We start from the raw sequence: 72,089 nt of genomic DNA on the forward strand, positions 1-72,089 counted from the left end.
AATGAAAACTTGGCAAAAAAATCAGATGAGATCCTCACCTTGTTGGATGAGCTCATCCTTCAACAGCACCTCAAGGCCACGGCCTAGGAGGAGGGGAGGGGGAATTAGGTGCCTTCCGCCGTAGTGTGGCATCAGCCGTAGCTGTGCGGCGCCCATCGGAGTAGTGCGTTGGACGAACCACAATGTAGTAGCTGCTGGAGACCATGAGTGGGGCGGCGCCAGAGGGAGGAGCGGCCAGGGAGATTTGCCCCTACCTGGCAGCCATGTAGTCTAGCTGGACAAAGCATCATCGATGACCAGCCCAGATGGGACCAGTGGAGACGACTCGCTAGAGGAACCCTAGTGTTGTAGACAGGGGATCGGGGTAGAGGGAAAGGGGAGAGGAGATGCAAGCAGGCACGGCAATGAACACTTGCGTATTTGTTTTTCTTGAGGGTCAGGTGTGACGCGAGCGTGAGCAGTTGCATTTCGAGTGTAATATAGGTAGACAATAGAGTCATTTCACTATTCCCCCTCCCTTCAATTTTTAGTGAGCTTCTACCCGAAACACCCCCCTCCAAAGCAAAATAAGTTAAGCCCAAGCCCATAACTCGAAAATGACTTCCTTACATCTTTTATGGCTTATTTTGTCAATAAGCCCTGAAAAGACGAAATCGAACTGGCCCTTAACTTGCGATTCAATTGTGCCTGCAATGATGAATCACTCCTGCCTGCAATAGTGTACATTAGGCATCATCATACATGGCATAACCTAATACATGTGCATTCCATTGTAGAATCTGGAATATGCAATGTTTATGTTAGTCCATATGTTGCACATGATGTTTAAATGCCCCTTAAATCTGGTCAGTCAAGTGATGGTCTTTAAGCCTCCTTCTTTGCTTCTTTTCTTGATATGTAAGATTTTCTCACACATCTGTTCAATTGCTTGTTTGCATCAGCTAGCCATACTAGGACTGTTTGCTTTGATTACTTGCTATTCTTGACCTAACAGTCTAACATAGCTTGTCAACGATTTAAACACTAAGGGCTGCTATAGTGCGGCCTTGTGTAACTCATAGGTGACATAAAGGTTTGGCTGTACACAAAAGTAGGCTCTGCAAGAGTACCTAGAGATCCAGTTCAAAGGTATGCCTAGTTTTTGCATAGTGCAGATATAGTAAATGCTCATTTCATTGTGTGCAAGTGCAAGAGATGTGGAATGTTTCATTATGTGGTGTCGTTTTGTTATAATCTCATCCTTTTGTGTTGTTCGCAGACTGGAAAGTATGCATATTTATCTTCCAAGGAGACGAGTAACTATGTGTCTCCTTGCAGAGGGTGTGCAATGAAGATAAGATTGAGGATTTCCAAGTACAAGATGTTAGGAAGGAGCCTTGCAAGAGAAGTAGGAGCTGCGCTGAACTTGTTCAACCAGTTAAGGTAAGTCACTGTATCCAACTCAAACAGTTCAATTCCTTGTTTGTTTCATGCATAGTTAATTTGCTCTTCAATTTCTTTATTTGTCCTCAGTTAATGAGATACCCAAACAATGATGCCTGATGTTGGGTACTTGTATAACTATTAGTTGACATAATTAAAGGCCTTACCATTTAATTACTCTGGTGAAGTGTTCCTTATCCAACTGATATTTTCCAGTTCCCATCTTTGAGTTGATCAATTCCTGAATCTGAGGTGCATATCCACAGCTCCTCTTCTGATTTGCTGCAGTCCTCTTGATAGTTTCAACCATAAGGCTCATGACTTTGAATTTTTGTGGCACATCAAATAAATGCAACATATTGATGGCATGTCCTCTGATCATGTTATGGTCACCAGACTTGGCAAACAGAGTGTGCCTCAGAATCCAATTGATAGTAGCGAGCCCTGACAGCAGAAAGTGGACTAAACTCAAAATACTAAGGACAAAGGATTGGCTCAAGCTCAAAAGCTCAAGACTCTTCATTTTACATTTTAGTGATCCAAGATCACATTGAGTCTATAGGAAAAGCCAATACTATCAAGAAGGGATGAGGTGTTGCTTAATGAGCCTCTTGCTTCATGTGCTTAGTGATATGCTCCAAAACCCTCAACTACTTTCCCACATCCACAAATGACCTAAACCTAAAGCCAAAATCGGTCACACCGATTCTTTGTATCCGGCGCCACCGATTCCAAAAGTCATAGCGCCGATCAGACTCGGAATCCCGGTTTACAAGACATTTCTACAATGGTAAAACAAGACCAGCAAGACCGCCCGCTGTGTCGACAAATCCCAATAGGAGTTGCACATATCTCGTTCTCAGGGCACACCAGATGAGCGAAGCGTACAGGAACCAACGTAACCCAAGTTGCCAAGGGATGGCCCCGCACGGTGCTCTAGTTTGGACCAACACTTAGACAAGCACTGGCCCGGGGGGCTATAATAAAGATGACCCTTGGGTTAATTACTCCCAAGGGAAAAGTAGGTGGTGGTGAGGCAAATGGTCAAACCAAGATTGGGCCTTGCTGGAGGAGTTTTATTCAAAGTGAACTGTCAAGGGGGTCCCATAAATCACCCGACCACGTAAGGAACGCAAAATCCGGGAACATAACACCGGTATGACGGAAACTAGGGCGGCAAGAGTGGAACAAAGCACCAGGCATAAGGCCGAGCCTTCCACCCTTTACCAAGTATATAGATGCATTAATAATATAAGAGATATTGTGATATCCCAACCAAAATCATGTCCATCATGGAGCAATCTTCAACTTCACCTGCAACTAGCAACGCTATAAGAGGGCTGAGCAAAGCGGTAACATAGCCAAGCAACGGTTTGCTAGGAAGGGTGTCAAAGGTTAGAGGTTCATGGCAATTTGGGAGGCTTGATGAGCAAAAGATAGGAAACGCAACATAGCAATAGAACGAAGCAACTAGCATAGCAATGATAGTAGTGAGATCCAGGGTAGCGGTCATCTTGCCTGAATCCCGCAAGGAAGAAGAACGAGTCCATGAAGAAGATGAACGGATGAAGCCGAACCAAGCGTAGACGAACGAATCCTCACGATCGCAACGAAACAGGAACTATCGAGAAGAAGCACACAACATGGTAAGCATACCACACATGAACAAGACATGATGCACAACCAAGCATGATGCAGGACAAGACTACATGAAGCTACTCATGGCAAGGGATGATGCAAACAAGAGCAACACATGAAGACAAGTTTAAATGAGGCCGGGAACAACATATAACAAATTCGGTAAGTCCTCATATGCATATTTCGAAAATGGTCCAGATCTGAACAAACATTAAGTTGAAGTTGTTAAACAGCAAGTTAAGATGCACCAAGATGATCTACACGAGATTCTAGTCAAGTTACATATAAAGTTCATTTAGTTCGGAGCTACGGCCTAGAAGATATGAGCAAAACAAGTTAAACATGGCATTGATGCAAAATACACCCAAACATCAAGCAAACACCTCAAAACAAGGATGCAACATGATAATATGAAACTACATGCAATTCTAAGCAAGTTTCATATAGAGCACACTCAAAACGGAGCAACAGTTCAACATACACACTACAAGTTATAGCAACAATCTGTCCAAAACAGCAACTAGGCATATTGCAAGCATCAAAACAATATGCTACAGCATCCCAACATAAGAACAAAAGGCATGGGCATGATGTACAGGTAAAGCATAACAAAACATGAACACTGAGCTATCTCCAGAAATCACTAGAACATGCTCAAACACACATGGCAAGATTGCAAATAATAACAGTTCCAGACTTTGCAGAAAATAATATCAGGTTGCAATGTTCAGAGCTATGAAACAACATGTTACAGGAACTTATCATGGCAAACAAAGGCATGGCATGAATCTAATAATTGCATAGAACAAAAGTCCCTTACTGACCATGAGCCAAAAAGGATCAGAAGATATGATGGCACCCATGTAAACATAGCAAGTTATATTACAGATTCAAACATGGCAGGAACAACGATAAGTAGGCATGTTGGTGAGCTTGTACCACTCACCACAGAGCATTACATGGCATGACAAGGTTACCAACAGTAAGAAGGCATGTTTATGAAGATAAGCATGGTAAGAGCAAGTTCATAGGGTGCATGGAACACTAGCAACAATCATGGCAACAACTGAACTTAATGTTAACAGGCTGGCAGCAACATTATTTAGCAAATTTGGAGCAAGTAAACAACAAGCTACAGCAGGCTATAAATGCAACCAGGGGCATGGATGGATAGAGCATGACATGTATAACAAAACACCCTTAGTGAACATCTCCATATTATGCATAGAATGATTTGTAGAAGCATGTTTACATAGCATCACCAAATAACAGATTCAGCCTAGCAAAACAACAACAACGAGTACACTACTTAACAAGCTTGATTCACTCACCACAAGTCATTGCATGACAAGATAATCATAGCATCAGCAAGAAGACATGTTTGTGAAACAAACCAAGGCAAGAACAAATTCATAGCATGCAAGGATCAACTACAACAACCTTGGCAAAATTGAATAACATGTAAACAATCTGCCAGGAAACATTTTGAAGCAAAAGTAGAGCACGAAAATGAAATGCTAGACTACTCCATAATTGCAACCAGGGGCATGAATGGATAGAGCTGAACCATATGTTCAAAACATCCTTACTGAAGTATCTCAAAATATGCATGGATCTCTCTGTAGCATCAAGTTTACATGGCATCAAAATAACAGCAGAACAGGGACTGAAATCAGCAACATCATGAAGCCTAGTTTACATGCTTGTGCTAGTCACCACAGAGATCACAAAAATACATGGCATACACCACTTTAAAGAAGACATAGCATAGATCACAACACATGTAGAGATCAACCTCATAGGATGCACACATCAAACATGGCAAAAATGACAAATGAGCATGTTCTGTTAACAGACAGCAGACAACATTATGAAGCACCCTTGCAATGATGATTCAGGCATCAGGATGGGCTCAAATGAACATGATGCAATGGAATGAAATGATGTACTCGTTGAGACAAACAATTTGACATATTACACGCACGAAACTGAGCAGTATGCCTGGAGATACAGCAGCCTAAACATGCACTAATAATATGAGGTTTTGAGGACTTAGCAGTTCTCTGAAAAAAAACAGACGGGCGTGGTTTAGCTATAAATCGCACATGCGCTGCAAAGAGGAGGGGGTTTCGGGCTACACGGTTAACCGTTGGAGTATCAAACGGCCTCCAAATGGCACGAAACTTGACAGGCGGTCTACCGGTGCTATACCAAGGCCACTTGGCAAGCCTCGGGCCATTCCGAGAAAGTTTAACACCCGCTCACAACGAGAGACAAAAGGGGGATGCCAGAGGGCATAGGAGTGCCGGATTGCAAAACGGACAACGGGGAAAATGCTCGGATGCATGAGACGAACACGTATGCAATGCAACGCACATGATGACAAGACAAAATGCAACACGCAAGCAAATGACATGGCAACGACGGCGAATAACTGGCAGACACCTAGCGCATCGAATCTGGGGCATTACAGGCGTGGCTCAGGGAGTGGCCCAGTACAGCCCATCTTCATCAACACATGCTCAAGACCCTCGCGAGGGGCCGAGCCTCGCAGGGCGGACGACAGGAGGCTTCCTCGGGCACAGCCTCGTCAGGCTGGCTCGCGAGGAGGCGGAGAGATCAAGGAGGGGTACCTCACGTGGTGCCCATGACACAAGCCATGACGACCGAGGCTAGGCGGACGCCAGCCTGCGCAGAGTCCTTGTTTCCTCTTTGGTGCAAAGGGGGCAAGCGCAGGCGAGAGTATCAAGCAAAGGCAACCATTTCGGTGCAACAAGACCAAGACCAGCAAGACGGCAGGACAGAGGTCATCATGGAGCCCAAGCCGGCGTCACCGTCATAGTCTTTGGCAGGGGAGGACCAACTTTAGTCAGGATAAGTGTACTGGATGTTCCCCTTCAAAATGGCCAAATGTTGGCGCCCTTCCCGCTCAATATTTGGGGAGAGGCCCAGGGCCTCCGCCTATAAATAGGACCAGCCACCCCCAGGGTAGGGGAGAGATTTCGGGCAGACTAGAGGGAGAGATTTCGGGCAGACTAGTGAGAGAGAGAGGCGACTGAACTCACCCAAGCAGTTCATCGCACCAGCCAAGAACAGACCCTCGCGAGGCTGTTCTTCCTTGCACTCTTCATCATCAGCCCTTGAGGCAATCCACCACACCACAAACTGGAGTAGGGTATTACACCACAATGGCGGCCTGAACCAGTATAAATCTCGTGTCCCTTGTATTGTTCTTCGTGTAGTTCTAGATCCTTGCGAGGAGACGAGACATGGGTAGGTAGGAGGTGTGATCTCCGCGTGCACCCCAGAGTTCGAACCTAGAGGGTCTATCGGAACCCGAAATCCGACATTTGGCGCGCCAGGTAGGGGTGCACCAGAATCTGCCCTCTGTCGCCTTGTGTTTCCCCGTCCATCGCATCCATGTCAGACGCTCGTCGAGCCCGCACCGAGCACCGGGCCGCTCTCGCCACTCGCGTCGCCCAGACGGCCCTGTCGGCGGGCGCCCCCGTCGTTCCCCGTTGCCTGCCGACAACGCCGCCACCGGCCCGGCGAGAAACGAGCAGCAGGCGTCGTCCCTGCATCCTTCGGTGCGGCGAGAAGGCCGCACCGCCACCCCGTCACTGACTCCAGCCGGTTCCTCGTCCCACGCCCGTCGCACTCATGCGGACGTGCACGCCACGCTGCTCCTGGCGCGGGAGCTCCTGCACTACCATCCCGTCGACGACCTCTACGACGAGTGGCTCGCCCGCATCACCGAGCTCGTCAGCGCCGCTGGGGGCTCCCCTGTGCCATCCCTCTCGCTGCACCGCGCCCCGCCCTACGCCGGCGATGAAGCTTCGGGGGCGCCTCGGCCGCCTCCCCCTCAAGAAGGCGCCTTGGCCCCAAGGCGCGTGGCCCCTGGGTGGAACCCACTCTGTCCGGCGCCAGCACAGCAAGAGAAGAGCTGCCAAGAGATCCCTCGCCCCCAAGAAGCCGCCCGCGTGCTCCCCACACCGGCCCGGCACGAACGCGCTCCTGCCCCAGCGCGTCAAGACCCCGCGTTGCTCCCGGCGGCAACGCACGGAGACTTCCAAGATCAAGCTCTCCGTCACCCAAGGCCTCCCGCGGCCACGACTATATTCGAAATACATGCCTATATTACATTGATGAATTGGAGCTAGTTCTGTGTCACCCGGTGTTATAACTATTGCATGAGGAATCACATCCGACATAATAATCCATCATTTATCCAATTCCTACGAGCTTTTCACATATTGCTCTTTGCTTTACTTTACCGTTGCCACTGTTACAATTACTACAAAACTGCTACCGTCACTTTTGCTACCGTTACTGTTACTTCCATACTACTTTGCTACTAAATACTTTGCTGCAGATATTAAGTTATCCAGGTGTGGTTGAACTGACAACTCAACTGCTAATACTTGAGAATATTCTTTGGCTCCCCTTGTGTCAAATCAATAAATTTGGGTTGAATACTCTACCCTCAAAAACTGTTGCGATCCCCTATACTTGTGGGTTATGAGGTAAACACCGACAATGGCACATAGTTCACCGGTCGCGCCTTCATGCGGTCCCTTGATGACCTTGGCAATAAGATCGCTTTTGCATCAGTTGCCCATCCAAGGAGCAACGGCTAGGCGGAAAGGGAAAATGTTGAAGTGCTGCGAGGGCTCAAAACGAGAACTTTTGACAAGTTGCACAACTGTGGAAGACAGTAGATTGATGAGTTGCCAATAGTTCTTTGGTCAATCAGAACGACACCAAATCGAGCTACTGGCAAGACACCATTCTCCCTAGTCAATGGGGCAGAAGCACTGCTCCCCGCAAAATTCATGAACGGATCACCTTGAGTGCTCGCTTATGAGGAGCAAGAGCGACTGCCGCAAGAAGAAGCTACACTCCTTGAGGAAGATTGTCTCCAGGTTGCTATATGTGTTGGATGTTACCTGCAAGCCTTGCGCCGCTACCACAACCGCAAGGTTAACGCCAGGGGCCTTGAGGAAGGTGACCTTGCTCTTTGGCGAGTTCAGTCGCCAAGAATTCAAACAAGTTGACGCTGAAGTGGGAAGGCCCTTAGCGGGTGAAACAAGTCACTAGGCCTGGCACAGTCCACCTAGAGACCGAAGATGTCACTCCAGTGCATAACTCGTGGAATATTGAGCATCTTTGCAAGTTTTACCCGTAAGGCGCAGGTTACCGGGCCGCCTGACAACCACGTTTTGTACAAGTTTGCTGGTGTGGCATGTTATCATTTGTACAAAGCCAGGCGCAGACCTTGTTCATAAGTGAAATGATGCTAAGTCTTTCGCAACTCTAGTTATATGTGTCTTTTGATGATGTTGTGATACATTTGTCTTGGATGATTAATGAACCGCCAAGGTTCCATATCAATATTTTCTCTTCTTTCTTTTTCTCCAAAGGACAGAAGGTTTTTGCGCACACATGTTGTCGGGAGGAGTAATGGTATGGGCACGGACAAGCAATGTTCAAGTTAATATTCCACAACAAGAAGTACAACAAGGAAAAACTAAGTTGAATTCTTTTCCAAATGAATTCTTTGTTGTAGCGCTACTATCCTTGAACATTTTTTGCTTTTGTATCGACAAGCTGCACACAAGGAAACATTGCCGTGATTAGCTGTGCTCTTAGTTTGTTTCAAGTCCTCTTAATAGTCTAAGCAGCTGTGCTGAGACCGCCAAGGGGCCTTGCCAGCAGCAACGCTTTCAGCAGGCTGCTAAGGATCCATTCCTCAAAGCTCTCGCGGCAAGCGTGCATGCCAACAAGTTTCCACATGGTGTAGGGAATAAAACCATGCAAGAACAAGATTGGATAAGGGAGAACAACACATATTCATCAAACACAACTAGTATACACTACAGATAACTTGATGCGGTTCTTACTTAAGATAAATATTGTTTTTCACATGGACTGTTCGCGGCAGATAAGGCGAGATGCAACGACTAGTCCCTGCGCTGTCCTTCAACCCTTTTCACCCAGCTCACTCTATCGATGATGTGCTGGATAGCTTCTTCGTTACCTCTGGTGTCAGCATCACCCAACAGGATTGCAAGGGCGTTGGAGAAGTTAACATCAGCGTTCCAATAGCCAACCATGATTAGCAACTTTCGAAGGATAGCTTGGCACATCTTGTGGCTTTCTGCAATGATAGAGGCTGCTCGGTTGGTTTGGATCTGCTGGAGGGCATCAACAACACACTCAAAGAATAGGGCCAGCCTGGCGTTGGTGCTCACATTTTTGCTGGCGGAGTACCTGAAGTTCTGGAGACCCATGCTGGCTAGTTGCGCAGTAAGCTTCTGTGTTGCAACGACGAGCCGCTCGGTCCAGAGTGTTATGGTCTTCTCCAACTCATTATATGTGGCAGCGGCACTAGCAAGTAGCTCCTTCTCGTTGTGAAGATCTTTGAGCAAGCCGTTCTTACTGGTTTTGCTCTGTCGGTGTTCTGGATAGGGGGTACCCAGACTTGCCTGCTTCCGGCCCATAGCAAGGCTCCATTGGCGGCCTGGTACAGCCCAGTTTCAGCATCAACAACTCAAGACCCTCGCGAGGGGCCAAGCCTCACGAGGAGGAGGACACCAAGACCTCTGAGGGGATCGGCCTCCCCAGCCTGGCTCCTGAGGAGGGGAGATTTCTATGAAAGGTGCACCTCATGAGGCTCAGCTGACGTGAGCCATGACCACCAAGGCCAGGCGGGCGTGGTGTACCAGTTTCCTCTTTGGTGCAAAGTAGGCAAACAACAGGCGCGGAGTCCCGAGGAATCAGCTAAAGTTTTCCATCTTGGTGCAACAATACCAAGACCGCCAGGACGGCAGGACGGAGGTCATCGCCAAGCCCATCGCAGCGCCACGACCAGCGGCTTTTGCGGGCGAAGACAACTTTAGTCAGGATAGTATGTACTTGTTGTCTCCCGTCAAATCTAGCCGTTGTGGGATCCCTTCCCGCCAACATTTAGGAAGAGGACCAAGGCCACTATAGGACCTAGCCACCACCATAGGGGGGAATCAGATCCATTCCACCCTCACCATCACACCAGCTCGCTTGAGCTCAAGAACATCTCACCTCCTGAGACTGTTCAACCACTGTACTAGTTCATCCTCGGCCCCTCGAGGCAATCCACCACAAAGCTAGAGTACGGTATTACACCGCAAGGTGGCCCAAACCAGGATAAACTGTCGTGCCTCTCTTTCCCTTCAAGTTCGTCGCACTAGGCTGTGAGAATCGCGAGTTGGCAGGCCGGGCAGGTTGAGATCTCCGCACGCACCCCAGAGTTCAAACCTCTCAAGGGTTTGTGGAACCCGAAATCTAACATGCTCTTCTCCAATTCCTTCTCCTGTGTTGCCACCTTCAGTTGCAGATCTCTAATGGAGTTATTGGCCTCTGGGAGATAATTGTCCTTGTCAGAGATGGTGGGTTCCTGGTTCATTAGATCTTGAAGCAATTTCTCCCTTTGTGCTTGAAGGGTCGAGATCTACTTGTCAAAGTCCTCAATATATGTCTCTTGCTTCTTCACTTTCTCCACTAGCTAACTATGGAAGCCTCTATAGCTTTGGCAACATTGACGGATTCCTTGAGCTTGCCGGTGCAATCCACAGACTGAGCAGCAAGCTCTTCCTTATGCTTCTATTCCAGCTCCAGCGTTCGCCGCACAACAAGATCTTTGATCTCTTCATTCTTGCTGCGAAGCTTGGCAGCCAGTGCCTCTTGTCGAGCAGTGAGATCTTCTTCATGGGAATTCAGCTCGGCCCTAAGCTTGTTCAGATTTCCTTATGTCGCTGACAGAGCAATTTCTCCAGCAGAAACTTTCCCACTCTTTGTTTAGTCGCTCCTATTGGGCAGTCAGTTCCTGGAGGAATTCAACATGTTCAATTGGCACCTCCTCGGCGTGTTTGAGGAACTGTGCTTCCACTACTCTTACTGGTGTGGCCCATGAATCCAAGTTGTCTAATCTGCTACAGAAAAGTGATTGAAGTTGTTGGAAATTGTTGTTCATGGCCCTGATGATCTCTTCCTCTTTGGAACCACTACTGATGGAAGTTGGTTCGTTAATGATCTACAGCCCAATAGCAGCAATGACCTCATCAAAACTCTCTCCTTCAACTAGCGCTGTGATATCTGCTATTCCTGGGATGCTGACGTACCAGTTGTCACCCACCTTGAGGTACTTGCTACTTGTGAGCTGCGTTGGGATTTCCCCAAAGAGGAGGGGATGATGCAGTACAGTAGAGATAAGTATTTCCCTTAGTTAGAAACCTAGGTTATCAATCCAGTAGGAGAACCAAGCAACGCTATGTAAATTGCACTTGCACACAAACAACAAATACTTGCAACCCAATGCGTAGAGGGGTTGCCAATCCCTCAACGGTATTGAGATAGATTATATTGTATAGGATTTGATAAATAGATCTAACTAAAGTGCAAAATAAAATAAAATTACAGCAAGGTATTTTATACGATTTTTATATGATAAAAGATAGACCCAGGGGTCATAGTTTTCACTAGAGGCTTCTCTCAAGAATATAGCATACGATGGGTAAACAAATTACCGTTAGGCAATTGATAGAAAAGCAAATAGTTATGATGATATCCAAGGCAGTTATTGTAATGACCCGAGACCGACGCCCTAGACACCTTCCATGTTTTGCATGACCGATGTGTGTTTATTTGTTTGTGGCATTTCATCATAGCATCATGTGCATTGCATCCGCATGTTCTTTTATCAAAACTTGCATCTGTTCGTGGTTTCCGCTTCTCTCCCTTGTTGACATTGGCCGTTTCGAAACCAACCACACTTGCAACCTTGCTCTTCATTATCTCTCTTGTCTTCTCCGTGGCCTTTTGTGAGGCACCTTGTCTTTGTCGACCTCTCTCAAAACCCCTCGCGCGCGTCCGAAAGCTGTCCTGAACTCGTCTCGGGCATTTGTGATCGATGGATCCGGATCATCCCCAAACATCCCAAAAATATCTTCGGTTTCTTGTTTGGACTCCCCTAACATATTTTTCTTTGACCATCCGATCGAAAGGCCTAAGTAGCCCCAAATATCTCCTCACCTGCTATATAAACGGTCTAAACCCTAGCCCCTAACATGTCCCATTCACCAAATCCCCTCACCCGCCGCCGCCACACTCCACCTCGGGATCCCTCCCAATCCATTCCACCCAACTAGATCGCATTGACTGCCTCCCTCGTTTTCAGCATCGGGCCATCCCACAGCCATCTCATCCGATCCCCTCGCGCTTGAGCCACACGAGGAGGGCCTCCTTCCCCGAGCTCCTCCCGCTCTATCCCGACGCCACCAAAAGCTCGCTCCTGCCTGCACCTGCAGACCGCCGCCGACCGGCCGAACCAGCAGGCCGTGCGCCTCCTCCTTCTTCTCGTCCCCTATTCTTCCTCCCTTCGCAGCTCTCTCTCCCTCTCACATCTCTCGCTCTCTGCTACAGGAGTACCAACACCTAGCCGCCTCGGCCGCCTCCACCACAAGATCAGGCCGGCCTCCGCCGCCCTTGCGTGTTACCGGCTGGATCTCGCCGGCAGGGCCCCGTCCCCACCTCCGGTGCCCGAAGTCCAAGCCTCCACATGTCGCCTGGCCTCGGATTCTCCAAGATCCGACAGCCCGTGTCGAGCATCTCCTCTTCCCGGCCATCTCCATGTCGCCCGTCGCCGGTGAACGACGCCCTGCGCCCTCGGGTCCCCGCCGGACCTCCTTCCTCCGTGACCAAGCCATCGCCTGCCGCCGCCAAGTCCGGCTGTTGTGGCCTCCTACGTCGTTGGTGTCCTCAGCATCGAAGCAGTTGCAGAGAAGGACGAGCACGCTCGACCCCGCCCTCTGCTTCGCTCGCCTAGACCAGTGCACCCTGCCTTGCACCCGTTGACTAGCAGCCGCATCCGGCAAATCCTATTTGGCGCTGCAGGCGCCCGTTAATGTGTATTCTGCAAACGGGCGCCTGCAGCGCCCCGCACTAGGCCGGCCCATCTCACCATGTCTCCTTTCCATTTGGTAGACGCAAAAAATAGGAGCGTCCCCCGACGGGTATTGAACTCCACACCTCACCTTCGAGTTTACAGGCAGCTACCACCACGCCACCCAGCTAGACGTGATAACTAACATGCTTTCATGTCTATTCTTATTTTTATCTATCCTTTTACTTTTCCCTTCTTCATTTTTGCTTTATCTTTTTCATTTTTGTTTTTTATTTTTTTCTTTTTATTCTTCCTGCCTCGATGATTTTTTTATTATTCTTGAACTTTTTCTTCAAGTCGGTGAACTTTTTTTCAAATTCGCTGAACTTTTTTCAATTTCAATGAACTTTTTTCAAATTCGATGAACTTTTTTTCAATTTCACTGAACTTTTTTTAATTTCAGTGAACTTTTTTCAATTTTTACTGAAGTTTTTTTCAATTTCAATGAACTTTTTCTAATTTAATAAACTTTTTTAAAATTTTGATGAACTTTTTTTCCAAGTTCAATGAACTTTTTTCAAGTTTAATGAACTTTTTTTCAAGTAGATGAACTTTTTTAAAATTTGCAGATTTTTGTTGAAAAATCCATGAACTTTTTTCATTTTCTATGAACCTTTTTCAAAATTGATGAACTAATTTTCAAAATCCATGAACCTTTTCTAGTCACAATTTGTTTTCGTTCCCAAAATATTGATGCGATCTAGTACATTGTTATGTGCAACAAATAGCGTCGTGACAAGGGTATTTCTTTATTTCGCGCTGTTTGTGAACACTCATGGTCGGTAGGTCGAGTTGTTGGCGAGGTTTGGATGTGTAGCGAACTGCCTGAGTTCGAATCCTGAGGTATCCACTTTTTTGGGGGTTTCGTGTGTACGACGAATTTCCTGGGCCGGCCCAACTTGGAGGCCGCGTGGGTGCATGTTCTCCTAGCCAGCGCTTAAGGCGCCGACTAGGAGCTCCCGCCGCATCTAGCCTGCCTGCCCGAGGCTGCATTCATAGACTGGGCTTGGCACATGGGTGCGCAGCCGCCCAGCCCTCTCTAATGCACTGTTGGGCCATGCAGTTTCAGCCCGCATATGTTTTTTTTACCTTCTGCGATTTTGTCTATTATCCAGTGAATTACAGTTTTACAGAAAAACCCATGTTGTTCATGCATATAATAAGTCCAAAACCATGCATTGGATTAAAATAATTTAAACATGTAAAATGCTTAGAATTTCATCTAGTTTCATAATTTTCAACTTTCATCCTTGTTTAAAACGTTTAACTTGCTGTTTGAATTAATTTGCTTAAATAACATGCTAAAATGATTTATTTCGTAACTAAATAACCATAGCTCCGAATTTAATAAACTTTATATGTAAATTGTCTAGAAAAATGCATAGTTTAACATGGTGCACTTACTTTATATTATAACAAAAATAGAATATGTTTTTAGGTAGAACCATACCAAATTTGAAATATGCATATGAGGATTTTCCGGAATTGTTGTTTGTTGTTTCGGGCCTCATTTAAATTTGCCTAAATAGTTAGATTAATTATGCTTCACCTCTTGCCATGTTAACCAACATTTAATATTGTCTTGTTCATAAAAGGGAGCAAACTAAATAATTGCATTAGGTGTTTTTTCAATATGCAACTCGTTGCATATTGAGCTCCACCTAATTTGTAGTATTGCTTGTTGCACTTTGCCATGTCATGCATATTTAAACCGGACATGCATCTTACTTGTTTGTGCATCATGCCATGTTTATGCCTTGTTTGTTTACTATGTTGTTTGCTTCTTTTCGGTGTTGCTTCTTAGTTCCGGTATCGTTGCGATTGTAACGATCCGTTCGACTACGCCTGTTCGTCTACTTCATGGACCCGTTCTCCTTCCTAGCGGGATTTCAGGCAAGATGCCCGTCACCTTGGATCTCACTACTATCATTTCTATGCTAGTTGTCTTGATGCTATCGCTATGTCGCGCCTCCTATCACTTGTTTATCAAGCCTCCCAATATGCCATGAAACAACCTCTAACCTTTCCACCATCCCAGCAAATCGTCGTTTGGCTATGTTACCGCTTTTCTCAGCCTCTTATAGCGTTGCTAGTTGTCGGTTGTTCCATGCTGGAATATGGATATCTTGGAGTATCATAATATCTCTTATTTAATTAATGCATCTACATACTTGGTAATGGGTGGAAGGCTCGGTCTTTTTCCCGCTGTTTTGTTCCACTATTGCCGCCCTAGTTTCCGTCATACCGGTGTTATGTTCCTTGATTTTTCGTTCCTAACATGGGCGGGGTTTATGGGCCCCCTTGTTTCTTCGTCTAAAGTAAAGCTTTCCTGAGGAGATCCAGCATTGGATTTACCATTTGGCTAATAACAACTAAAATTTGCACAGGGACCGCCTAGAACCCGAGGTCTCTTAATCAACCCCTAGGCCAGTGCTCCGCATGAGTGTTCATCCACCTACCTAGTAGTCGGCGGTGCCGCCTCGGGGCAACTCGATGGTATTTTGGCTATCGTCCACTTAGCATAGACGGATGAGTCCATAGACAGAGAGCTCGCGACTCTGGAAACGGATCTGACTCACCGGGAGATCTCCTTGGGATGGTTTTCCTTTCTTCGAAGAGCTTGTGCACTGGGATTCCGAGGTTACTTGGGGTGTCCCGCGATGGAGGATTGTCTTCGCAGATCGTGAGCTTGTCGTGCGCAAAGTTGGGACACCCTTGCAGGGTTTAAACTTTCGAAAGTCGTGCTCGCGGTTATGTGGGAGATGAGAGTTTTTTTTAACATTCGGTTGTAGAGAACTTGACACCAGATCCGAATTAAAATACACGAACCGCGTGTGTAACCGTGATCGTCTCTTTTCGACAAAGTTCAGGAAGAGAACATGGTGGGGTTATGTTTGATTCGTAAGTAGTTCAGGATCACTTATTGATCATCATTAGTTGTGGCCGTCTGCGTAGCTTCTCATCTTATTCTTGTTCTCGTAAGTTAGCCACCATACAAATGCTTAGTCGCTTGTTGTAGCCTCACCACCTATCCATTACATACCCATTAAGCTTTGCTAGTCTTGATACCCATGGTAACGGGATTGTTGAGTCCTCGTGGCTCACAAATTACTACAACAACAGTTGCATGTATAGGTAATCTGATGATCTGACACGAGTGTGATGCTTGCTTGTTTGGAGTTCTTCTGCTTCTTCTTCGATCAAGGGATATAGGTTCCGGGTCGGGAGCCTGGGCTAGTAGGGTGGATGTCGTTCTTCTTTTTTGTTTGATTTAATCCGTAGTCAGATCATGCTCTTCTATATGATGATTGCTATGTATTGATGTATTGTTGTATCGACGTTGTAGCTTGTGGCGAGTGTAAGCCTTTATTTTGTACTCTCATCTATTCATTACATGGTATGTTGTAAGATATCCACCTTGCTATGCGCCCGCAATGCGATTGTGCCCCAATCATGAATTCATCACGTGATTGGGACAGAATCGCATCTTGGGCACTACAAGTTGGTATCAGAGCCTTACCGACCTTAGAAGCCCCATTGATTGATCGAACCACTGCCGTTGTTGAGTCTAGAAGAAAACTATTTGAGTCTAGTTATATATTGGAGAGTAGGAATTCTTTTTACTCCTTATCCCCTTTGTCGCTCTGGTGAGGACTCGTCAAGTAGATGTTTTGACTTCACTCTCCTCTTTTTCACTCAATTTTTTTTAGGATCACGTGGGTATTGTTGGAATCGTTGCGATATCGGTGTGACGGGAATTTTGTCTTGGTGCCTCCCGATTGCATGGATTGGACCTGGGGAGTTGAGCTCCAAGGTGTTTTCGTCATAGTTGTTATCGTTTCAGTTCTGGAATACCAGAGGATGCCGACATCGGGACGCTCCCATACTTTTCATGGTGGCAAATAGTGTCGTGACTTATCCCCAGTACTGGAGCAGATAGCACGAATGATCCTCCATGACTAGTATCATTGTGTGTTCGAAGGTCTAAGGTACATGATTTCCGAGGTTTTCTTGGTTATGTGTTGACAGATGGATACAGTTGGAGTATAGGATATGTTAGTTGTGTGAGATATTTGTGCCTCCCTGTATCCCCAACACCAGATTGCATAATGATAACCCACAAGTATAGGGGATCGCAACCGTTTTCGAGGGTAGAGTATTCAACACAAATTTATTGATTCGACACAAGGGGAGCCAAAGAATATTTTCATGTATTAGCAACTGAGTTGTCAATTCAACCACACCTGAAAGACTTAATATCTGCAGCAAAGTATTTAGTAGCAAAGTAGTATGGAAGTAACGGTAACGGTGGCAAAAGTAATAGTAGTAGTTTTGTAGCAATCATAACAGTGGCAACGGAGAAGTAATGTAACAAAGATCAATATGTGAAAAGCTCACAGGCAATGGATCAATGATGGATAATTACGTCGGATGCAATTCATCATGGAACAGTTATAACATAGGGTGACACAGAACTAGCTCCAGTTCATCAATGTAATGTAGGCATGTATTCCGAATATAGTCATGCGTGCTTATGGAAAAGAACCTGCATGACATCTTTTGTCCTACCCTCCCGTGGCAGCAGGGTCCTATCAGAAACTAAGGGATATTAAGGCCTCCTTTTAATAGAGTACTGGACCAAAGCATTAGCACTTAGTGAATACACGAACTCCTCAAACTACGGTCCCCACCGGGAATGGTCCCGATTATTGTCACTTCGGGGTTGCAGGATCATAACACATAGTAGGTGACTATAACTTGCAAGATAGGATCAAGAACTCACATATATTCATGAAAACATAATATGTTCAGATCTGAAATCATGGCACTCGGACCCTAGTGACAAGCATTAAGTATGGCAAAGTCACTGCAACATCAATCTTAGAACATAATGGATACTAGGGATCAATCCCTAGCAAAACTAACTCGATTACATGGTAAATCTCATCCAACCCATCACCGTCCAGCAAGCCAACGATGGGATTACTCACGCACGATGGTGAGCATCATGAAATTGGTGATGGAGGATGGTTGATGATGACGATGGCGACGGATTCTTCTTTTCGGGGCCCCGAACAGACTCCAGAACAGCCTCCCAAGGAAGATTAGGGCTTGGCGGCGGCTCCTTATCGTAAAACGCGATGAATCCTTCTCTCTGATCTTTTTTCTCCCCAAACGTGAATATATGGAGTTGGAGTTGAGGTCGGTGTAGGTCCAAGGGACCCACAAGGCAGGGGCACGCCCTGCACCCTCGCAGACTGGGTGTGGGCCCCCTTACGTTGATTCTTGTGCTAATATTTTTTATTATTTCCAAAACGTGACTCCCTGGAGTTTTAGGTCATTCCAAAAACTTTTATTTCTGCACAAAAATAACACCATGGCAATTCTGCTGAAAACAGCATCAGTCCGGGTTAGTTCCATTCAAATCATGCATGTTAGAGTCCAAAACAAGGGCAAAAGTGTTTGGAAAAGTAGATACGTTGGAGACGTATCAAATCTCCCTAGCTTAAACCTTTGCTTATCCTCGAGCAATTTAGTTGACAAACTGAAAGTGATAAAGAAAAACTTTTACAAACTCTGTTTTATTTTGTTGTTGTAAATATGTAAAGACAACATTCAAGTTTTCAGCAAAGATTATGAACTAACCATATTCACAATAACTTAGGTCTCACATTTACTCATATCAATGGCATAATCAACTAGCGAGCAATAATAATAAATCTCGGATGACAACACTTTCTCAAAACAATCATAATATGATATAAAAAGATAGTATCTCGCTAGCCCTTTCTGAGACCGCAAAACATAAATGCAGAGCACCTCTGAAGATCAGGGACAGACTAGACATTGTAATTCATGGTAAAAGAGATCTAGTCATAGTCATACTCAATCTAAATTAATAGTAATGCATGCAAATGACAATGGTGCTCTCCAACTAGTGCTTTTTAATAAGAGGATGACGACTCAACATAAAAGTAAATAGATAGGCCCTTCGAAGAGGGAAGCAGGGATTTGCAGAGGTGCCGGAGCTCGAGTTTTGAAACAGATATAAATAATATTTTGAGTGGCATACTTTCATTGTCAACATAACAACCAAGAGATCTCGATATCTTCCATGCTACATACATTATAGGCATTTCCCAAACAGAATGGTAAAGTTTATGCTCCCCCACCACCAACTAGCAACATTCCATGGCTGGCCCGAAACAACGGGTACCGTCCAACTAACAACAATCCTGGGGGAGTTTTGTGTGTAGTTATTTTGATTTGATTTGAGAATGGGACTGGGCATCCTGGTTACCAGCCATTTTCTCGTGAATGATGAGCGGAGTCCACCCATCGTGAGAATAACCCACCTAGCATGGAAGATATAGACAACCCTAGTTTATACATGAGCTATTCGAGCATACAAAACAGAATTTCATCTGATGGTTTGGAGTTTGGCACATGCAAATTTACTTGGAATGGCAGGTAAATACCGCATATAGGAAGGTATGGTGGACTCATATGGAACAACTTTGGGGTTTATGGAAGTGGATGCACAAGCAATATTCCCGCTTAGTACAAGTGAAGGCTCGAAAGAGACTGGGAAGCGACCAACTAGAGAGCGACAACAGTCATGAGCATGCATTAAGATTAACCAACAATGAGTGCAAGCATGAGTAGGATATAAATCACCATGAACATAAATATCGTGGAGGCTATGTTGATTTTACTTCGACTACATGCGTGAACATGTGCCAAGTCAAGCCACTTGAATCATTTAAAGGAGGATACCACCCTATCATACCACATCACAACCATTTTAATAGCATGTTGGCACGCAAAGTAAACCATTATAAATTCCTTTCTAATTAAGCAGGGGATGAGCAACTATAATCTGTAATTGTCATTGCAAACATGTTTCATTCATAATAGGCAGAATCAGGAACGATGAACTAATCATATTTACAAAAACAAGATAGGTCGAGTTCATACCAGCTTCTCTCATCTCGATCATTTCATCATATATCGTCATTATTGCCTTTCACTTGCACGACCGAACGGTGTGAATAATAATAATAGTGCATGTGCATTGGACTAAGTTGGAATCTGCAAGCATTTAATACAAAGGAGAAGAGAAGGTAATATGGGCTCTTTGTTAGATCAACAATAATGCACATGAGAGCCACTCAACATTTTCATCGTGGTCTTCTCCTCTCGACCCCCAAAGGAAAGAAAAGAAATTCAAGGAAGAATAAAACTATTTATGTCGTGGAATTGTCACGTCAGATGTCCTCGTGAAAGGACTTAGTTGTGGAGCCATCGCAACTAGGAAGCTTGAAGGGGTTAAACGGGACAAAGGACACGAGAGGGTTTATACTAGTTCGGCCCCTTATGGTGAAGGTAAGGCCTACGTCTAGTTGGGTTGGTATTGATGTTTCTATGACCAGGGAGCGAGATACGCTATGCCTGGCTCTCGATGAGTTGTTTCTTGCCCTAAGCCGCCAGCGGGTCGTCCCCTTATATACACGGGTCAACGCCCTGCGGCTTACAGAGTCCCAGCCGGCTCATAAACAATGTCCGGCTCGGTGACTAGTTAAGCCTACCTTATGATACAAGTAATATTATTACAGCGGGTTACTACAACGGGCCTCAAGTCACCTATGGGCCTTAAGCTCTCTATGAACCGCTATCTTCATACTTCGTCTTGGGCTTCTCTCTGTGAGTCCTCTTTGCATAACCCGGCCCCTCCTGGGCGGCTTACACAAATAGTTATATCCCCAACATTAGGCCCCAGATTGATTTGAACCGGTTCATGTCAATCTTAAAATACCTTATGAACCGCCTTGTAGTCTTTTATCTTGCGTGAAGGATTTTAACCCACCGTGACGTCATCATCTAACTCCGGGTTAAATCTCTGTAACGTCATCTTCATTAAAGCTTTATTTTTTATGTTGTCACATCTTCAACGTATCTTTTTCTTTATTGACCATCTCGAGAATCGAGGCGCCAGAGCCGCTGGATAATGAATGTTATCTCCTCGTTTTTCGCGCCCTCTCGGTCAGTCTTTCCTTATAAGTAGAGCGACCTAGGTCTTTCCCCTCGGTCATCTTCTTCTTCTCGCCTCCTCCCGAGCTCTGCCGCCGCCATCGTTGAACCTCTCGTCTTCACCGACTCAGGCCGCTGCATCGACCTGATTCTGACCAGAGATCGACGGCAACCCTCCGCGGCGCATCCGCATCTGTGAGTTCTTCGCAATCCATTTCTTAGATCTGCATTAGGTTGTTGCTGAGTTCGTCGGTGTTCATCACTGTCTGACACCCAACCCTCGCTAGTTCCTTCCAATGCTCTGTTTAGATCGTCAAAACCACGTAGAACTGCTGCAGTGCTTGTCTGTGTTGATCTTGCATGAAAATAGATCTCATTTCCCTTGTTCAGAAATCCTCTTCAAACGCATGAACTTCCTTGCCCTATTTTAGGTCTAGCAAAATTTCCCTTTCAGAGCAATATCTTGATCCAGAATAATAACTGTTATCTGCGAAACTTGTTTTTATCACCCGGAACACCTATTCTGGTGAACACCCTGAAACACAACTGTCGAGGCGTCCGGATTAAATATATGACACATAACTTCAATTGCTTCTCATAACCCAGAAATTTTTTGAATTGCACTTTGATACTTGTAGCGGCTTAAATATTGTTGCACAGTCATCCTTATGTCATTAGGCCCCTCATTAAGCCGCCACTTTAATCAAGATTTTCCTCCCGGGTTAAAATTGAACCGGATCTTCTTGTTTTCCATAGGCCAATTGCTGCGATGGCTCCTAAGGCTACCAAGGCCCCTGTAACTTGCAATTGGGTTCCATCCACAATGACCAACAGCAAACTAGCTGAGTTTGTAAAGTCTGGGCATCTACCAAAAAAGGACGTCATGTCGTACCGTGTCCCTGACCCGTCTGAAGAAAAGACTTACCCCAAAGCAGGGGAAGTAATAAATTTTATGGATCATATGAGCCGCGGATTTGCTCCTCCCGGCTCAAAATTCTTCAGAGAGGTTTTAAATTTCTTTGACCTTAGACCTCAAGACATCGGACCCAATTCCGTGTCAAATATCTGCAATTTTCAAGTCTTCTGCGAGGTGTACCTAGGAGAGGAGCCAAGTCTGCTTTTGTTCAGGGAACATTTTTACATGAACCGGCAAAATGAACGTGCCAACGGGCCCAGTCTTGAGCTTGGCGGCATCTCAATCCAGCGATGGAGAGACTGTCTTTCCCCTTATGCTGAGCTGCCGAGTCACCCCAAATCTTGGAACCAGACGTGGTTCTACTATCAGGACACTTCTCCGGCTGATGAAAAGCCTCTGCCCGGCTTTCGCGCCCTGCGCCTTGAATCTAACCATCAGTTACCCAACAAGCTGACAACACTTGAACGCGTGCCTCTCAATCCTACCATCAGGAAGATTAAAGCTCTCTTGGAAAATGGGTTAAATGACATCGATCTGGTCCGAGTCTGGGTTACTTGGCGAATACTTCCATTAAGCCGCCGTCCCGGCTTGATGTGTACTTATACTGGAGAAAAGACTGATCCGCCACGCCATAGCCCTGACGACTTACCAGATGACGTGGTGGATGCTACAACCCAGTCACTACTGAAGGAGGGCACTGTGACGAGCAACGCCTTCGGTTTACTTCCATTTTGCAAGAATAACCCGGCCCCTGCGGTAAGTTATCAATCATAATGAATGTTTACGGATATATGATACCTGTCTTGATACTCATGATTCTTTAACTTTTTCCACAGGCTGGTGATGACTTTTGGAAAGCCAAATATGACCATGAAGCTGCCAAACAAGCCAGAACGACCAAGAAAGCTGAAAGTAAAGCCGCCAAGGTAGGAACCTCGAAGAAAAAGAAACCCAACGCCTCCGACTTACTCAGATTGGAGGATAGCTCTTCGGATGAGGAAGAGGTAATCTTTAAACTTTCTTAGTCCCTTGTTATCACCTGTCTGACATTTTATCCTTTCAGGAGGATACGGGGAACAGTCGAGCAGCTAATGAAGAGGTAACTATCATCTCCTCCGACTCAGAGTCTTTGCCAAAGCGAAAGACCCGAAGGGTGACCCGGAAAGTAAGATTTTCACATGCACTTGCTTATCAAGATCCTCAATTTATTTTGAAGCAACAACAGCTTGAGAACCGGAGGCAGACCTGGAACAACAAAGATGCAGAACTCTCCTCCGGCTTACCTGATGTAACCAGGAAACGTCGGACTGAGGTTATCTCCGATTTATGCTCTGTCTTACCTTTAGCAGGCTTAATTCATCAACCTCTCAATTCATCTGACTCCAATTATCAGGATACCTCTCCTTCTTCTAGTGAATCCATGCAGTCAAATATGCCGACTTTCAAAACTGCTCCCGGGTAATGTAAACTTATGCACTTTTTACCTTACCCGTGCTTGCGTATTCATCCTTCTGCTTTTGTTAACAGTATGCAAGTGAAGCCCAGCAAGCGGGCAAAGAAGAATAAGCCGTCCGAAGAACCGGTCGTGGCTGAACTGGTGATTAATGCGTCTGCTCCAGACAACGCTACCCATCAGCCGCCGCCTGACCCGGCTTCCGATATTCCAGTGCCAACCTCTGATCCACCTACCGAAGACATTCTTCACACAAGTGACCCGGAGAGTCCTAGCCCGGTGAAGAGAAATGACCCAGAAGTTGAGATTGTGAAGTCCCAATTTGTTGAACCAGGCGGCCTACAGTCCTTGCCAAATGTACTGCCAAGGAAGAGTTTGCCCAACGCCGAAAAGCCAAACAGGACATTGCAGATTATACTCACCTAAGCATTGGTGATATAGTCTCAGGCTATCTGAATCAAGTGCATAATAGCCGTGACCTAGAAATTGACATGGTGAAACAAATACAACATAAATCTGAGGTATAAACTTATACTTATATCTGAGCCTTATATATACTGTACCAGCCCCCAAGTCTACTGCTTATGAACAAATACGTTGTAGACTTAGAAATCTGCTTTTACTTGTAAACTTATCTGGCTTAAAAAGAATTTATTTAACCCGGTATAACATAAGGTCTTTAAATTTGCAATACACATTAGTCCCCAAGTGTCAAGTATCCTTACTTGTAAGGTGCTTGAGACTTAATATGTTTGACCCGGCAGGATAAAGTTAAAATTTCTTTCAGCATACATTAGCCCCCAAGTGCCAAGTATCTTTACCTGTAAAGTGCTTGGGACTTGAATGTTTATCTTACTAGAATCCATACCATTACCCGGTGTCAATTTGCAGGCTGCCATAAGTCAATTTGAATCAGAGCTCGCTGCCCTGAAGAGTCGTCTGGAAACTCAAGAGCTTGAGACGCAAAAAGCTAACTCCAAATTTGAATTTAGTGTCTCTGAAAATGAGAAACTAAAGAAGAATTTTGAGTCGGAAAGGAAATTTTGGGCTGATGAAAAGGCTTCCCTGGTGACTCGGGCCGAAACAGCCAAAGCATCTCTTGCAGAAGCAACAACTGAGCTGTCAAACTTAACACAGCAAATATCCCAAATGGTCTCAGCCATCTTTGGTAAGTTATTGTGACATAGTTTTAACATGGCAACCGTACAATGACTATTGTAATAAATACTTCCGGATTACTGTTATGCTTGTGCACATACATGCTCCAGGAGTGTCATCTGAAGCAGAACACGCTGATCAAGCTTAAAGCAGTTTATACGTTAGTGGAACAGCTATACTCCGGTACACAACGTGCCCTGGCCGTTGTAGCTTTATCAACTCCACACCCCCGCCTTCTGCAAGATGTTTTGAAGAGCCTCGCCTTCCTACCTCAACGGATCCAAGACTTAAGGCGTTCATCTTCAAGAGCCGGGGCCGTAGCTGCATTGAGCCAGGCAAAAGCATGGCTCCCAGAACTAGACCCGGCAGACCTTGCGCTTGGATATCCGAGTCTAAAGGAAGACGGCAATGCCTTTGATGATCATGACTTCCACGCCTGTGTTAAGGCCATACGTCCGGTGGCCACCCTTATTAGAAATGATACTGACCTCAGCAAGTATTCATCGGCTTATGACAGCAACAACCGGAAAATCCCAAACACTCCATATGATCAAATCAGCCTGATCCCTCCAATTCGTAAGCATACTTTTGCCCCTGAAGTGGACCCGGCCGGTTTAATAGATGATGAAGCTGAATTTGAAGCTTTGAGAAGCATTGATTGGGCTTCATAAACTTTCCAGGAAACAACAGGCGACGGAGAAGCGGAGAAGGGTAACCCGGAGCCGTCAAGCCCACCGAAGGAGTGAATCACCGGGTGTTTGGCCAAAATACAATGCTTCACCTATTCAGACCCGGGGAGTCATGTAATAGGGTAGAAATAACTTCTTAATGCTCATCATGCCTTCGTGCATGCTTTTATCACTTAACGCTTTTCGTAAGCCGCCATGGCTGTATATTTCTGGCTTTCACTTCCTTGGCGTGTTAAATTTTGCTTGCCTTATTCTGCAATTCTTGAATGATCTTCCCGGCTCATATAATGTTCACCCGGTACTTAAATTACCTGGGGTGACGAATATTAAACCGGCAAGACAAAAACACCTTAAAATGCTTTCCACAAGGTATCAGAATAATCAAAATAGTTTTACAGGCCTCTGATTCGGATACGATCAGTAAACCGTTCCAAAGGGGTTAAGCTAAGATTCGGATACGATCATATAGCCCCCAGTGGCGTGGCGATGCCAATCAAGTGGGTATCGACAGCTATGTTCTCTTTGGTTCGAATACGACCTATGTTTGAATTGGAAGCCACCAAGTGACCATAGGATTTGTTTAATGATGCTGATTCGTATACGACCCATGTTAGACCTAAAGGGGTCAAGCTGTGATTCAAATATGATCAGGAAGCCCCCAAGTAGGCTTGGCGAGTATGCCGATCAAGTGGGTATCGACAGCTATGTTCTCTTTGGTTCGGATACGACCTATGTTTGAACAGGAAGCCCCCAAGTGATCATGGCTAGATTCAGATATGATCATAAGCCGGACCAAGGGTAAACCGGATTCAGATTTGATCCGGTCCCTATTGGTTGTTTCCACCACCTGACAAAAAGGACATAAACACTTTTTTGAGGGTGAAAAAAGGACAGAGGTCCTGCTTTATTACTTTATATAATATGTACATTGTCAAAAATATATACATCTAAAGAGCCGGTGGCTTAAGTATAATAAGGCTGAAGATGGGCTATATTCCACGGCCGGCGGGTCTCCTCCTCCGATTTACCTGAGTCCTTGTGCTCTTGAATATCGATGAGGTAGTATGACCCGTTGTGCAGATTCTTGCTGACCACAAAGGGTCCTTCCCAAGGAGGAGATAGCTTATGCATATCGGTCTGATCCTGGATGAGCCGGAGCACTAAATCGCCTTCCTGAAATGTTCTGCTTCTGACCCGGCGGCTGTGATAGCGACGAAGGTCTTGATGGTAAATCGCCGAGCGGGCTATTGCCAAGTCTCGCTCCTCATCCAACAAGTCCAAAGCCTCCTGTCGAGCCTTCTCATTATCAGCCTCAACGTAAGCCGCCACACGGGGTGAATCATGCCGGATATCACTTGGCAGAACTGCCTCTGCTCCATAAACCATGAAGAAAGGCGTGTAACCCGTTGATCTGTTAGGCGTAGTGTTGATGCTCCACAGCACGGAGGGCAGCTCTTCAACCCAACACCCCGGAGTCCGCTGTAAGGGGACCAAGAGCCGTGGTTTGACACCCCTTAAAATCTCCTGATTAGCTCGTTCTGCTTGACCATTGGAATGAGGATGAGCAACAGCCGAAACGTCAAGCCGGATATGTTCCCGTTGACAGAACTCTTCCATGGCACCCTTGGAGAGATTAGTGCCATTATCAGTTATGATGCTATGTGGAAAACCAAAACGAAAGATCACCTTTTTGATGAACTGCACCGTTGTGGCCGCATCACACTGACTGACCGGTTCTGCCTCAATCCACTTTGTAAATTTATCCACTGCCACCAGGAGGTGCGTTTTTTTATCCTTAGACCTTTTGAAAGGCTCCACCATGTCAAGCCCCCAGACTGCAAACGGACAAGTAATTGAAATCATCCTCAACTCCTGAGCCGGTACATGAGCTCATCTTGAGAACTTTTGACACCCGTCACATTTGCTAACAAGATCTTCTGCATCAGCATGAGCCGTCAGCCAATAAAAACCATGACAGAAAGCCTTGGCCACCAGAGATTTTGAGCCGGCATGATGACCACAATCCCCTTCATGGATCTCTCGAAGTATCTCTTGACCCTCTGTAGGCGACACACAACGCTGGAACGCACCTGTGACACTGAGATGATGTAACTCGCCATTAACAATTGTCATGGATTTGGACCGTCTGACAATTTGTCTCGCCAAGGTCTCATCCTCAGGCAGCTCTCCCCAGGTCATATAAGCCAGATATGGCAATGTCCAATCCGGGATAATATGAAGTGCAGCCACCAACTGTGCCTCCGGGTCTGGCACTGCAAGCTCTTCCTCTGTAGGTGCCTTGACAGAAGGATTATGTAAAATGTCCAGAAAGGTGTTAGGCGGCACCGGCTTACGCTGAGAGCCCAACCGGCTTAAAGCATCCGCCGCCTCATTCTTCCTTCTGTCAATGTGCTCCACCTGATACCCTTTGAAGTACCCAGCTACAGCAACAACTTCACAATGATAAGCCGCCATAAGGGGGTCCTTAGAATCCCATGTGCCTGAGACCTGCTGAGCCACAAGGTTTGAGTCGCCCAAGCACCTTACCCGGCTTAAATTCATCTCCTTAGCCATCCGGAGACCATGGAGCAAGGCCTCGTATTCAGCTGCATTGTTAGTGCAAGGAAACATGAGCCGGAGCACATAACGAAATTTGTCACCTCGAGGGGAAGTTAAAACAACCCCAGCCCCTGATCCTTCTAACTGCCTGGACCAATCAAAATGAATAGTCCAATACGTATTGTCCGGCTTCTCCTCAGGTGCCTGCAAATCTGTCCAATCATTGATAAAATCCACCAACGCCTGAGATTTGATGGCAGTACGGGGTATATACTTTAAACCGTAAGGCCCAAGCTCAATGGCCCACTTAGCAATTCTCCCTGTAGCTTCTCTATTCTGAATGATATCTCCCAAAGGAGCTGAGCTCACCACCGTTATAGGGTGACCTTGGAAGTACTGCTTCAGTTTCCGATTCGCCATGAACACACCATAAACAAGCTTCTGCCAATGTGGATACCTTTGTTTAGACTCAATGAGCACCTCGCTGATGTAGTAAACTGGCCGTTGAACCTGATGCTCCTTGCCTGGCTCCTTTTGTTCCACCATGATGGCAACACTGACAGCCCGTGAGTTAGCAGCCACATATAACAATAGCGGCTCTTTATCAATGGGAGCTGCAAGAACCGGTGGCTCATACAACTGTCTCTTTAAATCCTCAAAGGCAGTGTTAACAGCATCACTCCAGACAAACGTGTCCGTCTTCTTCATCATCTGATATAGCGGCAAGGCCTTCTCCCCTAACCATCTTATGAACCGGCTTAAAGCAGCAACACGTCCCGCCAGGCGTTGAACGTCATTGATACACGCCGACTTAGCCAGAGAGGTGATCGCCGTGATCTTCCCTGGATTAGCTTCAATGCCTCTATTTGACACCAGAAAACCCAAGAGCTTGCCTGCAGGCACACCAAATACACACTTGGCCGGGTTAAGCATCATCTTGTAAACCCGGAGATTGTCAAAGGTTTCTCTCAAATCGGATATTAAAGTTTCCTTTTCTCTGGATTTCACCATGATGTCGTCCACATAAGCATGAACATTGCGCCCAATCTGATCGTGCAAATAGTTCTGCACACATCGCTGATAAGTTGCCTGGGCACTCTTGAGCACAAAAAGCATAGATACATAACAGAAGGCCCCAAATGGAGTGATGAAAGTTGTCTTCTCCTGGTCCTTAACTGCCATCTTGATCTGATGATAGCCAGAGTAGGCATCCAAAAAGCTCAAACCTTCACAACCTGCCGTAGCATCAATGATTTGATCAATACGGGGGAGTGCAAAGGGATCAGTCGGGCAAGCCTTGTTTAAGTCCGTGTAATCCACACACATCCGCCAAGTGTCGTTCTTCTTGAGTACCAGGACCGGGTTCGCCAACCACTCGGGATGAAAGACTTCGACAATAAACCCGGCCGCTAAGAGCCGGCCACCTCTTCTCCAATGGCTGCTCGTCTCTCTTCGTTGAATCGTCGGAGAAACTGCCTGGCCGGCTTATACTTTGGATCAATATTGAGAGTGTGCTCAGCGAGTTCCCTCGGTACACCCGACATGTCAGAAGGTTTCCATGCAAAGATGTCCCGGTTCTCACACATGAACTCGATGAGCGCGCTTTCCTATTTAGGATCCAAATTGGCACTGATACTGAACTGGTTAGAGGCGGCCGCTGGGGTGAAGTCAACAAGCTTTGTATCAGCGGCCGATTTAAACTTCAACGCCGGGTCGTGCTCTGTAGTTGGTTTCTTGAGGGAGGTCATATCCGTCGGGTCAACATTGTCTTGATAGAATTTGAGCTCCTCCGTGGCACAGGCCGTCTCAGCATAAGCCGCGTCGCCTTCTTCACATTCCAAGGCCACCTTTCGACTCCCATGCACGGTGATGGTGCCTTTGTAACCCGGCATCTTGAGCTATAAGTAAACATAACACGGCCGGGCCATGAACTTAGCGTAAGCTGGTCGCCCAAATAGAGTGTGATACGGGCTCTTGATCTTGACCACCTCAAACGTCAACTTCTCAGCCCTGGAATCATACTCATCTCCAAAAGCGACCTCCAATTCAATCTTACCAACCGGGTAAGCTGAATTACCTGGGACCACCCCGTGAAAAACAGTGTTGGACGTCCTCAGATTCTTCTCTGTTAACCCCATATGCTAGAAGGTCTCATAATACAGGATATTGATGCTGCTGCCTCCGTCCATGAGTACTTTAGTGAATTTATATTCGCCAACCTGAGGTGCTACAACCAAGGCTAACTGACCCGGATTATCAACTCGTAGCGGGTGATCCTCTCTGCTCCAAATGATAGGTTGCTTTGACCATCTCAAATAACGAGGGACCGCCGGCTCAACCGAATTTACAACCCTCTTACGAACCTTCTGGTCATGTTTGCATAAGCTAGTGGTGAACACATGATATTGCCCATCGCTCAACTGTTTTGGTTGGCTCTGGTAACCCGACTGCTGCTGCGGTTGTCCTCCCTAACCAGCTTGCTGTTGATTGTTTCCACCCGATTGTCCATGAAAACTGGAATTTGAGCCGCCACCCAGGCCATGAAGGCCGCCGGGCCCCGAACCGCCACCAGGTCCATGACCACCATCAAAGATATTAGAATTTTTAAACGCCTTCATGATCGCACAATCTTTCCACAGGTGAGTAGCGGGGTGCTCCCTGGTGCCGTGTTTCGGACAGGGCTCGTTGAGTAGCTCCTCAAGAGATGGTCCTGACCCGCCGGTTCGTGGCCACTTACCCTCGCGTCTATGATTATTACCCTGTGTACTAGCATTAGCCACAAGCTCTGGACTACTGCCCGCCTTACGCTTATTGCCGCCTTGATTCCCTGGGTTATGCTGTTGACCTTTTCCATTACCGTTCTTTTTACCCTTCCCTGCTTTCTCATCGTCAGACGCAGAGTCCTTGGTATTATCAGAATCGGCGTATTTGACTAAAGCCACCATCAGCATTCCCATATCGGTGCAGTCACGCTTTAGGCGTCCCAATTTCTGCCTCAGCGGCTCAAAGTTGCAATTTTTCTCCAACATGAGGACTGCAGAGCCGGCATCCATCTTATCAGATGAATGAATTATCTCCTTGACCCGGCGTATCCAATGGGTAGTGGACTCACCCTCCCCCTACTTACAACTTGTCAAGTCCACGATTGACATGGACTGCTTACAGGTGTCTTTGAAGTTCTGGATGAACCAGGCCTTTAACTCCTCCCACGAACCAATGGAATTTGGTGGTAAACCTTTTATCCAGGACCGGGCCGTTCCATCTAACATCATGGTGAAGTATTTAGCCATTGCCGCGTCGCTAACCTTCAACAGCTCCATGGCCATCTCATAGCTCTCAATCCATGCTCCGGGTTGTAAGTCAGCCGTGTAATTCGGCACCTTCCGAGGTCCCTTGAAGTCCTCAGGCAGGCGCACGTTGCATAAAGCCGGTATCAAACAAGGAACCCCACCGGTTCTGGTGGCTACTCCCAACTCAATAGAAGTCGTTGGGTACTCCGGGATGTCTTGATGAGCCGTCAGCTGAGCCTCCTGTTGAGCCGCCCGCTCGTTCTCCTGACGTATTCGGTCTTGTACCGGGTTATAGCCCCCATGTTGGTTACGGTGTTGGGCGTTGCTTGATAAAGCTTCGGACTCCATGTGCCTGCTGTAACTCGGGCTCCGGTTCTGACGAGGCGGCGCTAACCAAGGCGGAGGGGTTGAATGAATCCTATCCCGGCTGTAAGAATAGGTCTCCTGCTGGGCTAGGGCCGTCTAGACAAGTTCCCTCATCCTCTGGGTCTCCACTGTTGTTGGATCATCACCGTCCACTGGAAGAGTTGCCAAACATGCTGATGCTGCGATTAAATTCTCCATGGGGTTGGAAAAGTGACCCTCCGGTATTGGCACATAATGCGGCGGTGCCATGCTCACATGAGGAGGTGGCATCTCCTGACGCTGAGCAAGTCCCCCCGCTCCGGGTGTCATAAACTGATTAGCATTGGGCGGGTTACTTGGGCCGGCTCCGGGTGTGGCAATGTAACACCCCGGATGTAACTTTCCATATTTGTAACTCCAACTCTTGCCTTTTCCGGAGATGCGATATGTTATTTCCTCCGTGGTTGGGTTTTTGTCTTTTGTTTTGCATTTTGTTCATGTCTTGCATCTCATCTCATAGCATCCTGCGCATTGCATCTGCATGTTTTCATAAAACGTGCATCCGTTGTTAGTTGCCGCTTCTCCCTCGCCTTTGTTGATGTTTCTCAGACCAACCGTTCTTTTGTTGTCCGATCGTTTGGCCCTTTCTGCACAGTGCACTGACCCCCTCGCGCGCGTCCGAGACTTGCCCCGAACCTGAACCGCTCAGTCATCACCGTTGGATTCAGATCATCCCCAAATGTCTATAAAACATCTTCGTTTTCTTGTTTGGACTCCCTATCTATTTATTTCTAGACCATTCGATTAAGATCGAAGGGACCAAATACCCCTATCCAAAATTCACTTGTTATATATAGACTAACCCTAAAACCTAGGGACCTTGTCCCATCCACCGGTCGCCGCCGCCGCCACTCCACCAAATTCCCCTCGGGATCCATCCCCAATCAGCCTAGTTTCCTTCCTCCAAACCGCACCCGCAGCCTCCTCCCTCGATCTACGCAGCCATCCAACCAGCGCCCGAGCCCGAGCCCCTTTGGTCGGAACCACCAAGAGATCCCTGCTGCCCTGACCGAGAGCGAGCTTCTCCCGTTTGCTCCTTTCTCCATGGCGCCGTCGCCGCCGACGAACCCAGCCACCCCGAGCGCCGCCCACATGCTCGAGCTCCTCCAGGAACCCGTCGCCCCTTCCCCTCTTCTTCTCCTCCTTCCCTCCTCTCTCTGGTTCACTCCCTCGGTTCTCATGCCTCTCCCTCTGTGTTCCAGGAGCCGCCATGGTTGCCCGCAGCTCCGTCGCCGCCGGGAACCAGTCCCTCCGCCCTGTTCTGGCGTTGCCCTTCCTCGAAACCGCGCCAAGCTGCCGTCTCCTACCGCGCCGTCCAGTCCCCGCGGTGCCGTCCAGGACCCTGACGGCCTCCTCTGCTTCTGCTGCGCGAGGAGGACGCCGCATCCAGCGAGCGCCTGCTCGTCCCAGCCACCGTCAAGTTCGCATCCGGCCCTGATCTCCTCTGCTTCGCCGTCGTCCTCGCCCTGCTGACCTCGCCGGAGACCATCTGCGCCGCCCACCAAGTCCTGCGCCTCGCTCGCCTGAACCAGCGCCTCGTCCCACCTGTTGCTGCTTCTGTTCTTCAGAAATGAGCAGCTTGCCCGCTCATCCCGTTGACCGCAGTCGCGCGTGGCCTCCGCGCCTGGGCCAGCAGCCTCCCCTTGCCTTCTCCAGATCCGGCCCAGTTCGCCTCTGCCTCACCGGGCCAAGCCCATGGGTGAGCAGCCCCTCCAGTCCCCCTCCTGTACACTATCGGGCCAGACAGATTCGGCCTGTGTACGTTTTTTTCCCAGATCTGCGATTTAACTTTATCCAGTGAATTACAGATTTGCAGAAAAGTCCCTCATGTTCATGCATTAATAACTCTTGAACCGTGCATCGGATTTAAATGATTTAAACATGTAAAATTCTTAGAATTTTGTGTAGATTAATAATATCCCACTTTTATCCATGTTAAAAATGTTTAACTTGCTGTTTGTTTAAATTTGCTAATATGCCATGTTAAAATAATTTATTTCATAACTAAATAACCGTAGCTCGGTTTTAAATGTTCTTTATATGTAAATGGGGTGGAAAAATGCCTAGTTTAACATGGTGCACTTCATTTTGCTGTTTGACATCATTAAAATTGTGTTTAGGGCAGAACAGTACCAAATCCAACATACGCATATGAGGATTTTCCGGAATTGTTGTTTGTTGTTTCCGGCCTCATTTAAACTTGCCTAGATAGGTAGTTTTCATATGCTTCACCCATTGCCATGTTTAATAACATTTAATATTGTTGGGTACAAAACTGAGAGAGAACAAAATAATTGATGTGGTGTTTCGTCAATATGCAACTCGTTGCATATTGAGCTCCACTTAATTTGTAGTATTGTTTGTACACTTTGCCATGCCATGCCTCTTTAAACCGGACATGCATCATACTTGGTTGCGCATCGTGCCATGCTTATGTGATGGTTGTATACCATGTTGTTTGTTTCTTTTCGGTGTTGCTTCTTAGTTCCGGTAATGTTGTGATTATGAGGATTCGTTCGACTACTCCTATTCGTTCTTCTTCCTAGCGGGATTTCAGGCAAGATGACCGCTACCCTGGATCTCACTACTATCATTGCTATGCTAGTTGCTTCATTCTATCGGTATGCTGCATTACCTATCTTTTGCTCCTCAAGCCTCCCAAATTTCCATGAACCTCGAACCTTTGACACCCTTCCGAGCAAACCGTTGCTTGGCTATGTTACCGCTTTGCTCAGACCCTCTTATAGCGTTGTTAGTTGTAGGTGAAGTTGAAGATTGCTCCATGGTGGACAGGTTTATGTTGGGATATCACAATATCTCTTATTTAATTAATGCATCTATATACTTGGTAACGGGTGGAAGGCTCGGCCTTATGCCTGGTGTTTTGTTCCACTCTTGTCGCCCTAGTTTCCGTCATACCGGTGTTATGTTCCCGGATTTTGCATTCCTTACGCCGTTGGGTGATTTATGGGACCCCCTTGACAGTTCGCTTTGAATAAAAACTCCTCGAGCAAGGCCCAACATTGGTTTGACCATTTGCCTCACCACCACCTACATTTCCCTTGGGAGTAATTAACCCAAGGGTCATCTTTATTATAGCCCCCCGGGCCAATGCTTGTCTAAGTGTTGGTCCGAACTAGAGCCCTTTGCAGCGCCCCCTCAGGGAAACTTGAGGTCTGGTTTTAGTTGTACGGATGGCTCATCCGGTGGTGCCCTGAGAACGAGATATGTGCAGCTCCTGTCGGGAATGTCGGCGCATCGGGCGGTCTTGCTCTTCTTATTTTACCATTGTCGAAATGTCTTGTAAACCGGGATTCCGAGTCTGATCGGGTCTTCCTGGGAAAAGGTATATCCTTCGTTGATCCCGAGAGCTTATCATGGGCTAAGTTGGGACACCCCTGCAGGGTATAAACTTTTGAGAGCCGTGCCCGCAGTTATGTGGCAGATGGGAATTTGTTAATGTCCGGTTGTAGATAACTTGACACCAGATACAAATTAAAACGCATCAACCGCGTGTGTAGCCGTGATGGTCTCTTTTCGGTGGAGTCCGGGATGTGAACACGGTTTTGGGTTATGTTCGATGTAAGTAGGTGTTCAGGATCACTTCTTGATCATTACTAGTTGACTACCGTTCCTTTGCTTCTCTTCTCGCTCTTATTTGCGTATGTTAGCCACCATTCTTGCTTAGTCGCTGCTGCAACCTCATCACTTTACCCCTTCCTTTCCCATTAAGCTTAGCTAGTCTTGATACCCATGGTAATGGGATTGCTGAGTCCTCGTGGCTCACAGATTACTACAACAACAGTTGCAGGTACAGGTTATGCGATGATCATGACGCGAGAGTGATGTTTGCTTGTTTTGCAGTTCTTCTTCTGCTTCTTCTTTGATCAGGGGATAGGTTCCAGGTCGGCAGCCTGGGCTAGCAGGGTGGATGTCGTTTGAGTTCCTGTTTGTGTTTCATCCGTAGTCGGATGTTGATCTTATGTATGATGATGTTGTATTCGTGTGGCATTGTATGCCTCTTGTATGTATCCCCATCTATTATGTAATGTTGATGTAATGATATCCACCTTGCAAAAGCGTTTCAATATGCGGTTCTATCCTTGGTGGGACCTTCAAGTCTCTTTAGGATAGTATCGCATATTGGGCGTGACAAGTTGGTATCAGAGCCTCGACCAACCATAGGAGCCCCCTTGATTGTTGGTCATTGTTGAGTCTAGAAGAAAACTATTTTCGAGTCTTAGGATTATATATATCGGAGAGTAGGATTCTTTTTACTCCTCAGCCCCTTCGTCGCTCTGGTGAGGACTCCTGACGTAGATGTTTTGTCTTTCCTCTCCTCAAATTTCACTAAAAAAATTTAGGATCACGCGGGTATCTTGGAATCATTCCGATGGTTTTGTGACGAGTGCCTCCTATCTTTTATGTGGCAGTGACCCGGGGAGTTGAGCTCCGAGATATTGTCGTCACAATTTTGGCGTTGCAGTTCTGGAATACCTGAGTTTTGCCAACATCGAAAATCTCTTTTATGCAGTTGTTGGTGAGATAACCTCGACGCCACCCAGTACTGGGGCGGGAGTTCGGGAGTATTGCCATAGCTTGTATAACAGATGCTTTTCGAAGGTTGAGGTACACGATTTCCGAAGGTTCTTGGTTATGTGTTGACGGATGGATGTAGCTTGGATGTAGGTATTGTTAGTTTGGGTGAGATATATTGCTTCCCCTGTATCCCCAACACCAGATTGCATAACCAGAAAGTTTCGGGAGTTTTATAGGTGGGAATTCAAGTAGCTCTAGTTTTATCTTTCCAACAGACACATGATACGATATGGGATCTATCATATGTTTGTTTCCGGCTTATTTCTGCAAGCCAATCCCTTATTTTATTTTGAGTTGTGGTATTCGAGTTGCTTCAAAGTCAAGTGTTGATCCATACCTTTCCTAAATGGTGTTCTCATATTGCTATGTGAATACTAATCCTTTTGATCATTGAGGTTGTCATATTAATTCTTTTCCAACCGGTGCGCTTCTCTTCGAGATGATCCCATCATTCTCCCCATCCACAAGATCAATTCTAAGTTTTCTCAGCGGTGTTTGTTTCGTTCATCCCAAGTTGTCTTTGTTTTTCCCCACCCTCCCACCCTTTTCTTCAAGGACTCATTTTCTTAATCATGTATCCATTTATTCATGTGAAGTCACTTCACTCTTTTCAATCAATGTTCTGATCCGGTGATCCCTCGTTAAGTGGCTCACGAGCTTCAAGTTCATCATCCTTCGTTTTTTTTGTTCTCCGGTGGATCCAATTCAAGCTTTCAGTGTTGACCATATTCCTTTCCTCGTGGAAAATGCTTTCTCATGCCGGTGCACCTCTCAATCACTCACCTCTTGCTATTCATTTGTTCCAGAGTGTTGAAGATATCTCAGAAGATTTGTGTTTCCATTCTTAATCTGTTCAAGCTATTTGGAGATTGTTATCTCATTCAAGCTATTTAATTCAACCGGTGCAATCTCTCTTTAAAATCATTTCCAACGATGTTTTCTTTTGAGTGGGTCCTAACCCACAGGTCTTTTCCCATGATCTTACCTGACTCTTCGAATTATCAGGAGCGATTCTCAAATTCATTTCAAAGTTTGATGTAAGAATGAATTATCATAATGTCTTTCTCCAAGATCTTTCAAATTCTTTCGTTGTTGGTTCAACCTTTCTATTTTTTATTCTGGAGTGTCGCAACAATCCATGGTGGTGTTTCTCCTCGTCATTCTTGGGTTTTGAAGACCGAAGACGGATTTCTCTTAAATCTTGCTCCATTCTCTTGAAGATTCATGGTTCTAGCTTCATGCCATCCTCATAATTGTTTTTGATTGTGACAATTCTTTTCACCCATCCAAAGCATTTCATGAGTTGTTTCCATTTCTTTCCTCCGAAGGCCATCATGTCATAATTCTTCATTCTCAGCGTGTATCATTCTCCAAATCTTACCGGTGCATCATTCAAGTTTTCTCTAATAAGCTCGTGATCTCTTCGTTCACTTGTATCTAAATTGCCTCAAGTATCTTCATTCGTTTTCCAATTCTTCCCGGTGAATTGTGCCTTGGCTACTTTCATTTTCAATTTTTACGGTGGTTCGTTCAAGATTTTCACTTCCTTTGTTATCATATCAATTCATTCGTTGTTTCCAAATCCCACGGGTGGTTCCATCAATACCTTCTTAAGTTTGCGCTATATCTCTCTTAATCCTTTCTACGAGAATAAGTAATATGCAAAATCCATTGCTTGCCATTAATTTAATTTGATAAAGGATAAGCATACAATAAATCTTATTCTTATTTCCTCGAGGTGATTCAATACTTTTCTTCCGGAGATTGTTCATGATGAAGTAATTCTTGTTTCTAGTGTTTCATATTTTCTTTTTTCCGGAGTTCCAAGTTTTCTCGGTTATATCGTCGCGAAGCTCCACCTAAATTATTGCAAGGCTTCACCTCGTGTTTTCAACTTCTCTTCTTGTCTATCACCCTTTTATTACCAGAGTTCTTCATGGAAGATCTACATGGTGGTTCCTCATGGATTTCTTTCATTCTTCAATTGTTCTTCAAGATTTCTCTCGAAGTTATGACCCGCCAAGCTATACTCTAAAATAAACATGGTGCTCAACACATGTTTTGTTTTGAGGATGTCAAGTATTCTTCTTCTTGCATTACAAAGTGCAATTATTTCTACCTTATCTTTTGAGGTGGTGTTATGTCACTCTTGACAATTTCCTTCATGTTTCGTGATTCATATGTTGTCAAGGATGAGGTATTTTAAATCCATCATTTTCTCTTCGTTCAAGAGATCTTTTCGACCAATCAACTTCTTCGTTGGAGTTATCTTGTGTCAGATTTCACCTAAAGCTTTTCCTTAAGGGTTGTTGCTATTTGTGGTGATTATGCATGACCCAAGCTTGCTATTTATCCTCTTGGCGGAAGAAGTTTTCATCTCTTTGGTGCTCTCAATCAAATCAATGGTTTCCATTAGTGGCCCGTTGTCACCTCATAGTCTTGAGATGTTTTCCATAAGCCCACTACAAGCTTGTTCTTTCATTGTTGGTTTTTGCAACAACTCCATTATAACCTTCTTGGAAGGTTGCTTTCCAAGCTCATTTGTGGTAGAAGTTGGCATTTTCTACTCCATTCTGTTATTCCAATGATCTATCTTCTATTCTTTTGTTACGGAGGCATTGTGATGTTGTGCTCTTCACCCATCACCTCGTTTTGTGAGGATCGTGTTATTTTCTTGCTTATCCATTTAACCGGAGTGTTGTATCATCTCTTCAATATCTTAAATTCTCATCAAGTTTTCTTCTCTTTTCTACCAGAGTGTTGTCCAAATTCCGACATTCTTGTTCCTTGGCTATCTCATTATACTGAGGTGGTCATATTCTTTTCGTTCGTGAAGCTCTTATTTCCATGTCTTTCAACCTTCAAGTTCTCGTAATACTTCGTGTTCCTCTTTTCTAACGGATTGTTTGCAATCTCGCTCATCTCTGTTGTACTCTTTCTTTTAAATTGCTCAACCTCTCAAGGTTCGTGGTTTCACTCGTTCGTCAAAGAAGCAACTTAGTTTACCTCTTATCTTCCTCTTCCTTTTCCCTCCGGTGCCATCCTAGATCTCTGGAAGAGATCCTCTCGTAGTGGTGGAGTGCTGTAACGCCCCAGATGTAAGTTTCCATATTTTTAACTCCAACTCTTGCCTCTTCCGGAGATGCAATATGTTATTTCCTTCGTGGTTGGGTTTTTGCCTTTTGTTTTGCATTTTGTTCATGTCTTGCATCTCATCTCATAGCATCATGCGCATTGCATCTGCATGTTTTCATAAAACGTGCATCCGTTGTTAGTTGCCGCTTCTCCCTCGCCTCCATTGACGTTTCTCAGACCAACCGTTCTTTTGTTGTCCGATCGTTTGGCCCTTTCTGCACAGTGCACTGACCCCCTCGCGCGCGTCCGAGACTTGCCCCGAACCCAAACCGCTCAGTCATCATCGTTGGATTCGGATCATCCCCAAATGTCTATAAAACATCTCCGTTTTCTTGTTTGGACTCCCTATCTATTTATTTCTAGACCATCCGATTAAGATCGGAGGGACCAAATACCCCTATCCAAAATTCACTTCTTATATATAGACTAACCCTAAAACCTAGGGACCTTGTCCCATCCACCCGTCGCCGTCGCCGCCACTCCACCAAATTCCCCTCGGGATCCATCCCCAATCAGCCTAGTTTCCTTCCTCCAAACCGCACCCGCAGCCTCCTCCCTCGATCTACGCAGCCATCCAACCAGCACCCGAGCCCGAGCCCCTTTGGTCGGAACCACCAAGAGATCCCTGTTGCCCCAACCGAGAGCGAGCTTCTCCCATTTGCTCCTTTCTCCCTGGCGTCGTCGCCGCCGGCGAACCCAGCCACCCTGAGCGCCGCCCACATGCTCGAGCTCCTCCAGGAACCCGTCGCCCCTTCCCTTCTTCTTCTCCTCCTTCCCTCCTCTCTCTGGTTCACTCCCTCAGTTCTAATGCCTCTCCCTCTGTGTTCTAGGAGCCGCCATGGTTGCCCGCAGCTCCGTCGCCGCCGAGAACGAGTCCCTCCACTCTATTCTGGCATTGCCCTTCCTCGGAACCGCACCAAGCTGCCGTCTCCTACCTCGCCGTCCAGTCCCCGCGGCGCCGTCCAGGACCCTGACGGCCTCCCCTGCTCCTGCTGCGCGAGGAGGACGCCGCATCCAGCGAGCGCCTGCTCGTCCCAGCCGCCGTCAAGTTCGCATCCGGCCCCGATCTCCTCTGCTTCGCCGTCGTCCTCGCCCTGCTGACCTCGCCGGAGACCATCTGCACCGCCCACCAAGTCATGCGCCTTGCTCGCCTGAACCAGCGCCTCGTCCCGCCTGCTGCTGCTTCTGTTCTTCAGAAACGAGTAGCTCGCCCGCTCACCCCGTTGACCGCAGTCGCGTGTGGCCTCCGCGCCTGGGCCAGCAGCATCCCCTTGCCTTCTCCAGATCCGGCCCAGTTCGCCTCTGCCTCACCGGGCCAAGCCCATGGGTGAGCAGCCCCTCCAGTCCCCCTCCTGTACACTATCGGGCCAGACAGATTCGGCCCGTGTACGTTTTTTCCCCAGATCTGCAATTTAGCTTTATCCAGTGAATTACAGATTTGCAGAAAAGTCCCTCATGTTCATGCATTAATAACTCTTGAACCGTGCATTGGATTTAAATGATTTAAACATGTAAAATGCTCAGAATTTTGTGTAGATTAATAATATCCCACTTTGATCCATGTTAGAAATGTTTAACTTGTTGTTTGTTTAAATTTGCTAATATGCCATGTTAAAATAATTTATTTCATAGATAAATAACCGTAGCTCAGTTTTAAATGTTCTTTATATGTAAATGGGGTGGAAAAATGCCTAGTTTAACACGGTGCATTTCATTTTGCTGTTTGACATCATTAAAATTGTGTTTAGGGCAGAACAGTACCAAATCCAAAATACGCATATGAGGATTTTTCGGAATTGTTGTTTGTTGTTTCCGGCCTCATTTAAACTTGCCTAGATAGGTAGTTTTCATATGCTTCACCCATTTCCTTGTTTAATAACATTTAATATTGTTGGGTACAAAATCGAGAAAGAACTAAATAATTGATGTGGTGTTTCGTCAATATGCAACTCGTTGCATATTGAGCTCCACTTAATTTGTAGTATTGTTTGTGCACTTTGCCATGCCATGCCTCTTTAAACCGGACATGCATCATACTTGGTTGTGCATCGTGCCATGCTTATGTGATGGTTGTTTACCATGTTGTTTGTTTCTTTCCGGTGTTTCTTCTTAGTTCCGGTAATGTTGCGATTGTGAGGATTCGTTCGACTACTCCTATTCGTCTTCTTCATGGACTCGTTCTTCTTCCTAGCGGGATTTCAGGCAAGATGACCGCTACCCTGGATCTCACTACTATCATTGCTATGCTAGTTGCTTCATTCTATCGCTATGCTATGTTACCTATCTTTTGCTCCTCAAGCCTCCCAAATTGCCATGAACCTCTAACCTTTGACACCCTTCCTACCAAACTGTTGCTTGGCTATGTTACCGCTTTGCTCAGCCCCTCTTATAGCGTTGTTAGTTGCAGGTGAAGTTGAAGATTGCTCCATGGTGGACAGGTTTATGTTGGGATATCACAATATCTCTTATTTAATTAATGCATCTATATACTTGGTAACGGGTGGAAGGCTCGGCCTTATGCCTGGTGTTTTGTTCCACTCTTGCCGCCCTAGTTTCCTTCATACCGGTGTTATGTTCCCAGATTTTGCGTTCCTTATGCGGTTGGGTGATTTATGGGACCCCCTTGACAGTTCGCTTTGAATAAAAACTCCTCCAGCAAGGCCCAACATTGGTTTTACCATTTGCCTCACCACCACCTACATTTCCCTTGGGAGTAATTAACCCAACTCTCATCTTTATTATAGCCCCCCCAGGCCAATGCTTGTCTAAGTGTTGGTCCGAACTAGAGCCCTCTGCAGCGCCCCCTCAGGGAAACTTGAGGTCTGGTTTTAGTTGTACGAATTGCTCATCCGGTGTTGCCCTGAGAACGAGATATGTGCAGCTCCTATCGGGATTGTCGGCGCATCGGGCGGTCTTGCTGGTCTTGTTTTACCATTGTCAAAATGTCTTGTAAACCGGGATTCCGAGTCTGATCGGGTCTTCCTGGGAGAAGGTATATCCTTCCTTGATCGTGAGAGATTATCATGGGCTAAGTTGGGACACCCCTGCAGGGTATAAACTTTTGAGAGCCATGCCCGCGGTTATGTGGCAGATGGGAATTTGTTAATGTCCGGTTGTAGATAACTTGACACCAGATACGAATTAAAACGCATCAACCGTGTGTGTAGCCGTGATGGTCTCTTTTCGGTGGAGTCCGGGAAGTGAACACGGTTTTGGGTAATGTTTGATGTAAGTAGGAGTTCAGGATCACTTCTTGATCATTACTAGTTAACGACCGCTCCTTTGCTTCTCTTCTCACTCTTATTTGTGTATGTTAGCCACCATTCTTGCTTAGTCGCTGCTGCAACCTCACCACTTTACCCCTTCCTTTCCCATTATGCTTTGCTAGTCTTGATACCCATGGCAATGGGATTGCTGAGTCCTCGTGGCTCGCAGATTACTACAACAACAGTTGCAGGTACATGTTATGCGATGATCATGACGCGAGAGCGACGTTTGCTTGTTTTGGAGTTCTTCTTCTGCTTCTTCTTTGATAAGGGGATAGGTTCCAGGTCGGCAGCCTGGGCTAGCAGGGTGGATGTCGTTTGAGTTCCTGTTTGTGTTTCAGCCGTAGTCAGATGTTGATCTTATGTATGATGATGTTGTATTCGTGTGGCATTGTATGCCTCTTGTATGTATCCCCATCTATTATGTAATGTTGATGTAATGATATCCACCTTGCAAAAGCTTTTCAATATGTGGTTCTATCCTTGGTGGGACCTTCGAGTCTCTTTCATATAGTATCGCATATTGGGCGTGACAGGCAAAAAGAACCCTAGGATCGTAATCCGGAGGTAACCAGGATTGGGTCTTCTGGTGCCTCCTCCTCATTAATTCATTGGACGCGTTTAAACTCATTGTGAGCTGATAAGCCTCTGACTGCAACCGTTGCACCTGGGCGTCGAGAGCCATCCGCTCCGTAGCTAGCCTAGTATCCTCAGCTGCTAAGGCCTCCTTGGCTTGAGCTATCTCCTCACGTACCTGTGCTACCTCCGCGTCATGCTCATCTTTGTTTGCAGGGATAACCGTGGCGGTTAACAAGGTCGTAAGCTTGTCCATGAAGTCTATCAGCACTTGAGCCGGCGGGTGCACAGAGCCTCCTGCCCCGGCTGCTCCTAACCGGAAGTGATTGCGGCCGCTGCTGTAGAATTTTGTCCGGGTTGAGTCCCAGCCATAAAGACTCCTGCCCAATTTGGCGACCCGCAGAGGTCCGGAATACTAAGGCCATCGGAACAGCCCCCGAGCGCACCATCTTGAACTTGAAACAAAGAATCTGTTGAACCGGTGGACGAATCACCATCAAAGGGGACAGCCGTCTCACCACCATCTTTAGGACCTTCAGAAAACTCTTCTCCGTGGACGCAGCCCACAAAAACACGCTTCATGCCGGGTTGAACTCGAGCGGGTTTCGCACGCTGAGCCGTCTCGACGAGGTCGGTGCAATTGTCTGGCTCAGGCCCCGGCTCACCAATCCGGCCGATAAAGATGTGGATCCCTTCAAAGGGGACCCATTACCGTACTCAATTGAGCCGGTGTCAGGGCCCCAGCCTTCGTCGTCGATGTAGATCTTGCCGCGACGACTTTTGGTCATCCGGCCCACTACGTATCCCTTGAGCCCTTCGAAGTTGCCCTTCAAGAACTCAAATCCACCGTGCGTTGGCCCCATGGAGGGCGCCAACTGTCGTGGAATTGTCACGTCAGATGTCCTTGTGAAAGGACTTAGTTGTGGAGCCATCGCAACTAAGAAGCTTGAAGGGGTTAAACGGGACAAAGGACACGAGAGGGTTTATACTAGTTTGGCCCCTTACGGCGAAGGTAAGGCCTACGTCTAGTTGGGTTGGTATTGATGTTTCGATGACCGGGGAGCGAGATACGCTATGACTGGCTCTCGATGAGTTGTTTCTTGCCCTAAGCCGCCAGCGGGTCGTCCCCTTATATACATGGGTCGACGCCCTGCGGCTTACAGAGTCCCGGCCGGCTCATAAACAATGTCTGGCTCAGTGACTAGTTAAGCCTACCTTATGATACAAGTAATATTATTACAGCGGGTTACTACAACGGGCCTTAAGCTCTCTATGAACCGCTATCTTCATACTTCGTCTTGGGCTTCTCTCTGTGAGTCCTCTTTGCGTAACCCGGCCCCTCCTGGGCGGCTTACACAAATAGTTATATCCCCAACAATTTACACGGGAAAGCTCCCAACAAGCAAAAGAAGAACCAGAAATCTTTTTGGTTTTAATATTACTACTACAAGCGTGGAAACTAAACTAGCTAAAAGCTATAACTATTTTTTTTTGTTTTTTCTCAAGGTTTTTCAAACACACAAGAAAAAAGCAAGAAAAGAAAATAAACTAGCATGGATAATACAATTAAAAAGTATGAGCACCGACAACTATAATTAGTGTGTGAACATGAATGTAATGTGGGTGAGAAATACGTACTACCCCAAGCTTAGGCTTTTGGCCTAACTTGGTTTATGCCCATGTATCGAAGCGACCCTCTTTGATGTACTGAGGAGGGTCCTCAAAGTGCCACTGGTTAGCGAGCTCCTCCGGATCCCACTGATAAACAAACTCTTGATATGGGTCAAGTGGTGGCTCTGGCTCAGGCTCTAGGACTTGTGTCAGCTCCCATTATGCATAAATGTCCTCGGGCAGGATGAGGTACATGCCTGAAAGTATGTTAAACAAAGAGGGTGCAGGCAAGACAATAGTCTCACATTTAGTTTGAGCAAATATCAAGTTATACTTAAGTATCTTCTTCTTATTTTTAACAATGAAGTCATGTGATACCATACTCTTATAGTCTAGCAAAATAGTGGGCAGCAACTTTTCCTCTTTCTCATGATGCCTAATAGGTATCTCAAAGTGTTTAGCAAGGCGTGAAGCAAAGATACCTCCAAAGATGGGGCCTTTTGTATGGTTCAGACTTAACCATTTAGCAACAATGGCGCCTAAACTGAAAGTTGTATCATGAAACAAAGCATGGCGCAAAATAGCAAGGTCAGGAGCACTAAGGTACCCATTGTTCCCGGGACCAATTAAGAATATACTAGCAAATATTGCAAAGTAACGTAGAACAGGAAAAATGTATACTAGTAGTCCTTGCATCTGAAACTTTTCTCGTTTCCCCTACAACAATTTGATCAATAAATCCATCCACATCACTAGGATGTCCTCGATGCTGCCCGCAATGGGCGACTTGCAAACTATGCAAAATCATATAGTGACATCTCCTTAAATTCATCATATAAATAAAATTCCACTCAAGGTGGTGATTTTCGAGCATGGAAGTACAAGTTTTGCACGAAAATATTAGTGAGTAGGAGATATTGTTCACACTGGTCGTGGAGGAAGTCGGTGAGGCCTACATTCTCAGCCAAATAATAAAAGTCATCGTGAATTCCGGTAGCTCTCAAGAATGTATCACAAGGCCATTCGCATTGCCGAACCTCTACAGTGCGAGGAAGATTGTATTTGGGCTTTTTATTTTCTTCATTCTGCTTATCCTTCGAGCTTCGGCTCGAGGAGCCCCTCAACAATCTCTTCATATTTTCTTTATCTGAAAAATATCTGAAATTTTTAGTGACTTGAAATAAAAGTGAACCAAACTCAACAAGATTGAAAGCAACTACTCCCACAAGTTCCTAGAGGCTATATGATGCATTAAAACTACTTTGGACCATACAAATTTGACATGCAAGCTCAAGAACAGGGTCACCTTAGCAGGTAAAAAATTTCAATAAACAAAGCACTAGACCAAAAACTAATTGGACCATTGGAGGAGTCACATACCAAAGAATAATCCGCCAAAGAAGTTTTGTGAATGGAGCTTTGAGCAAGGAGATCAAAAATGGCAGCAAAACAAGCTAGAACATGGGTTTGAGCTACGAGATGATTTTTCAGGAGGAAAACGAAGTGTGTGGGTGCTAGAATAAGTGGAGGGGGCACATGGGGCCCACGAGGCAGGAGGTGCGCCCAGGTGGGTTGTGCTCCCCTTGGAGCCCCCCTATGGTACTTCTTTGGCCCAACAGATGTCTTCTGGTCCAAAATAAATATCCGAAAAGTTTTGCTGCGTTTGGACTCCATTTGATATTGATTTCTGCGAAGTAAAAAAACAAGCAAAAAACAGTAATTGTCATTGGGCACTATGTCAATAGGTTAGTCCCAAAAAATGATATAAAGTTGTTATAAAATAATTTTAAAACATCCAAGAATGATAATATAATTGCAGGGAACAATAAAAGATTATAGATACGTTGGAGATGTATTAGCATCCCTAATACCTTTGTCGTACTCTCATGCAATGACAAGTGGAAATAATATAAGTGAAGTATGGGAGAATTTATTCAAAATTACTAACTCTCAAATAAATCTAACCGAAGCATGAGAGCATTTCTAACAAATCATAGCATAATTTTGGATCTCTCAAATAGGTGTGTCCAACAAGGATAGATGACACAAACTAAAAAGCAAACAAAGACTCATATAATACAAGATGCTCCAAGCAAAACTCATGATTTGTGAAGAATAAAAATATACCTCAAGTAAAATATTGATGGTCCTTAGAAGAAAGAGGGGATGCCACTCGGGGCATCCCCAAGCTTAGTTTATTGTTCCTATTTGGATAATAACTTGGGGTGCCATGGGGCATTCCCAAGCTTAGGCTCTTCTTACTCCTTATTCCTTCATCCATCGTGATCTCACCCAAAACTTGAAAACTTCAATCACACAAAACTTAACAAAAACCTTCGTGAGATCCGTTAGTATAACAAAGCAAAGCACCACTCTAAGTACTATGTAAAATCCATTCAAATTTTATTATTGCATTATATCTAATGTATTCAAACTTCTCTATGGCTTATACCCCTCGATAAAGTCCACAGATTCATCAAAATAAGCACACGACACAAAGAAAACAGAATCTGTCAAAAACAGAATAGTCTGTACCAATCTAAAAACTTCGTATACTTCTATAAATCCAAAAAATTTGAAAAATTAGGAAAACATGGAAATTTGTATACCAATCTTGTGTAAAACAATTCAGAATTTTATCATGCTTCTGTAAATTCAAACAATTCTGTCACTAGCGTACAAACTTTCTGTTTTTCAACAAGATCAAATCAACTATCACCCAACATGATCCCAATGGCTTTGCCTGGCCTAAACACTAATTGAAACATAAAAAACACAATCATAACAGTAGCTTAATTGTGTAAACACTCAATAACAGAAAGAAAAGGGCAAAAATAATTTTTATTCATTGGGTTGCCTCCCAACAAGCGCTATTGTTTTATGCCCCTAGCTAGGCATAAGATTTCAACGATGCTCACACGAAAGATAAGAATTAAAACACAAAGGGAGCATCATGAAACATATGACCAACACATTTAAGTCGAACATACTTCCTATGAAGAGGAATTTTGTAAGCAAACAAATTATCAAGCCAAGAAACATCTAACATATGCAAAGAAGAGGAATAAAACATTGACGATCTCAACATAACGAAACGTAATTTAGTAACATGAAAATTTCTATGACCATATTTTCCACTCTCATAGTAATTACATGTAGGATAATCAAACTCAACAATATAACTATCATATAAAATATTCTCTTCATGATCCACATGCATGCAAAGTTGACACTCCTCCAAAATAGTGGGATTATCATCAAATAAAGACATGACCACTACAAAGCCCACTTTTATCAAAAAATTCCATAAGATTGAACACTCTCCAAATATGTGGGATTATTTTTAGCTAAAGTTGACGCTCTTCCAAACCCACATTAAATATTATTGCAAACATTATTATCAATATCACATTCATCATGAGGCATAAACAAGTTTTCAAGATCATACACTACAAAAAAAGACACATCCGTGACATTTTGGGCCGAACGATTTTTTTTGTCATACTTATGACACTTCTATGACGATAATTGTGACAAAACCCGGTATCATCATAGATGTGGTGGGCTCCTACTTCTATGACAAAAATTCATGACAGAAAATGGGCTTTTCTTCCTGGGCGGGCCGGAGACGCAGCTGCATGACATTCTTCGGGCTGTCCATGATGGAAAAAACTGTGGTAGAAGCAAGGGCGAGGAAAATTTCGGTGAGTTCCCGATTACGGTGGGTGGTCGGGGGCCGAGCGATGCGTGTTTCTCTCGTACACGTATGCGTGTGTGTGCGAGCCGTTGGCTCTAACTGAACCCGAGCGACGCGTTGGGCTCTAACTAAACCTGAGCGATTGCACTGCAAGCTACGCGTTACTGAACCCGAGCAACGCGTTGGGCTCTAACTGAACCCGAGCGATTGCACTGCAGGCTACGCGTTACTGAACTCGAGCGATCGGTTGATGGCTGTTAACTGAACCCGATCGAGCGATTCCTTCGACACTGCTGCTAACTGAAGCCGATCGATGCTGCCTCTCTGGATGAATAGTGAGTGTTGTGGGGGGGGGGGGTGGATGAACAGTGAGCGGTGGGGGTGCATGAACAGGACCCCGTGGCGTTGCCTCTTGATGAACAGGACCCTGATCGATCGAGCCGGTTGGGGTTGGATGAACATGACCCCATGGAGGGCTAAATGAACAGTAGACGGTGGAGGGGTGCCCATGGAGGGGTGGTTGAACAGTAGCCGGTGGAGTAGCGCGCCGTGGAGGCTGGATGAACAGAAGCCCGTGGAGGCTGGAGGAGGTCGACGGTAGCCCGTGGAGGTTGGAGGAGGTCGACGGAGGAGATGAACAGTATCCCGTGGAGTCCCGTTTTGCGGTACGCCACACCCCTCCCTATGAACAGAACCCTCGTTTCGACCATAGCGCTCCAACACAAGTCCGTTTCGTCCGTTTTGCGGTACGCCACACCCCTCCCGATCAACAGGACCCCCGTTTTGACCGTAGGAGGTCCGTTTCCTCCGTTTTGCGGAACGCCATACCCCTCCCGATGAACAAGATCCCGTTTCGAACATGGTCGGTCGAACACAAGGCCGATTCCTCCGTTCTGCGGTACGCCAGGCCTTGTTTCCATCGCCTGTTCTGTCCAAGCCCTCCCGATGAACACGACGACGCATTCCATTCCGACCCAGCCGGTTGGCTCCCCATGAACATGAAGACGACATTGTTTCCCCGTTCCGACCCACCCATGTACAGGAGCCCTGGCCGTACGTATGCGCGAGTAGGCGTTCGAGACCCCGCCCGTATGTACACATACATGGCCGTATTTTCTTTCTTGCACACTGGCCGTTGTACGTACGTGTACATGCTACGTGCGCGCCTCTACTACGACACATGCGCGCCTCTACATCGACCAGTATGTATGTGCGTACACGTTCGCGACCAGAATGACAACGCTACGTACGCCTCGACCAGGTGGGTCCCGACTGTCAGGCACTTCCTTGTGTGCGAAGACGTAGCTGGTGGGTCCCAGCAGTCAGGGGGCAAATCGTTTTTATTTTCCCGGACTCACTTCCTTGCGTGCGAAGATGTAGCTGGTGGGTCCCAGCAGTCAGGGGGAAACATTTCTTTCGTGAAATATGGTGGCCCGTTCGGTGGGTCCCTGCTATCAGGTGGAGGAATAATTATTTTGCGCGTAATAAGGAGGCACTTCCTTGCGGCCGTCGTGGACCCAGCTGTCAGTCTCTCCACCTACATTACTCCTCCGATGGAAGTCGTTCCTTGACCATGTTGACCACGCCGCGCCGAGAGCACCAGGGCAGGGGACGATGGCGAGGCCTAGGAAGGGGACGTCACGGAGCCGGGGAAGACACGGCAGTGGAAACCTGCGCGGAGAGGAGTACGAGGGTTCACTGGTTCGACTGTGGTGTGAGGCTGCCGTCACCGCAGAATAACAGGGGGTGTGGGTGAGTGGAGGGATGGCCTGGCCAGCGGTGGGAGTAGTAGGCGCGGTGAGGCCAACGCGGCATCACAGCCAGCCACAGGAGGCAGGAGCACGCGGCACGACCGTCGCTGGTTTGGGCGGCTGGAGCAAGAAGACCAGAGGTTGAAGAAGCACTACGGCTGTTGGATGGATATCGTACGGTCACTGGAGCTAGAATCGTTCATATTGACTAAGTTGACAAAGCCCTCCGTCCCCGTCAACTTAGTAGGCCCACAAGTCAGCCTCCCACCAAAGTGGGTCCCTGCTAGCAGGGGTAGTATTCATTTTTTTGTGCGTAATAAGGAGGCACTTCCGGTGGGTCCGAGCTGACAGCGGGGGGGTGTTTTTTTTGCGAAATATGGTGGCCCGTCCGGTGGGTCCCAGCAGTCAGGGGCAAACGTTTTTTTTGTGAAATACTGGTGGCCCGTCCGGTGGGTCCCTGCTGTCAGGTGGAGGAATAATTATTTTCCGCGTAATAAGAAGGCACTTCCTTGCGGCTGCCGTGGATCCAGCTGTCAGCCTCTCCACGTACAGTACTCTTCCGATGGAAGTCGGTCGTTGACCAAATTGACCACGCCGCGCCGAGAGCACCATGGCGGTGACCGACGGTGAGGCCTAGGAAGGGGACAACACGGAGCCGGGGAAGACGCGGCAGTGGATGCCCACGCAAAGAGGAGTATGAGGGTTCACTGGTTTTGCTGCAGTGTGAGGCTGCCGTCGCCGCAGAATAACAGAGGGTGTGGGTGAGTGGAGGGATGGCCTGGCCAGTGGTGGGAGTAATATCGGGGCGGTGATACCTCCACGATAGCACAACCGGCCATGGGAGGCAGGAGCAGGCGGCACGACCGGCGCTACTTTGGGCGGCTGGAGCAAGAAGACCAGAGGTTGAAGAAGCACTATGGCCGTTGGATGGACATCATACGGTCACTGGAGTATTGACTAAGTTGACAAAGCCCTTCGTCCCCGTCAACTTAGTAAGCCCACAATTTTGCCCAACAATATGGTGGGTCCCAGCTAGCAGGGGGAATTCATTTTTTTGGGCATAATAAAGAGGCACTTCCTTGCGTGCGAAGATATAGCTGGTGGGTCCGACCTGTTAGCGGGGGGAACATTTTTTTCGCGAAATACAGAGGCCCTCCTGTGGGTCCTAGCTGTCAGGTGGAGGAATCATTATTTTGTGCATAATAAGGAGGCATTTCCTTGCGTGCGGCCATGGACCCAGCTGTCAGCCTCTCCACGTAAAGTACCACGTTGACCAGGCCGCGCCGAGAGCACCACGGCGGTGGACGACGGCGAGGACTAGGAAGGGAACGACACGGAGCCAGGGAATACTCGGCAGTTGTTTCCCACGCGGAGGAGTACGAGGGTTTAGTGGTTCGTCTGCCTTCCCCGAAGAATAACAACAAGTGTGGGTGAGTAGAGGGATGGCTAGGCTAGCGATGGGAGTACGATGGGGCCGTGAGGCCTGCGCGGCAGCATAGCTGGCCGCGGGAGAAGGGAGCAGGCAGTCCCGCCGGTGCTTGATTGAGCGGCTAGAGCATGAAGAGCAGAGATTGAAGAAGCACGACAGCTATTGGATGGACATCCAACAGTCTCTGCTCTCGTGTGTTGACTAAGTTGACTGGGTGTTGCGTGTGCGTCAACCTTTTTTTATGAAAGAATACGCGTCAACCTATAGTAGGCGCACAAGTCAGCCTCAAATCTAGGGAAAACAGCATACATCCCATCTGCCATTATTTTTAATAATGTACAACCCATTTGCTAATTCTTAAGAATTTTTTTGGAGCCCATCATCTTTTTGTTAGCATTACACCCCATATTGTGGCCACGGTCAAAAAGTATACGAAATTTTGCATATTTCAGTGTGGTCAACTGTTTTTAATCCAGAAATATCGATTCACATTCAAACTATTTTGAAAAATAATTTATATAAATATAAAATCCAAATAATTGTCCACGCATAAAAATCAATTTGAATTTACAATCTTGAAAATCAAAAAAATTGAAACTAAATCCCGGTTTGATGTGTTTTAAAAATGTATAGCCCATTTCTGGGCAAACCGAATGAAACTCTCCTCGTCTTGAAAGATTTGCAACCCAACAGGGCCGATAAAGCAAGTAGGCCTTGTTTGGGTATTTCTTTAAACAAATAGAACTGGGCTAGCCATTTTCAGCAAGAAAAAAACACAACTGGGCTCATGATGTGGTAAACATAAATAAAACTCTAGCTAGACGGGCCACAGCCCCCGCACAGCCCCGTTGTTACCCTGATCCGTTGCTAAAACTAGTATAAATAACAAATGCTTGTTCCTCAAAAAAATCTGCACGACCTGCTGGGTCCCTGGTGTCAGCCGCTCTTAGTGTAATTCTCTCATTTATTGACTACGTTGACAATGGCGTGAGCCCCAGATGTCCAACCATTAGGAGGAAACATATTTTTGGGCTTGTAATATAGAGGCACTTGCTTGCGTACTGCCATGACGCTGGTGGGTCCCTACTGTCATCCTCTCCACGTACAGTCATCTGCTTGTTCCTCTCGGTTGTTGACGACGTTGACAACACAAGAGGGCGGTGCACCGCGCACGGCGAGCAAACCAAGACCGTAAGGCGGAAGACGACGGTGAGGCCTCGAACAGAATGAACAGGAGTCGTGGAAGATGCACCGGTCCAGTCGCAGGCGGTGGGGAGTACGAGGGTTGACTGGTTTGGGTGCAGGTGCGTGTTGGGGCTGAGGTCGCCGGAGAATAACAGGACGTGTGGGGGAATAGAGGGAGGGACTGGTCAATGTTGGAGGGTACGTACGGTAGGGCGGCAGAGACGTAGCCAGCCCTGGGAGGCGGGAGCAGGCAGAGCCGACGGGGTAGTTTGGTTTGGGCGGCTGGAGGAAGAAGACAAGAGATAGAAGATACACGACAGATGTTGGATGTCAATCCAACGGCTGGTAGGCAGAATCGTTTGTTGACTGGATAGTAAGTCGACACCACCTTGGATAGGCTATTTCCTCGCGGGTCCCAAATGTCAGAATCCAAATCTGTCACGGTCATGCAGCCTTCCCTATGAAAATTTACAGCCTATTTGATGTGCTAGTTCGAAATAAGTTTGTGGGTGCTGGTGGGGGCTAATCACTTGGCTTCTGTAATGCACAGGGAGCTCAAGCAGCCGGCGAGAGTGATGTTTTTTCCCTTGGTTGGGATTTGTTACAATATTTCACTCTAAATTAAACGAATGGCAAGCCATTTGCCTTGTTTCAAAGAAAATATGACAGTCACAGCCAAGTTGAAAAGGGCAGGAACATCTAACTCCAGCTTACAAACTGTACAAAAGCACGAGGGATAATTGTTCATCAGGTTTACAAAAAAACCCAGGTTGAAAAGGGCAACAACATCTAACTCCAGCACTGTTTTCGGCAGTCATAGTCAAATGGATCAGTCAGGTCCATAGAATGAACATCCTGGGTCGTAAAATTTACTGGATTATTACCACAATATGTTGTAAATAGAAGCCCGACACGTTCAGAAGCTCTCTTGCCCACCTGAAACTCCTTTTTTTGCTCTTCGACATACGCATCCTTCAAAACCATGCTGCTGATAAACTTAAGCCTGATGGACAATAGTAACCTCGCATTCAACAGGAAGAATGTGACAAATCTAGTGTTTGCACGGTTGGCTACATATTGTTCTAGCGTTATTGTCTTCAATCGAATCTCATGAGAAGTGAGAAAATCCCGATGCTTACGAATCCACCGATTGGTTATAACTTTCTTACCCCGTCCTGTTGCCTAAATAGACATGAAGATTGAAAAAAGTTAAGGCCTAAAAGAAGAGTGTCAAAAGAGCAATAGCTGAACGCTTAAATCTAGTACACTATATGCGGGCTTCCAATGTGCGTGAAATTATCACCTTTATATACAACTTCTCCGGACATGGAAAGCATTGCAGCAAGCCAGTAATCTTGTTCAGATCAAAACTATTCATTTGGATATATAAGATCTTGACAGAATCCAGCACCATTGATAGGCCATCCATGGTGAAACTCTTCATTGAGCATAGAACATAATATTAGTACAAAATGTGTACTCCAAGATGATATATAACTTATGCACAAAAATTTAAAATGCAACTTATGGTTACAAGTGTAGATGATAATATAAAGTACCTGAAGAACTGTGGAGCCAAACACCAAATTGAAATGAGCACAGAGATCATGTATTATACCCAAGGTCTCCACTTTAGGCGCAGAGAGGACGGTTATTTGCAATGGTGAATAACTATAATCAAGGATCAACCTTTGAAGTGAAGGGGCATCTTGGATGATGAGCTGCCTTCTGTCAAAAGAAATTCCAATTCTTACAAGGTTAGGCGACTTTATTTGGAGACAACCGATTCTAACTGTGAAAACAAGCACCAAGCACTCCAGGGCAGGGCAACTGGAGTGGATGATGTTGTGCAATGAGGCCTCCGATATATCAACCCGCACAAGTGAAAGTTTCTTGAGAAATGGGAGTCAAAGGTTTAGTACCAAATTGTCTGGTAGGTAGCACAGTGCAAAGGTGGCGGTATGTGGTATGTGATTTCCAGGGGAGTAGTAGAACTCAAGCAGCTGTAGTTCTATGAATTCAGGGGATTTCAGCCAGGCGTCCACCATGCAGGGCATGGTATGCTTGCTCAAGTAGCATGACGGGATGCAGAGGCTTTGAACGGAGCCCTGGTGGGAGGAGATGATGGCTCTGGGGATTTCAAAATTATTGAAGAAAGATAGCTGACGACAGTCGAGATTAAGGGGCACGGCGTGCCATAGAGGGTGCCACCGAATTGAGAGGACTTGGGTGCGGCAGCAATCCTTGGTGGGGAGAAGCGAGATGATCTCCCCAAGGACGGCGTCCGGGAGATCGCTGATGCGGTCCACCCGAGATTCTACGGGTTCCTGGGATCCGGTGGGGGCGGGGTCGCCGCTTCTCCCCGCGCTGCCGGGTGCGGGATCTACAACAGGCGTCGCCACTGGAGGGAGCCTCATCTTCTTGGCGCTGGGGTCAGCCGACTCCATTTTCCTTGAGGGCGTCGCGTTGCGCTCACGGATTTGAGCAGAGTAACGAATGACGAGCCTAGTTGTAGTGCGAGTGAAGAAGAAGGGGAGCTGGGGGTTTTCTGTAGGAGTGAGGAAGAAGGGGAGCTGGGGTTTTCTGTAGGAGTGAGGTGAGGAATTTGGGGGTACGAGTGGAGCGAGCTGACGTGAGGTGGGTGGGAGCGAGGAGGAAGAAGAGCACCCAGGTTTTTGGGGGGGGGCGGTGTGCTGGGTGTGGGTAGCGCCTCTCATTCAGTAAATATATGGGCTTTTGAATTGATTTTACTATTTACTAGTGTGGATGGGCTGTTTTGTCTTGGGCCCAGAGAAACAATTACTACTAGTACAGTGGAGACACTCTACAGCTACCCAGAAAAACAATTACTACTAGTACAGTGGAGACACTCTACCGCTTCTGGCTCCTCCTAGGTCATTGAAACGTCTCCCTCTACTGAATGTCGTTATACTTTTGTTCACCGACATGCGGGCCATGCAGCACGCGGGCCCAAATGCCATCCACCAAATTAGAAGGCAGTATGCAGGCGGAGAGTCACCCCGGTCGTAGCGCGGCAGTAACGAGCCGTCGTATCACAAAACCCCACCTCCCCGCAGTCTAAGTTTGACGGACGAAGCAACCATCATTTCACTCTTCGCTGAATCCCCTTCTCCCTCACCGTCTTCAAGAAAGGCAACACTCGCATCTGCCACTGTTCTTCTCTCCCAACGAAGGGAAGGTAAGCGGATCCGTGATGTTGGTATATTTTCGTTCAGAGAAAAAAAGAACTTTTGCAAAGCAGTAACCGATCCTCACTCTCTTTTTTGTTTCATTGTCATTGCGATTGTGTTTTCCTTTCAGTGGTCTCCTAGTATTCGTCAGTTTCATGATGGACCAAGGAGAACCAGGCAAAGATCTGCCGATATTGGAGCAGACGCGGGAGGCTGATCCCCACGAGACAGAGAGCTCCAAGAAGATGGAGGCAGCCACCGAGCCGACCCCAGATACGCTCACGGCCACTACTGAGATGGTCAACGCCCCGTTTGAGGTTACAGCCCCCGTGGCACTGCAGGAGCAGTTTTCCCCCTTCGAGGATGTGTCCCCCCCCCCGCTGAGCTGCCCAAGGTGATTTTCTTCTTTGCCGATCTCGATTGTGGTTTTTCATCTAAGTATGTGGTGATTAATAATGCAAAATTTTATTAGCTTCGATGCCATGCTATACATAGTGGTTTAAATAACTTGTGTTTCTTATACTGAAAAGTAATTCAGAATTTGTTTCTGTTTCAATTAGAGCCCTGATGCAGACAAGGATTGTGTGGTTGTACATGTCACTCGCTATGAGGCGGATGACCTGAATATACGCACTGGGAAAACAGAGTTCTTAGGCTGTTGGATCCTGGAAGCCATTTGCGGTTATACCAATGAAGAGTTGTATTCCAGCCTCACTGTTGTCAGGCGTGTTGTCCAGGGTGTACTGAAGCACAAGAAGTTCAAAGCTACTCCTTCGTTTGTGAGGCATACTGTTCTTGTCAAGCTTACGCAGGAAGATGACGTGGCATGCCTCCACAAACAAGTTTATCAGTGGCAAGGCCACAAGGTTGTCTTCATGAAGGTTCACAGGATTGAGCTGCTGCGGGACGTCCTCGATGATGTTCATGGCAAGGTCCGTCTTGTGTCCAGCCCAAATTAGATCGAGGCATGAAATAGTTGCCCCAGCTAGTGTTTAATAGTAGTTTGGATTGTGTCTAATTATCCGAACCTTGCCTGTTATCGACCCCTCTGGGGCTAGTACTCTGTTTGAATCCGTCTATGGGAACTGCTGCTACTTTTGTGTGCCCGTGAATCATGTGAGAACCATCGTAATTGTTGCCGAAACAGATGCGTCCTCGCTAGTTTTTTCATGAATATGGCATGGTAAGACATAAGTTGTCACGGTTTATCATACGAGCAGTGTGTGTTTTGATGAAATAGAGCACTCGTTCGAGAACTGTGCGCCGACGTATACATAAGTACTTGTAAACACTGTTGGTGCTACCCCACTTGTAAGCAGTTGTGCAAAACACGGCACATTGGCTCAGCTCGCTTCAACACTAGGCTATCGACCAGCTAACAATCAACAATCTGTTGTCTGACATATAAGCAACTATGTATCTTGTTACAGTGGTTCATGCAGTTAACTGAGGCCACAATGTAAATTCCAAACGTTCACACGCTAGTCCAGCGCTCATGTGGAACACTCACATTAAACTCGTCTTCATAAAAAACTTGAAAAGCATAAGTTAAGCAATTTTATACATCTCAATGATTCATAGAACATAACAAACATATACTAGTTCACAGCAAAAGACAAAGTTGTGAGAAGGTTTACAAATCAGGAAAAAACAAGCAAGGCTTCTCTGAGCAAAGGGCCTCCCGGCAGGCTTAAATTTCCTGGAGTTCACTCTGGTTTTTTCTTGTTGCCACCATCCAGGGTTAGGTTCTCTCATTCCAGAATAACCAATTATAATTGTGGTCTCAGCTGGAATGCTGAACTGAACCATGCAGTGTACTGACCAGGTGAAATTCTTGTGCATTCCACTAAATTTAAGCACCGCTATTTGCAGAAATAAGCAGACCACAATGCCTCTTGTCCGCGCACCTGTCCAAAAAACCGCCGTGCAGCCGTGCCAGCTAGTCCTCGGTCCATGGATGAACTGGTAGAAAGTGCATTCCGGACTAGGATGCAGTTGTTTTCGCTCGTCCCTACACTGCAATCAGGAAGTAAAACGTACGAATCAGCTTCTTTTAGATTGCGTTGGTCATTCTACCTTAGTTACTACCAATGTAGGAATACCTTGAAGACGGGAGGTTAGACGACGGCAACGAGGGATAGCCATCTCATTTTGCGCAGTTCTACTAAAACTGAGGTGTGTGCTTTTGATTGCGCGGATAGAAACGATACGGAGACAGACATCCCGAAACGATATGGAGACAGACATCCCTGTTTGCGCAAATACGAAATACGGTTATTTAAACAGTGACAGATATTTGCAGTGGCGTATGATTAACAGCAGCATCTATTGTGTTATAATTGGCACTAGATTGACAGTATGAAGAGTCCTTAAGTAAGTAGCATCACATCACATCAACAATGCCACTAGATTAACATGCAGAACAATAGCATTAGTATTACTGTCATGAGAGTAGCACATGGTCAGTAAATGTGCAATCAAATTTGTGCAGTTCCACTGGGATGAAGCAATGTTAGCGGTGTGAGATTTAAGTGTAACTGCAAAAACACAATTCATGGGAAATAAAGCAAGACGGAAGCACTTCATAAAATGGTGGTGGCATTGCTTCAATTTATCGACGGCACTAGACCATTACTTATAGTGACATTAGGTGGCATTGCTTAATGCTTCATGTGATTTTACATTAACGGTAGCGATATGGGCGTAGGGACAGCAGGGGCATAAAGTGGTGAGGCAGATGTGGCTGCCGAGAGCGGCAAACACTCAGGCAGCATGTCTGCATTTGTCCCATTTTTTATCTCCTCGGCGACATTTTCCTATGTGAGCACAGGAAATCTAGACCTGCTCATTCTCATTTGCGTTGTCCCCCAACACCCGTCACTTTCTTTCCTTTTTCAACCAAGAGATAGGTCCACTTCCCCCCACCCTTCGCCATCCACCATGCTTTCTTCGTCTTTTCAACCAAGAGACCGGTTGGGTAGCCAGTATCTACTACTTTCCCCCGTTTCCTCTTAGAACCAAGTCCTAGATTCATGCTACAGCTTTCCCACTTTCTTCCCTGTTTGAACCAACTCTTAGAGTCGACTGTATGAACTAGCTTTACCTCTAATAATAGTAAAAGTCTAGGTGGCTTTGGAACAGCGGACGGAAGTAGAAAAAGATCCACACGAAGGGAGCTGGGGCAGTAGAGCAAGGCAGGTTTTCGAAGGAATATATACCTGAGGGTCGTCGGCATGTGGCAAAGACGGCGTCGGGAGGCTGCATCTTGGCCACAATACCGCAGGGAGGAAGAAGGGGTCGGAGGCCCTCCCGAGCCGGCGCTCTCTCGGAGAGAATGGCACAGCCGCGATCGGGACGCGCGGGCAGCCGTTGGTCTCCTCCCTCGCCGCCGACGACAGCGTGAACGATGCACCTACACCCCTGCCCCGGTCGAGGTTGTCCGCCGGATTTGTGACCAGCCGTGAGCTGAGAGAGAGTGTGGCCACCTATGTCTTGCTTAGATCTGGAGAGCATGAGAGAGTGAACGAGAGGAACCCTAGTAAAGCAAGCGCTAAGGCTCCTGCTTATATATATAGTGGAGTGATTTTGTTGTACCAGCTTCAAAAAAATGCGCTCCTACGTGTACCCGCGAGTGGGTGTGAGAGAACTAGTGCGTGCGTGCACCGCTTCTCTTCGTGAGAGTACAATATACTATGCCCAAAGAACGTTCGCCGCAAGAGTAATAGTATAAGTGTGTGACGTGTGAGCTAAAATAAAATGTGCGCGACGTCTTTTGTTTTTTAGAAGTTCTGAGGGTAGGGTGTGAAGAGCACATATGTGCGTGACGTCTACCTGCAGATAGACGGTGGGTGCGACGTGCGAGTCTGCGAGAGGACTCGGGAGAGTCGTGACTCGTGAGGGTGCGTGTGCGTGAGAGAGAGGGGGGCACGTATCAATGCAATGCATGTGTCCGTAAATCATTATCCGACAAACGTTCGCCACAAGCCTTTTCCTGACGAACGCCGTAAGAACCGTTAGATCGGCATCCGACAGTGTCAGTTTTGCCATGTCATTTAACAGAACAGCCACTCCTCCTACACACAAATCTTCCACGTGAGTGTTAGCAACTGCCGTATGCTCCCTCCGTTCCGAAATGCAGTGCATATAGCTTTATTGAAAATTCGAACCTCGCAAACTTTTACCGAGTTTTCGTGTACCAAATTGCACATGTAGAATACCCTGTATATATCATTTCATTCATCTTCGAGAGGTAACTATAAAGATGGGTGAGGAGTCTACAAAGAAAGACCATCGTATCACCCGCAGCAATTTCAACCATCCTTTAGTGTCGAGGAATATCATAGGAACTCTATATGATATGATTTTTATAGGATTTTTTCCTTTAGAGCCAATTGGTTCATAGGAATAGATTCATATACTCCACATTTCAAAGGAAATAAACATGATATCATTTCTATAGCTTTAGAGCCACTTGGTTCATATGAATGGATTCCTATACTCCCTTAATTTCAAAGGAAAATAAACATTAGCGTATATTCAATAGAAAAGTTCCTATGATATGAACCAAATTACATCTCTTTTCTAATCCCTCCTCATAGGAATTGAGATACATGTCATCTCTAGATTCAATAGAAAAGTTCCTATGATGTGAACCAAATGACATCTCTTTTCCAATCCCTACTCATAGGAATTGAGATGCTCCATGTCATCTCTTTCCCTACAACTTCCATGTATACATCTTCTATTCCTAAATAGATAGTACAACCCACTAGTAGCTTTTTTCCAAAACATGCAACTATGGCACAAGAACTATATAGTGTGCCAATAACTTTGAAAGATGGTCGCTGGATGAAGCTAATCCGACAGTGCAGAGATGGCAAATCCGAGCACTACTGGCCGTTGGATATCATCAACATTCCACCAGATCTGCCACATGTACAATTTAGAAGACTCCATGGTTGAACTTAAGCATAATGCACAAACCTCAAAACACAAGCACTTCTCCTTTGTTCTAGAATCTTCTGTATCATAATTGATTTTTTTCTAAATGAATTGCCATTATTTGTTTTTTACTTTATGCTTTACAATGCACAACCCCATGAATCTTAACATTTTTATAAAACTAATTGATTTTGAATGAGATGAACTATAAGAACTAAACGAACATCTACATCATGCATATATGACTCAAAGCTTTACATGCTATAGTGTGTATTTATTCATAATTTGGTTTCGAAATCTCATGCGTTCAATGCATGTGTACCTTACTAGTTTTGAGTAGAGTAGCAAATTTCACGCGGCCCCGGGTATATCAAAATGCAGGGCCCATGCATCATTGCCTTTCGGTCGAACCTACGTCCACAATTTTTTGTACGTACTATATCTCCACTGGTCCCCGAACCCAAAATGCTGCCTCGTTCCCGTAAAACCAAGCGGCCCACACATATTTAAGGCGTCGACTCGAACCCGTTTACTATGACATGGCCCCGCACGCCGTAGTACTCCTACAAACCCTACCGCCGCACTCATCATCGGTTTTCTTCAAGAGGACGAGGGAGAAGCCGATTTGTAGTGGAGGCGCTTTCAAAAAAAGGATCTGTAGTGGAGACCCCTACCCTATGGTGCCCTAGGTAGCTGCCGCACGCATCATTGTTTTCTCTTTTCTTTATGCTCTTGCGCCTAGAGTGAAATGATGGTTGCTTCGTCCGTCCAGCTTAATGCGGGAATGGTGGGGCTTTGCGATTTGACCTCTCATCGCTCATTTTCTACTACTGCGCGCTACGACCGGGGTGCCTCCAATTCCAACCGCTGCTCCGAACTGTAATTTGGTGCATCGCACGTGGAACAAGACGGTGGATGAGCCACATGTCGGCCAAAGGGGTCCTGTTAAGTGTGTCGCCATTTCATGTGCGGACTGACCTGCTTGAGTTGCTACGCCAACATGACAGGAGCAACCTACCACTTGGTTTTGCTCCTTGGTGAATCCCGACTATATTGATCTAAAGAGATACGTGCTGAACCACCCTCTCCGTCTCGGTTTTTATTTTTAGGCGTCTCGGTTTATAGGGCGTGCACGTAGTTCTAGGTCATCCATTTGACTAACTAAATATGAGTTACTTTGTCACAAAAAGTGTATCATTGGATTCTTAAGCGGATGTAGTTGTATTTAAAAGTCAAGGGCGGGGCTTTTCCTGTGCGGTAGGCGGGGCAGGTCCGCCTAGTCGGTTCAACAGAGATGCGAGAAGACAAGGGATTAGGCTGCTGTAAACATAGGGCTGTGTGATTTGACAGCGAGTTATTGTTGGATAGGTGGGGCCCCGTTATTTGACTTGCCATTGTCATATTAACTGCGACGCTATGACCGGCGTGAGTCTCCCGATTCCTGACCACCTCCAGACAGGTGCCTCTCCCAATGCTCCACCATGTAGTAGAGGCTAGCTCTTGCATGAGAGCCCACTTCTCCACTTTTTCCTTGCCTCTCTTTCCTCTAGATATGCAAAAATGCCATGTAAAGCGCACTATTGTACTTACTTGCTCCTACAGGTGCTAAGCGTGCCACATAGGCATAAAGTCTGATGTGGCAAGTTAATCAAGAAGAGAGAGACTAGTTTGGTGACCCAAGGAAGAAATGGTGCTCAGCGCGTGTACCTAGGTGAAAAGACAATTTGGAGTCTATAGCTAATTAAATGAAGCAAACTTAGCAACAAAAAACTAATAAGCACATCATTTCATTGGAAGAGTCACTCCTTGGCAAATTCAATAAATACTACTCCCTGTGTCCCATAATATAAGAACGTTTTTGGCACTACACTAGTGTCAAAAACGTTCTTATATTATGGGTCGGAGGGAGTACGAAGAAAGAGATAGAGGGAAGTAAAAAAATACACTTATAGCCAACCTTATAGCTAACCTTGTTGTAGTATGACTGACTAAGTGTTAAACCTCCAAGGGCGCGACCGCGCGAGCGATGCGACGGTCATGGTAGGCGCGACCATGATACGGGCTGCCGGCAACCCTTGGATCTGAGACCAAACGGTCGCATGCTAAGTTGCTGAAAATTTGCAGAATAACCCTCCAGGATAGGATATTCACCCATATATCTAGAATCACGCCATGCAACCGTTCGATCTCAGATCCAAGGGCTCTCGGAAGCCCGTATCATGGGAGAATGGAAAGCCACTACCTTGTCGTTCGCACGTTGGCAGTTCGCTCCTACTCATCCCCGCACGTACTTTAATACTACGACGGTTCGCTCCTTGTCGTCCCGTCCTTTTCACATTACGACAGTTCCACTAGTCCTAACCCTCCTCCCAAATCCATGGCATCCCAAATCTCCATGATCGGCGGTGAGTAAAAAGGTTAGAACCATCACCGTCAATGAGTTCGATGTCATCTACACCCGTTCTTCCACGATGGTGAAAGGATGCCTTTCTTGCTACAGACGCATGTTTGAAAACTCAGATGATGAGTGGGTCGCTGGGCTAGATGTTGAGTACACCACAGTCCTGGGAAGAGAGAAGGATCTAAAGGACGAAGAGAGGAAGAAGCCCACCATAATCCAGGTTTGCGTGCATGACTTATGCTTGGTCTACCACATATGCCATGCCGACGTTGAATGCCTGGATTTTAAGAACTTCCTCGAGAGCAACCTAGTCAAATTTGTTACTGTAGACTTTAGGAACGACAAAGAAGTCCTAGGTCGGATAGGCCTCGTTGTAGGCAACCCCTTCGACCTCCAGAAGAATCAGCTGGTGTCCTCTCATTAGCCTTCAATGCTGACCCTGGCAAGAGCCATGGTTCATCCTTCATACCGTAAACTGGAGAAACCTCATTACACGTTTCATCGTCATGCATGGCAGCGGAATGTACTAGATATAGACCAGATCCACTATACTTCAATGGATGGCTACCTTTGTTTCAATATCTACAAGGGTTGGATGAAGAGCAAGAGCCAAGTGTGCGGTTCAAGCAAAGAAGTATCGGCCAAGAGGAAGAGGGACAAGGACGAAGTCGAGGACGTGGACGAGGATTCTGAGTGAGTAAGGTGTTAGTATCGTTGCTCATGGTGGTTCTAATGTAATGTCTACTGGATTAGTTGCATAGTTTAATTTCAGGTGTGCTTAGTTTAATTTGAGGGGTGTGTTGTGTTGAGCCCCCAGCAGAACTATGTTATGTCTCTTCTCGTTACTTTAACTCTTTAGTATGTACATACTACTAGTATTTCTTTAATAGAATTTAGCACCCCAATTAAGCACGTACTAGCTTTTTTAATAGTACTATATGCATAATTTGGTGACGAGCGCTCTCTATATGTACCACCTTTTTTTTTATTTCAATTTTTGCTCCATGGCGCAATCCATCGATACTACTACTGTACAAAAGAATACATTTTTTTAAAAGGCTAGAGTACTGTTCATCATATATATATATATATACAGTTAAATTCTCAACCTAGAACGACGTGCATGTCATGTAGTAAACCGATACGGAGGAAGTATAGTAAAAATGAGGTGATTTTGCCGAGCGATCGGCGGGGGAGCATGGCCTGTCATGCGGTCCCACGTGTCATGATGTACCAAGGTGATGTGCGTGTCCCTCTTGAGGCAGAAGCAATACTACGTGGTTTGAGATGATGGCGAACCGAAGTGTGAAATAATGGTTGCTTCATCCGTCTGGGAAGGTGCGGCATTGGCATTTGACGTCTCATTGCTCATTACTACTACTGGGACGGTGCGAGTGGGGTGCGTCCCCACTACTGTTCTACACTGTTATTTGGTGCTTGACACATCGACCCGGTTGCTATATGTCCCACATGTCGGCGACAGGAAGTACAGAATTCATGAAAGGGAGCGTCGACGGAGGAGTATACTATAGAATTCATGAAAGGGAGCGACTTAGTTTTGAAAAAAATCCTATTTTACGGAGTACGTACCCACTAGGGTTTATAGGGCTCATCTAAAAAACATTCATTTTTCCGTTTGATAAGTCTCAATTCTACTACTATTAGTAGTACCATTACATGTTGGATTTTGAGGTGCGTTAGATCACCCGATGCAAGAAGTGTCAAGAGGAAACTCACCAATGCATGTAGAAGTTCATGGAAATTTAGTGGTCATTCATGCATTCGTTCTAATTAATGCCTCGGTAAACATAACTTCTTGAGAAAAATGAGCATACTAATTACTTGTGCAAACTACGAAATTAATTCGACCACTCACCGTCTACCTTGGTTGGAGAGATTTTAAAATTGAGCCATAAACTGGAAAGGAGGGAGTAGTAACTTTTGTCTCGATTACTATTTGTGGCCTTGTATAGATGCAAAATGTATTTTTTTATAGTGGCCTCGTATAAGTAAATGGAGGGAGTACTAAAGGACATATATATTCCAAACAATATGATAATCTCTCTAACCAAGGTACATAGTAGGGACGAGGAGTAAACAGAGGGAGTAGTAAAATTTTCTCCTCGTGCTGCGAGCCACCGCGCGCGTGGGCGAGGGAGCGGGCGTAACGCGTACAGTAGTACTACTAGTACTACTCGTAAGCAAGCTTCACCTCATCCTGCGAGCCACCACGTCCATGGGTGGGGAAGACGGCGTACTAAGCAAGCTTCTCCTCCTTCCGCGAGTTGACGGGACACATCAAAAGTACTCTAGTGTATAGAGCCTTGCCTCTAAGGTAGGCCCCACATGGTTTGCCTCTTTTTTAACATAACACGTCAAGTCGCAATTTGTTTGTTCACCCGTGGTAGACGATCCTCCCTCCACCAAGTGTAAAACCAGTACACGTGTCAAGTTACCATGTGAGCTGCCCTTTCGTACAGAAATGAGCTCCACCGTGTACCCGCGCGGGTGTGGTTGGGAAAGAGACGGGAGTACGTGTGATGTGCGTGCACCTCTTCTCTTCGTGCACGTCCCCCACCTACGTGGGTGCGTGTGAGAGAAATACAAACCTAGACATAATGCGCCATCCATCCCCATGCCTCTGCCCAGTCCGGCCACCTGTCACCACCACACCCCACTCCTCCTCACCTTATCTCTCATCTTTCTCCCTCCATTTTTATATACAAGGGCCACTATCAAAATTACAATTTGCAGATATACAAGGCCACTAACACTAATCGGTGCAATATTAATGGTGTTTGCCTTGTGGTACTAGCAAAGGAGGACATTAATTATCCCTTGCATGCATGCGGGAGTTTGTAAAAAAACGCATCTTGATGTTCCGCCCAATGCACGGGCAACTTGCTAGTCCATGAAAACAACACGTGGCAAAAATCCACGGTGAATGAGGGATTTTAATCTATTGGCAGGGGCTGTTTGGATCTTGCCCGGGGTAGCCAAAATATTGGCGACCCTTTTTTCCACCGGTGCCTTTGCCACCGATGAACGAGGAATGGCTCGGGTGCTCATGCATCCTCCAGCGCGCATGTTGGAGACGAGCTCGCATGAGCTATGTTTTTTTTGTCCCACAACACCGCCCAAGCTGCCCGCAGACCAACCGGCGACCCGCAAATTACGCCATCCAACCGTAGCCGCACACATTATGACAGCAACTCAACCAACCGGACGAATTCACGCAAACACGTAGACAGACTGATATTTCATATAACAACGACGAAAATCATATAAAATACCGGATTTTCATACAAACATGACGGATTTCATTACATTCAAAAGAACTACATGGTGCTAGTTCTGGACATCACAGGTATATAATATCTGGCCTAAATGGTCGCCCACCGATCGATTTGTGTCCCTCATGTCTGGCAGCACGATCACCGGACTGCCGGGAGCCCCAGAGGTATATGCTTCAGCGCAAAGGACGGCTCGCTTTCCCACTGCCCAACTGATATCATTGGCTGATGCCGAAGATGATGGTGGTCAACACCGGTTCGAGTTCATCACCGGCCACTACTTCGCCATGGCCGGCACCGGCTCGAGTTCATCCTAACATTCCCCTCTTCTGTGGAGCCCATACGGGGTGGATGAAGGTCCTCGCGAAAAAGGGATCCGGCAAGACACCTGCTATGTACTATGGCTTTGCCTCCGCGGTGGCCTTCATCGGACCCAAGCAGCGGCGGCCTCCCGTGTTCTACTTCTCCTCGATGATGGCGGCGGACGCGGAGGCGCTGGACACGGACTCGTCGCTCTCCGTGCACCCAGCTTCTGTCGCTGCTTGCATGGCACGACCGCCGGCATGGGAGTCTCGGCCACAGAAACGGGAGACGCGGTACGAGGCGGCGGCGTGAACGGCAGCAACGACGCCCGTGCGCCGTTCCTCATCGAGCTGGCCTGGAGGGGCGAGTTGCTGAACCGTGCACCAGCTTGGGGTAGCAATTGGCTCCGTTGGGCGAGGGGAGGGAGGTGGATCAGGAGCTGCATAGCTCGTATCCGGTGGGCTACCCAGCCGACTTGGATGCGGAATAACTACTCTTCGTAAGCCATTGTAAGAGTGGACAAAATGGTGAAGGAGGGGATAGGGGAGCGGCGGAGGTGTGCGATTCTTGGCCGGCGTTTGGCCTCGTCTAAATAGGAGATTAAATAGACGGCGGACGGGAGGAGCCCGGCCGGTGTTGCGTTTAATGCCGACCCGGTCATGAACAGATGTGTGTCTAGAGTGGATTTCTCGGCTTCCACACGGGCGGGTTTCATGGAGGCGTTTGAATGCAGGAAGGAGGCATGTTCAGCCGGGCATGCAGCGAGTGGCGCCCTCGACTCTGACCTAGGACACTGTGTCGTTCTTCCACCGACATGTGGGCTCTTTGGGTACATGGCCTGCATGTTAGTGACCCAACGCAGGCAGCGCACAACAGAGGAACCTTTGGTGGGCCAGGGTGGTTAGAAGCGGGCATTTCATAAACCGATGATTGTTCATTGAGTGTGACGTCATCATTTTCATGTAGATAAGCCTACTATGTTGAGAGCCCGTTTGATACATTGTGATTCATAAAGACCGCTACAAACATCAATGTTCTGCTTATCACAGATAAGATTGATTAATACCCGTAACAATCCATGTCCTTAACAAAGGGTGCATGCACGTATAGGTTGAGCGTGTGTCTTGCATCGTGTGCTATGTGCATGCAGGCGTGCGAGTGTTGCATGCGTGCCAGGGTACGTTTCAGTGTTGCATGCATGGGTGCGTACGTGCGTGTGTTCGTGAGTGCATGTGTACGTGTTAGTGTTGCATGCCAGCATGCGTGCGTGTGTACGTTATGTGTACGTGTTAGTGTTGCATGCCTTCATGGGTGCGTGTCTTGCGTGCGTGCATGTGTACGTGCGGGGTGAGGCTACACGTCAGTCAACTGACTTTTTAATCTCTGGTCATTATATTTTCCAGCCGTTGGATACGAAATCAAGGGCCTCCAGTTTATCATCAAACTCCACCCACCTGAGCCGCCAGCCACCACCGGCCGAACTGCTGGCCCCCGCCGCCCGCGGCCGGCCCGCGCCGCTACGCTGCCCCGCCCTTCCCAAAACCACTCCCCACCGCCGGTCTGCCGCCGCACCGGCCATCCCTCTAGGCCCCCCGCGCCGAGCTTTTTCTCCAGTGATCCCCACCCCACCGCCCAATCAACGGCCCCCAACCGACGGCGACTGCCAACCAGAGGTCTCACGACTTTGAATGCCCACCGACCACTAATTTATTACCATTTCTGTCCTTCATATATGCGCTGACGGGTGGGCCCTATGGTAATGTGCGCTGCTGAATGTGGACCGTTTGACTGGTCAATTGATCGTGGTATCAACAAATTACGGAGCTGTATGGTGAGCGAGTGACTGTATGAGCACCCTAAAATGTACTCCTATTTTATTAACGTAGTACAGACTCAAACTACCATTTTCTTTCTTTCATATATGGGCTGACAGGTGGGCCCCGCGGTTACGCGCCCCGATGGTGCAACACTAGCTACGCCACGTGGAACGTTTGACTAGTCAATTGATTGTGTCATCAACAAAATACGGAGTTGTACGGGTGAGCCAGTGACCGTATAATCATGACATGTATTTGTGTAACACGGTACAGACGCAAGAACTCATATATACGCGCAAGCACTCACCGCTATAAGTGCACACACATGGACCCTACCCCTATGAGCACCTTCGAGAGAGTGGGCCAACATATATGATCTTGAGATTTTACAAAGTCACCATAGGTGCCTCGTAGTCGAGTGGAATGTCTCCTCCCACTAAACGCACATCACCGGAAAATACTGAAATTAACACAAGATAAATGCGAGCACCGGGACTTTAACCTTGGTGGGCTCTGAAACCACTGTCCTCCTAACCATCCAACCACATGTTGGTTAGCATGACAAAATGTATGTGGTGACCGTGATGAGCTTATTCTGAAGTCCAGTGACTGTATCGTGCTTTCGCTTCAAATACAATGACCGTAAGTGTCACCAACAAAATACGGAGCACGCATCAAATGCAAAGTCCGTTAGTGTCATCAACAAAATATGGACACGTATCGTGAGCTAGATACCATTGTACTATTGTATATGCTTATTTTCTTAGTGGCCGATTGCGTGTGTGGTGTGGTGGGCACATCATTTCTAGTTGTGGTGGGTAAACATGAAGACTCATGGGTCAGTTCCATCCTGCACCACATATAGGTTGGACCGAGACGCGTTATACGAAGACCCATGTGGAGGACTCGGTGTACAACACGAAGCTACTAGAGTCGCGGAGGACTCTAACGCCACTGGTGATAAGCCGACTATATATGATTTGTAACCCTAGGCCCCCAGTATGTTACAGAAGCTTGGGGGCTAGTTCATCGATAGTATACACACATGCACAATGCCCGGTATTCACGTGTACTTTGTACACACCCCTATCACTAATATACAGTACTAGGAGTAGGCTCTTTCTTCAACTGCAAGGGTCCGAACTAGGGTAAAACTTTGCTTCGTATTACCTTCCAGCCACACAGCTAGGGATATCCTACCGAATGATATGATGAAATCATATCTGCCAACTACTAAGAGAGAGGTGTGTCTGGGGGGGGGGCAATGTGTGCGAGAGAGGCCTAAAGATAATGTGCGTGTGGGAGACACGTCGGCACATATATGTGCGTATAGAGGGCTAGTAGAGACCGTGCGTGTGTATATATGCATGTGAGAGAAATAGTGTTTTCCAACTGAGATTAGTGAAAAGAGTGGTACATAGTAGTCAGAAAGAGAGTGAGAGAGAAACAGAGAGAGCATGTGCATGAGACACCCCGACACCCTGAGAGAGATTGTGAGCATGTGTGAAAGAGAAATGCCGATGCATATAAAGTGTGTGCACTTATGCGTTAGATAGAGAGATATATAATGCGTTTGTGAGAACGGGCCGAGGCATAGTGCATCTACGTGTAAAAGGCGGTTCTACGCATTAAATTAAAATATAAATGGCATTATTATTTTTGGATGAGCTCATGAATTTTGCAAATTTCGTATGGACGAAAATCGATCTATCAGACACCCATACTCTATTGAATTCTAGCATGTGCATGTGTTTATTTCATATTATCGATCCATAGAGTGAGACCGGTTTGAAATACAGGCAATGGATGCTTTTGCAATTCATATATAAACATTAATTAGTGCACTCCATGTTGTTAGTGTGAAGAACTTTATACATTTGTCACTTGCATGGATACATTCCAAATTGCTAGCTACGAAATAGAATACATGTCAAATTCAACATAAAAGGGGGTTTCGAATATTCGAATTCATAGGAAGTGCATTCATCTATTTGAACCCGAGATAATGGCATCTGTAAATCAGATGTAAAAGGGGGCATCAATCTTTGTTGTGAGTTTGAACATGCTATATATATTCATACGCATATCTAACTTTTTTTTGCAACCAAGGAGATTATATCTGGAACCATGCATGAACTAAGGTAACTTGCATATTTTTTAATATATAATTGTGTACAATGTATATTCAAATGTACCCCCTCCATTCCAAAATAATCGTAGCTTTAGGATTTTCAAGAGTAAAGATTTGTGAAGTTTCACAAATCCTGAAAGTTCAATTCAAGAGAACAGAAAACGTTAATGCTTCTGCTCCCAAATATTAAATGAAGTGCCAAATAGGCCTGTGGTCACCCGAAACCGCGCGAGACTAATGTTTGGTGGTAGGAAATTACTGTCCTGACTCTAGCCCGTGTAGCCTATCGGCCAGACGTCCAAAGGTCTAAACCGGGGTAGGTTTGTAACTTCACCAAGACGCCGGTCTCAACCGCCTCCGAGAAGCATTCATACGCCATGGGCGCCTAAACACCCATGCGCTCGGCCAAAATCTATCCCGCCCACATTTGGAACACCTGAGATTATTGTCCTACCCCCAACCCATATTATGTCCGAAATTTTAGATGGGGGCAAAGTTTGTAACTTTCCCCAAATTTCAAACAAGCGCGTCTCAAGCCGAAACATTGTTCCCCCTTAGTTCCCCGCTTCCCTCCGTTTCCCCATTCATACTCCGTGGGCGCCAAAGCGCCCTCTCCACCAGCCGCGAAACACCAGCCTCCTCCGTCCTCCACCCCATAGCGGCCAATCCACTGTCGCCCTCCTACATCACGCCGGAGCCGGTACCCCGACATCGTCGTCCAACGCAACCGCAACCACAACACCCTCAAGGACTTAACAGCTGAAGCCGAGGCAGAGCTGCCTCGATGACGCCGACGCCGACGTGCGCCGTACCAGAACTACTCCGACCACGCCTTCCTGCGCCTCACTGTCGCAACCGTCCACTGCACCGGAGTTGTTCCCGCTATGCTGTCATTCGCCGCCTCGGATCTGGTTCCCCGCCGCCGAAGACGGCCACCGCACCACACTCAACAACTTGGCCATGGGTTCTTCCAAGGCTCCACCATCCTCCACAACTTCTCGTTTCTAGTGAACCACAAGAAGATCGTTGGAAAATAGAAGGAGGACACAACACTGCCAGCAGAAAGAGGTACTCCTCTTCCCTTATTCGTGAAAATCTTACGTCTCCGCTCACACCGTATTCATCCCACGAAAGAAACTAGTTGATCGCTTCTTACTGCATCTTCTTCGCGATACAAAATGCACAAGGTTTCCTCCCTTTACAATTTCACCTTTGCTAGCGGTCAG

This window comes from Triticum aestivum, chromosome 4B, assembly GCF_018294505.1.
Source record: "Triticum aestivum cultivar Chinese Spring chromosome 4B, IWGSC CS RefSeq v2.1, whole genome shotgun sequence".
NCBI lineage: Eukaryota > Viridiplantae > Streptophyta > Magnoliopsida > Poales > Poaceae > Triticum > Triticum aestivum.